We start from the raw sequence: 60,948 nt of genomic DNA on the forward strand, positions 1-60,948 counted from the left end.
CCCTCTACTTTTTGTCAATTACATAAATGATTTGGATGCGAGCATAAAAGGTACTGTTAGTAAGATTTCAGATGACACCAAAATTGGAGGTGTAGTGGACAGCAAAGAAGGTTACCTCAGATTACAACAGGATCTGTACCAGATGGGCCAAGGAGCTGAGAAGTGGCAGATGGAGTTTAATTCAGATAAATGTGAGGTGCTGCATTTTGGGAAAGCAAATCTTAGCAGGACTTATACAATTAATCGTAAGGTCCTAGGGAGTGTTGCTGAACAAAGAGACCTTGGAGTGCAGGTTCATAGCTCCTTAAAATTGGAGTCGCAGGGAGATAGGATAGTGAAGAAGGCGTTTGGTATGCTTTCCTTTATTGGTCAGTGTATTGAGTACAGCATTTGGGCGGTCATGTTGCGGCTGGACAGGACATTGGTTAGGCCATTGTTGGAATATTCCGTGCAATTCTGGTCTCCTTCCTATCGGAAAGCTGTTGTGAAACTTGAACGGGTTCAGAAAAGAGTTACAAGGATGTTGCCAGGGTTGGAGGATCTGAGCTACAGGGAGAGACTGAACAGGCTGGGGCTGTTTTCCCTGGCGCATCAGAGGCTGAGGGGTGACCTTATAGAGCTTTACAAAATTATGAGGGGCATGGATAGAATAAATAGGCAAAGGTTTTTTCTCTGGGATTGGGGAGTCCAGAACTAGAGGGCATAGGTTTAGGGCGAGAGGGGAAAGATAGAAATGAGACCGAAGGAGCAACTGAATCACGCAGAGGGTGGTACGTGTTGGAATGAGCTGCCAGAGGAAACGGTGGAGGCTGGTACAATTGCCACATTTAAGAGGCTTTTGGATGGCTATATGAATAGGAAGGGTTTGGAAGGATATGGGCTGGGTGCTGGCAGGTGGGACTAGTTTGGGTTGTGATATCTGGTCGGCATGGATGGGTTGGACCAAAGGGTCTGTTTCCATGCTGGACATCTCTGTGACTCTATGATTTTGTCTGGCAGCTCAACGTTTGTCTATCTATTCCCCAGGGTGGAGGAAGTCCCAAACTAGAGGGGTTTAGGCTGAGAGGGAAAAGGGTTAAAAGGGACCGAACGGGGGAACTTTTTCACACAGAGCGTGGCATGCGTTTGGAATAAGCTGCCAGAGGCAGTGGTCGAGGCTGGTAGAATTACAACATTTATAAGGCATCTGGATGGAGGTATGAATAGGAAGGTCTGAGAGAGATATGGGCCAAATGCTGGCAAATGGATCACTAGGTTAATTTAGGAAATTATGTTGTCGGCGTGGACCGAAAGGTTTGTTTCTGTTCTCTGCAACTCTATGACTGTATTTCTACATATTCTGAACCAATTTCATAAGACTAGGAATCGGCCATTCCAAGCTTACCAGCTGTCCTCAACTGTGGCCTAACCGCACAGATTTCAATGCAATTTTCAGAAAGATGTCTGCAGCTTTTTTAAACATTTGAATGTACTTTCAGACATTACTGATGTTTCTGAATACATTATTTTAGCTATTATCAATGTTAAAGGTCAGACATTTCTCACGCTTCCCTTCCCCACCCCCACCCAAGGTCGCCATCACCATCCATTCTCTCTGTCTATCATTAGAAGGGTTTAATACAGCGATCAAAGAGGGCTCGAGGCACGAGAAAGGACGGAGTGAGGGTACTCAGAGTGAGATTGGAGGGGGGGGGCGCGGAGACTGGGGGAAGAAAAAGAGAGAAAATGGGCAGGAGACCAGAGCATCGGGGGTAGAGAATGCATGGGGTACACAGGGTGGGAGCAGACAGAGAGAATGTGGTGAAGAGGATTGGGGAGGAGAGAGAAAATGCGGAGTTGAAGAATGTGAAGCGAAAGAAATTGGTTGCAGAGTGTGGGGAGAGAGAATGGACGGGGCAGTGGGTGGGGAGAGAATGGACGGGGCAGTGGGTGGGGAGAGAATGGACGGGGGCAGTGGGTGGGGAGAGATTGAACGGGGAGCAGTGGATCATGACAGAATGGAAACGGGGCAGTGGGTGGGGAGAGAATGGACAGGGGTCAATGGGTGGGGAGAAAATGGACGGGGATAGTGGGTGGGGAGAGAATTCATGGGGCAGTGGGTGGGGAGAGAATGGACGGGGGCAGTGGGTGGGGAGATAATTCATGGGGCAGTGGGTGGGGAGAGAACGGAGGAGGGCAGTGTGTGGGTAGAGAATTCATGGGGGCAGTGGGTGGGGAGAGATTGAACGGGGAGCAGTGGATCAGGACAGAATGGAAACGGGGCAGTGGGTGGGGAGAGAATGGACAGGGGTCAATGGGTGGGGAGATAATGGATGGGGATAGTAGGTGGGGAGAGAATTCATGGGGCAGTGGGTGGGGAGAGAATGGACGGGGCAGTGGGTGAGGAAAGAATGGAGGGGGCAGTGGGTGGTGAGAGAATTCATGGGGGCAGTGGGTGGGGAGAGATTGAACGGGGAGCAGTGGATCAGGACAGAATGGACGGGGCAGTGGGTGGGGAGATAAAGGACGGGGATAGTGGGTGGGGAGAGAATGGACGGGAGCAGTAGATAGGGAGAAAATGGACGGGCGGCAGTGGGTGGGGAGAGAATGGACGGGGCAAAGGTTGAGGTGAGAATGGTCGGGGTAGATGGTGGAGAAAGAGAGCAACAATGAATGGCGGGACAAGGTGGGGGAGAGAAGGAATGGATGGGGGCAGCGTGTGGGAGGTGAGAGAAAATGAGTGTAAGGGAAGGGACTGGATTGGGGAAGGCAGAGGGTGGAGCGATAAAGGGAATGGATGGGGACAGAGGGTGGATGAGGGACTGGACAGAGGGCAGAGAGGCAGCGATAGAATGGACGGGGTGGGGAGAGTGGCAGGTGTGGGAGAGAGAGAAGGGACTGGTAGGTTAGGGTAGAGAGAGAGAATGGACAGGGGATGCTATGGGTGGCAGTGAAGGAATGGACAGGGGACGCTGTGGGGATGATTGGATGGGGAGGTGAGAATGCATCCCACCCACTCCCAGCATCCCCTTCTCTGCACATGTGCAGTGCAGACTTTTCTGAATGACACGAGAGACGAGTCTGGAACACTGTGTGAGTGCAGTCACCCTCACATCCTGGCATCAGCAAACCACTGCCTTTCTGTTTTAAAAACTAAATAACGATGTGGGCTATATACTAAGGATGGCGAGACATGGCTGAGAAACTGAACAGAGGGTCAGCACTTTCAGGAGAGGGGAGCTGGGCAAAGGCAGGAGGATGGAAGGATGAATTTGGGTTGGAATACATTGAAAGATTTAGGAATTGAGAGACAGAGATTTCGGGTAGAAGAAAGAGAAGGCTGTTCTGTTCAAACCAAAATTCTCTCATCCTATTTTCTGCCTTGCACTGACAGCAGTGATCTGTTTTCTCAAGTTAATAGCAGAGGAGGATTTGCTTTTCAGGCATGGACAAGAAATTTAGTCAGGGCCTGAATATCAGCAGTGTTTGAATCCAGGAGGGGTAATGTTTGTCTGCAGGAAATGAATTCAAATATCAACATGCATTGAGAATCCCCGTGAATACACGCAGCCTGCGTGGGAGTACTCAAGGGTTCTAATTGCGGAGAGAACTTTAATTTTTCAGCGAAATGTGGACCAGTGTTCTCGCTATAGACGAGCCCTTCATTGGATCGTTGAATCTGCCGAGTAACAACGACCCCTGCCCCGTGGAAACTCTGTGGAAGCAAATTGAATTCCTCAAACTGATTGGAGTGTCACCAGGATTGGGGAGAAGCCAATTGATTGCCGAGAGCTGGAGAGGGGATTCCTCGCAGCGCCAGGGACCTGGGTTCAATCCCACCCTCACAGTGACTGTGTGGATTTTGCACTTTCCTACCCCTCCCCCAACCCCTGTCCGCGTCGGTTTCCTCTGGGTGCTCGGGTTTTCTCCCATGTTCCAAAGATGTGCAGGCTAGAGTGGATTGGACGTTCTAAATTCAGGGATTAGCTGTGGGGTTATCGGGTGGGTCGGGGGGGGGGGTGGGGGTATGTTCTTCGGAGGGTCAGTGTGGACTTGGTGGGCCAAACGGCCTGTTTCCACAGTGAATCCCCCAACGTGTCTGCAGCCTGGCTTCCAGCTCCATCTCTCTGTGCCGAAGGTCCTCCAGTATGTGTATTCCTTCGTTTCCAGCACCCAGAAAGTCCCACCTTCTGCAAATCGAAAAACAAGTCCCACCCTGCCCACTCCAATGTGTGTTGTGTAACTGCTTAATCATTTTTAGTGGCCCAGCAAAGGCTGATAGCCAAGTTCGGAAACCAGGAGGATGGCCTCAATCGCTACCATGGGTTCATGTCACAAGACAGGTAACCCCACTTCACTGTTACGCTCTCTCTGTCTCACTCTCACACACGCACATATTCACACGCTCGTGCAGTGCCTTTCCGACAGGCATGGTCTCTCTCAGACACACACTAATACGCCCCCCACACTCACACCCACGCATACATCTTCGCACATGATTACACTCCATCACACACACACTTTACCCAGCCTGCACGCGCACATACACACTGTCTCTCTCATTCATGCACTCACACATTTGGGGTGAATTTGCATTTGCAGGATTATATATTTGGAAATAGAACCAGTCTGACTCAAGATTGGGATACAGACAGACTCTCACCTCACAGCTTTCATGCGTTGTTTGATGTGAGGTGTTACCTCCTTTTATAAAACATCAAGTTTCCTGGAGAACGTGACTTAAAAGAAGTTCTGGAATGTACAAATTAGTGAACCGAAATCTGCAGCCCATTTTAAAAGATGAAAGATTTAACAGTAATCTCGGTTTCTTCAATATGTCACTTATGTTGCATGACAGTCTAATGTTTTTGCGATATATTCTGTGTCTTGTAATTCTACACCACAGCTACCTGAAGAAGGAGCAGCACTTCGAAACCTAGTGTTTCCAAATAAACCTGTTAGAATATACCCTGGTGTTTGTGAGATTTTAAAACTTTGTTTCCAGTGAATACAGCCCACACCTCCCACTGTTGCCAGTAAACTTTGCAATTTCAATGAAACAATGAACCAGAAGTCCTGAAAAAATATACAGTTTGGAACAATATTAGCTACTCATTCACTGGTCCTTCTGAGACATGACATTAGTGCTGGAGGCTGAAAGAAATGAGCAGCTTTAAAACAAAAACCTGTTGGACCTCACAGAGTCTAAGCCGGGCGGTAAGTTCAGGTAACCTTTACTCCGACCCTATTTTGTTACAGCTTCAGATTTCCCCAGGAAAAAGGCATACAAAAAGTAGTTTTTAAAGAAAACACCTCCAGGTCAAAGTGCACCCAGTCCCCCCACCCCACTTTCTTTGTTGGTCAGCTGAGTTGTCCGTTTGTAACTGGATCCCTGGTACAGCCCGGTAAAACATGCAGCTGGGATGACTGAGTGAACTCTTTCCCGCAACGGCAGGTTCCGTCACTAAAAAGGACATCAGTGAATCAGATGGTACTTTTTCCCCCTAAAAGTGGTTTCATCCTGAGATTCTGAAGTCCAGATGACTGACAGAACTCCAATTCTGCAATCTACCGCAGTGGGATTCGAACCTGGGACGCCCCAGTGCTGGGTTGATCGGAGCACTTGGCCATCGCTCCTTTCATGTCCTTGCGCTGGCACGTGAACTCGATGGCGCCGCCGCAGGTGGGAGGAGCAGATGAAGCCATTTTGGAACTTACAGCAGGTGAATGGCCTCTCTCCAGTGTGGACCCACTGGTGGGAGGGTAGTGCAGCTGACTGAGTGAACTCTCCCCTGCACATGGGGCACGTGAATGGCTTCTCTCTGACTGAACCCCTTCCTGCACACTGAGCAGGTGAACGTCCTCACCCCATTCTGAATCCGTCTGTGGGTTTCCAGCACTGATGGGGAAGGGAATCCTTTCCCACAGTCCCCACATTTCCACGGTTTCCCCATTGGGTGGAGCTTTCCTTGTGTTGCTCTGGGTTTGAAATTACAAACAGAGCGGGGACATTGTCTTTCCCACTGCGAGGGGTGTGATTTTAATTCCCCAATCTGAGTAAATGGTTTAAAGCACTTTTCACAGTCAGCGCACTGAATCTCCCTCACTCGGTATCTCAGTATTCTCCCTGCCACACCAGTGTCCAAAGTCTCTCAAGCAGACAAAAGCAAACATTTCTTCAGGACCATGGGGGCAATGGATGACGTATCTGACTCCACCTACTTGTTTCAACTGGACCTCACAGCTTCTTCACACATCCCAATTCAGCTTTCTCATTGTCATGAAACCGGCGTATGGGTACAATTCCTAATCTGCAGGAATGAGAATATTTTCACTGTCTCGCGTCAGTAAATGTCCCTTAGAACATCAGAGTCCCGTCACAGCGCTGTCAGAGGAGGGGAAGCTGAAAGAGACCCACATGCTGCTCATGGGCACATTTCACTTTCCCCAACTCACCGCCCCAACCACTGCGGCTCTTGGGAGTGGAAAGGGAACAAACACCAAAACCCAGTCTCAGCTTTGTAAATCTTCAGGAAATAAGAAAACTGTACATCCTTTCGGATCTTCCATCGTGGGCTGACAGCGTTGATTTTAAATGGCTGTCCAGTCAGTGTCGATTCGTTTTGGCTGAAAAAATCTTCCTTATCTCATCCCAGCATTTCTTGCCACAGAGAACTGTGCGGCAGATTTCATGTATATATTTCCTTGTATAGTATTTTGTAAATTACATTCGTTTTCTGGTTGTTTGTATCGGGTATTTCAGGTTCATGAGCCGCTGTTTAAGTTGTGTTGGTAGGTTTGTGGGCTACCATGATGCTGAGAGGATTGAGTTCTCCGGACATAATTTCCCAGATGTCTTTATTGTAAAGTAATGTGGCTAGGGTTTCTGCAGACGTTGTGTCTACTTGTGTCAGTTTGTTGATGTGAAATTGGCACACTGAGTTTATTGGGTCGGCAAAAATGAGGACTGCAGATGCTGGAAACCAGAGCTTAGATCAGAGTGGTGCTAGAAAAGCACAGCAGGTCAGAAAGCATCGGAGGAGCAGGAAAATCGACGTTCCGGGCAAAAGCCCTTCATCAGGAATAGAGGCAGGATCCCTCCAGGGTGGAGAGATAAATTGGGGCTGGGGTGTGCTGGGCCAAAGGTAGCAAAAAGTACAATAGATGAATGGGGGTGGGGATGGAGGTGACAGATCAGAGAGGAGGGTGGAGCGGATAGGTGGGGAGGGAGATTGGCAGGTAGGACAGATCATGAGGACAGCGCTGAGCTGGAAGGCTACAATTGAGATAAGGTGGGGGAGGGGAAATGAGGAAACTGATGAAGTCCACATTGATGGCCTGGGGTTGAATTTACCCCAAGCGGAAGATGAGACGTTCATCCTCCAGGCATCGAGTGGGGAGGGAGCGGCGATGGAGGAGGCCCAGGACCTGCATGTCCTCGGCAGAGTGGGAGGGGGTTTGAAATGTTGGGCCATAGGGCGATGGGGTTGATTGGTGCCGGTGTCCTGGAGATGTTCCCTCAAGCGCTGTGACTTGACTCTGCGAGGAGTCGCCAGTCTCCCCAATGTAGAGGAGACTGCATCAGGTGCAATGGATACAAGAAATGACATTGTTGGATACACAGGTGAAAGCGTTCGAACGACCACGGCCCGGATTCGATTTCCGGGCAGGGAAGTAATTTTCAGTAGAGCTATCAGGCTGCGTTTGCAATTCCCTGGTGGTCTAGTGGTTAGGATTCGGCGCTCTCACCGCCGCGGCCCGGGTTCGATTCCCGGTCAGGGAAACTATTTTCAGAGGGTTTATAGGCTCCCCGTTCTTCGTAATTGCTCTATACAGTTATTTATTGATCTTCGTAGTTCCTGGGTGCTGCAGTGTGTCGTGGCTCGTTGAAATAGTGTCCTGATTCAGATATGTTTGTATGTGTCGGGGTGATTGCTTCTGTGGTTAAGTTCTTGGTTCGCGTGCATTGTTTTCCGATAGACGCTGTTTTGAATTTACCATTGACTGTTCGCTCTCCTGTGACATCTAGAAATGGCACTTTGTTGTTGGTCTCCTCTTTTGTGAATTTTATGCCAGTAAGGATATTGTTGATGGTGTTGTAGGTTTCCTCTAATTTGTTTCAGTTTTTGATGACAAAAGTGTCATCGCTGTAGCGGACCCAAAGTTTGGGTTGGATCGTTGGAAGGGCTGTCTGTTCGAGTCTCTGCATTATTGCTTCTGCTAGGAATCCTGATGCTGGAGGTTTCGTGCGTATTTTGTTGATTTGTTTGTCGGGCTTGTTATTGAATATGAAGTGGATGGTAAGGCACAGTTCCACGAGCTTGACAGTGCTATCTTTGCTGATGAAGTTGATGCTGTGTTTTTGTCTTTGGTTCTTCGAGTAGTGTCTTCAGTTTTCTTTGGCCACGTTGATGTTAATGGATGTGAACAGGGCTGTTATGTCAAAGGACAACATTAATCCATCCTTTTCTATCTCAGTGTCTTTGGTGTTCAGGAATTCTTGGATGGAGTAAATGGAGTGGAGTGAATCTTCGACTAGGTGTTTTAGCCTTCAGTAGAAGCCTTTGACTAGTCTGTATATTGCTGTTCCAAGTCGTGAGACTATGGTCTAAGGGGGGCTCCTCGTTTGACGGGGAGGAGAACAACAACAAAGCGCCATTACTTGATGTCACAGTAGAGCGAACAGTCAATGGGGAACTTCAAACTGGCATCTACAGAAAAACAACAGACCCAAACCAAATACTTAACCACAGAAGCAATCATCCCAACACCCACAAACGAAGCTGCATCAGGACATTATTTCAACGAGCCACTACACACTGCAGCACAGAGAAACTACGAAGAGCACAAGAGAAATACGTATATAGTGTATTTAAGGAGAACGGGTCCCCAATAAACCCTCTCTGCCGATTTCTCATTGATGCTTCCAAGGTGACTCTCAAAAATTCGGTTTATCCCTCCATTCCTTCCTGTTTGTTTTATGTGGGTTTTGAAAGCTTTCCCAATCCTCTGACTGAGTATTGGAGTTGGAAGGTTGTGTTGTGGTTGTACAGGACACTTTTTAGACCACTTTTGAAATATTGTGCACAATTCTAGTCTCCCTCCGATCAGACGGATATTGTGAAATTTGAAAGGGTTCTTAAGCACCAAAGGGTCCACAGAGATGAAGAGGCCCTTCTGCTGCCCTGAGTGTGGGAAGGCCTTCAGTGATTCCTCTGCCCTGCTGACGCACCAGTTGGTCCATACCGGGGAAGGATGTTCTCCAGCCCCAAGTGCGAGATGGCCTTCAGCAGTTCTTCCCACCTGCAGAGACACCAGTGGGTCCACACTGAGGAGAAGCCGTTCTTCTGCCCCGACTGCAGGAAGGACTTTGCACTTTCCTCCGACCTGCTGCCCCATTGGTGGGTCCACATGGGGGAGAGGCCGTTCAGTTGCCTAAGTGCAGGAAGTAATTCATCAATTCCTCAGCCCTGCTGATGCACCAGTCCGTCCACACCGGGGAGATGCCATTCTCCTGCCCGAGTGTGGGAAGGGCTTTACCCGCTCCTCCACACTGCTGAAGCACCAGCTGGTCCACACGGAGGGATGGGGGGTGGAGAGGGGAGGCCTTTCTGCTGCCCTGTTTGCGGGAAATCGTTCAGCAATTCCTCCGCCCTGCTGAAGCCCCAGTGTGTCCACACGGGGGAGAGGCCCTTCAGCGGGCCCGAGTGTGGGAAGAGGTTCATGTTTTCCTGCAACTTGCGGAAGCATCAGCGGGGGCACCAGCGCTCCCAGCAATCAGATCCCACCGGTAACGCTGCCTTTAGTCACCCCCCAGGACTGAACCTCCTGCCAGTTCTGACAGTGGGTGCACTGGGAGAGTAGGTAGGCTGTTTTAGTCTTCTGCTGGACTGCAATTGCCTGCCCCACCCCCCACAACTACAACCCCATGGTGGCTCAGGGTTAGCACTGCTGCCTCATGGCACCAGGAACTCGGAATACTTCCACCCTTGGGGTCTGTGTGCAATTTATGGAGGGTAGGAAAATGGATCTGAGTGGGTTACTCTTCGGAGAATCAGTGCAGATGTGTTGGGCTGAAGGACCTGTTTCCACACTGTCAGAGTTCAACCAACATATGAGCTTTGTTTTCATTGGAAACTGCTGCTCATTGAGCCAGGGACTGCACATTGCCAAATGAAATGATCCAGAGAAACGTAAGACCGCAAGACCATCGGAGCAGAAGTTAGGCCATTCGGCCCATCGAGTCTACTCAGCAATCCGTTAGTGACAAAAGTAGCGCAGATGAGATTAGCTACAGTGTGGAAACAGGCCATTTGTCCCAACAAGTCCACATCGACCCTCCGAAGAGTAACCCATCCAGACCCATTTCCCTCTGACGAATGTACCTAACTCTATGGGCAATTAAGCATGACCAATCCACATGACCTGAACATCTTTGGACTATGGAAGAAAACAGGACCACCCAGAGAAAACCCACGCAGACACTGGGAGAATATGAAAACTCCTCACAGACAGCCACCCAAGGCTGGAATCAAACCTGGGTCCCTGGCACGGTGAGCCTGCAGTGGTAAACACTGAGCCACTACATATTGCAACCCGAAGTAGGCAAGCAGGAGGTTGGGAGAATGCAGCAAGCCAGGCAGCACCAGGATGTGGAGTAGTCAGCGGTTTGGGTATTAACCCTTCTTCATGATTGAAACGTTGATTTCTCTGTGAGAAACGATTTACGGGAATGTTGCTGGGGGTTGGAGGGTTTGAGCTACAGGGAGAGGCTGAATAGGCTGGGACTGTTTTCACTGGACCATCAGAGGCAGAGGAGTGACCTAATAGAGGTTACAAAATCATGAGGGGCATGGACAGGTTAATAGACAAGCTATTTTCCCTGGGATGGGGGAGTCCAGAACTTGAGGGCATGGGTGTAGGGTGAGATGCGAAATATATTAAAGGGACAACTTCACAGGATTTGGGTCAGGTGTTGTCAAATGGGACTAGATTACTTTAGGATATCAGGTCAGCATGGACAAGTTGGACCAAAGGGTCTGTTTCCATGCTGTATGTGTCTCTGACTACGAGTCCTGATCTAAGTTTAAAATAGAGTCCAAGTAACTTTGAACACTTCAATCTTGTTGAGCTCACCTCCTGAAAGGTTTCAGACGAATCCCTCTGAGCGATACTGTTTAAACATGCTGAGTTGGACAAAGTATCCCATCAAGTTCAACACAAACCCAGAGTTGAAGAAGTCAGAAGTCAGAACACCAACGGGACCAAAACTGATCATAATATTCCAGGTACAGCCTCATCAACGTCCTGTATAACTACAACATAACTATATCTATACTCAATTCCCGAACTGATCAAGGTTCGTGTACCTAAACCTTTCTTCATTGCATTGTGTATCGATGTAATCAGAGATATAGGACCTACTTTAAACTGAACCACAATCCTGCTTCTGGGGGCACAATGACTGACAGGGAAGGCAAAAGGGAGATTGACCTTTAAATGGAGTATAAAAGTAGGGAGGTGAAAGTGGAGGTTTTGATTGAAAGTGCAGTGAAGATTCAACCAGCTGACAGTGGATCTGAATCACATGTCGATCAGATCAGGTTCGGACGGCAGGAAACCAGATAAGTTTTTACAACAAACCACAACGAGGTCATCATTAGACTCTTAATTCCGGATTTATATTGAATTCAGATTCCACCATCTGCCGTGGCAGGTTTTGAACACAAGTCCCTAGAACATTACCTGGGTGAATAGTCTGGTGACAATAAAGTCGGCCATCGCCTCCCCTGAACACATTGGCCTATTGTGTTCAGAGGTAACAAAGGAACAAGAGGTTTTAGCAACTGTTAAGTTGTTGATGTTACACAAGGGAAAATCAGCACTCTCAGTAATGGCACATACTGAAGTCAGTGTCCTGGATCAGAGGTAAGGGCTCGGGAACCATAAGAAAAAGGAACAGGAATATGCCATTCAGCCCGTTGAGCCTGCTTCTCCATTCAGTAGGATTCTGGGTGATCTGGCATTCCCCACAGTCACTTTCCTGCCCTTTTCCTGCAACTGTTCATCCCCTGACTCTTCACGAATCTATCCATCCTAGTTTTAAAGTGACATAAAGACTGTCAACAGAGTTACTGGGGTGGGGGTGGGGGAGTGGGGGGGGGGTGTGGGTACGGGGGCTGAGGTCGAACTTGGGGACTAAAACAATGGCTTCACACTTCACAACATTTAACTAAGGGAATGTTTATGGTTATCCAATGCTGGAAATTGGGCAGGCATTCAGGTAAAATTATTGGTAAATTATGAATGACAGAGGAGTCGGGAGAGAAGTGGTGTTCAGGTACAGTTGGATATCATTAGTATAGATGCCAACACCAGCAGCTACGGTAAAACAAATCAGAACGGAAGACGCTAAAATCATACCCTCCCAGAGGATAGAGTGATGCTAAAGAGGGTCAGTACTGTCATTAACTCTGATCAAGGCTGTCCGTAGGTCGACGAGGGAATGTTCATCCCTGTCACCGTGACAAAGGATGTCAAATATCACCTTGATAAGAACTGTTTCAGGGGTGGAAACCAGACTCCAGGGCTTTAAACACAGAATTCTGGAAAAGATGGGAATGGCTAATTCAACAATGTTACATCCAAACTAACACTTCTTTTCGTGCGATAATAATAGAAGTGTTTTGGTTTTATGTTTGAAGATTCTCAGCAACACTGAATAAGAAGCAACAAAATTAACACAAGAAATACTGCAATTGCTACAATGTGCCTGCTCCAAATAGGGGGCCATCGGTGTGAAATTAACTGTCTACAAGGGGCAATATTGGAAAGGAATTACCCAGTTCATAGCTATAAGAGGGGAGACACAGACTGCTTGATACAAACATATAATGGGCGGGAGTTGGCCACTCGGCACTTCGAGCCTGCTGCAGCATTCAATAAGATCATGGCTGATCTGAATTCAACCTCAACTCTACATTCCAACACATCCCCGACAATCTTTCACCCACTTGGTTATCAAGAACCTATCTACCTCTGCCTTAAAGATTTTGAATCCACTGCCTTTTGAAGAAGACACACAACCCTCAGAAAGAAAAGAAATCATCCTCATTTTTGTCTTCTACATTTAAAATATGACCCTGTACTTTCAGATATTAAGATAGGGACACAAGCTACATTCAAATAATACCTGTGGTACAGTTAACTATCTCAAAGTGCTTCACGTGAACATTATGAGAATTCCTTTAAAAATCACAAGACCGGAGCACAGATGAGACAGGTGACAAAATACTTGGTCAAAGGGACAAGTTTAGGGCAATCTTTTAAACAGGTTCAATTTCCCAAACATCAGAAGACAAAGACGTGAACAACAAACACAAAATAGCAACGAATGGGAAACAACAGTGTAGTCATAACGTCACAGGATGAGTAATCCAGGGAACATGAGTTCAAATCCCACCACAGCAAGAGGTGAGATGAGAATAATTCAAATCATCAATGGGGAACACAAAGTAAGTCTCAGTATGGTATCGATGGCACTGACGTCAATTTTCCTAAAAACCCATGTTCACCAATGTCCTTTCAAGAGGGAAACTGCCATCCCTGCATGGTCTGACTTACATGTGACTCCAGACCGACAGCAATGTGGTTGACTCTTAAACTGCCCTCTGAATTGGCACAAGCAAGACACCTTGCACTTAGGGATGGATAACAAATATCAACCTTGTGAAAGTGTCATAACAGAAATTGCTGGAGAAACTCAGCCAGTCTGGCAACACTGGTGGAGAGAGAGAGAAAGAAACAAAGACAATATCCGGGCTTGAGTCCAGAACAGTTGTGAAGAAGGGTCACAGCACTTGAAATGCTAACTCTGCTTCTCTCTCCACATGTGCTGCCAGTCCTATTGAGTTTCTCCAGCATTTGACGCATTTTTGTGTTTCAGATCTCCATCATCTGCAGTTCTTCATTACACTGACTTAGGGAAGCTCAAATCCCATAAAAGGGTAGAGCAGAAGCGCTGGAATTACTCAGCAAGTCTGGCACCAGTTATGGAGATAAAAACAGTTCGTACTTCGGGTCATTGAATGATCTTACATCAGGGACAAACTTTTGGGGAAGCTGCAAGAATAAAAGGCACTGGTGTAACTTCAACATCTGGGAGAACTCTCTCAGCCATGGAGGTCAGGCTGACTCAGCATTCTGTTCCTGCTCATTACCTGTTAAATTCTCCATTTGTTTTTCTTGTTATATTTCTACATGGTTGACACATTCCTATGTTTTAAAATGAAATTACAAACAGACAAGAATTTTCCATGTAAGTAATCATACATTAGAGGGTTTGGAACGTGAATGTAAACTTTTAAACTATTTATTCATGCATGGGGTGTGGGCATCGCTGGCAATGCCAGCATTTATACCCATCCTTAACCACCCTGTGGTTGGTTGGAAAAGTGCATGAAGGTGTCTGAGATTGTCTTGATCAGCACAGCAATCTCAAAGATGGGTGTGCTCAGGTACAAGTACCCTCCACTCCCACAGCCAAGTCTGCATTCACTTCAATTATAGATGCCATCTAAACCTCCCAGGACAAGGACAGCATGGGATGACAATCAGAATAAAGCTTCCTCTACTCTTGAATTTCAAGTGAAGCTACCTCAACACTGTCCCCAACAAACACTGCCAAGACAGAGACTGCATTGGGTTAGATACAGAGTAAAACTTCCTCTACACTTCCCCATTCATACAGTCCCAGGACAATGACAGCAAAGGGTTAAATAAACAGGTGAGCTTCTTCCATTCTGACTGACACTTAGTACGTCCTACACCAACCCTCAAGGAAAATTCAGAACTGAAGTATTATCTGGTACTGAATTCACACATCCTAATGGGAATGACAGCAACAGAAAATCATGTAGTGAAACACAGATAAAACACACACAATGTACAACAAAACTAGACTGTTATTTGGATCAAAGACATAGTCCCTGCAGTGATCCGAATGTGAGCTGAACAAATTTCACACTTGAACAATATTCTCTGGGAATGCAATGTCCACCTCACTGCTGTCTATTCAGTTCCTCTGCTCTCGTTCAGGGCTGAGTTGCGGCTGACCACATTGTGGCGTGGAGGTCAAGAGGTTGGACAGTGAAGGTCAACTTGGATTGAGGGCATCCTTTGTCATGCCAGTGAGGTCGAGGGTCGCTCATTTACTCAACTTATAATCGGGGACAAGGGGATGTCAGGCTGAGTTTAGAAGAAACAGATGATCCGATGGAGCTGTATAACATCTGGAGAGGACTTAATGCAAATGTAATGTCAACTCAATTCTAGCCAGAGACTAGTCTCTCATTTAAGATAGAAGAGTTTTGTTTTTCTCACAAGTGTTCTCGAGTCTTTGAAATTCACCTCTTTAGAGAGCAGCATGTGGTGGTGACACGGTGGTTAGCACTGCTGCCTCACGGCATCAGTGACCTGGATTTGATCCCACCCTCGGGCAGACTGTCTGTGTGGAGTTTGCACATTCTCCACTTGTGTCTGCGTTGGCTTCCCGTGGTGCTCTGGCCTCCTCCCACGGTCCAAAGGACATGCAGTTGATGGTAGACTGACCATGGGAGATACAGGGATAGGGTAACGAACTGGGTCTGGGTGGGACGGTCAGTCAATGTTGACTCGATGGGCTGAATGGCCTACTTGCACGCAATTGGCCTATAATAATCAATACTATGCACTTGCTTTATGGTTATCGACATCAAATTACATGAGTGGTTTTGGTTATTTCATCTCTTATTATCGTATTCAACCAACTACAGCATCTAGAAACTTGCTTAATTACAATATCCAATATCTGCCGAGTACTGTTTCTTTTTGTCACGACCATTATCTTGAACTCTGACGTGTGACCTCCTCATTGCTGTCAAAGTTCTTTATTTGTCTATACATTGTCATGTTTTTACTTTGTCGAATGTCTTCCTGGCATTTGTAGTTAAGACCCTATATTCTGCCCTCGTCAACATTTTCCCTTACAATTCTCTACTAAGGATTTCACGAAAAAACTCAGAGTGTGGTGAGACTGCAGAACTCACTACCATAGTGAATACTTGGTTTGGAAGACACGACAACTAAGGGTAAGCAACCCAATACAAATGACTGTCACTGACACCAGATTCACAACACAGTGAAATTTAAACATGCAATATCCCTCAATTTCTCAACTGTCCCAAACCAGACTTGGTGAAGAACAGATCTTGCACATCAACATTATAATTTAAACAAAAACGAACAATTATAAATACGGCAAATTTTCTAGGGCAAAGTTAAAGAAGATAATCTAATTAATAGCAATGATTTAAACCCTTTGATCAAGTCCCCCACCATCTCAGAGACAGAGACTTAAGCGCCAAATTAAGAAAAAAAAAAATTTTTAAACATACCAATTCAAGCAAACAGTTTCCAACATAGGATTGCCAAGCCTTTGTGCAATCTTTGGACTATCACTGTTTCACAGACACGTAACTGTAAATCTAATTTAAAAGTCACTGCTGAATGTGAATAGACACCCCAGTATTCAGCTGTTTCTTACAGGCTGGGACTCATTCCCAGAAAGAGACAACAATTCTTTAACAGGACAGTAGAATCTGGAGAGAACAGCTCCTGGTCTCAACGAGCAGCAGTGCCCAATGGAAGCAAAATTGCAGGGGTGGGGGAGCACGACGGCATAAAACAATAAAAACCGACCGACTCTCCCACTATAAGCACTGTCAGAATGTGCAGGGGTTCAGTCCTCTCAGTGACCCACAGCAGCTTCACCAGCAGAATCAGATTGTTGGGAGCACTGGTGTGCCCGCTGGTGCTTCTGCAAGGTGCAGAATGATGAGAACCTCCGCTTCCACTCGGGGCAGGTGAACGGCCTTTCCCCGGTATGGGCCTCACCTGTGCCTCAGCAGGTGCGAGGAATTGCTGAAGGCCTTCCCGCACTCTGGACAGGGGAAAGGCCTCTCCCCCGTATGGACCCGAAGGTGGGATGCCTGGGTAAAGCCCTTCCCACACTTGTGGCAGGAGAACGGGCTCTCCCCGGTCTGGACCCGCTGGTGCCTCAGCAGGGCAGAGGAAGGTCAACTTGGATTGAGGGCATCCTTTGTCATGCCAGTGAGGTCGAGGGTCGCTCATTTACTCAACTTATAATCGGGGACAAGGGGATGTCAGGCTGAGTTTAGAAGAAACAGATGATCCGATGGAGCTGTATAACATCTGGAGAGGACTTAATGCAAATGTAATGTCAACTCAATTCTAGCCAGAGACTAGTCTCTCATTTAAGATAGAAGAGTTTTGTTTTTCTCACAAGTGTTCTCGAGTCTTTGAAATTCACCTCTTTAGAGAGCAGCATGTGGTGGTGACACGGTGGTTAGCACTGCTGCCTCACGGCATCAGTGACCTGGATTTGATCCCACCCTCGGGCAGACTGTCTGTGTGGAGTTTGCACATTCTCCACTTGTGTCTGCGTTGGCTTCCCGTGGTGCTCTGGCCTCCTCCCACGGTCCAAAGGACATGCAGTTGATGGTAGACTGACCATGGGAGATACAGGGATAGGGTAACGAACTGGGTCTGGGTGGGACGGTCAGTCAATGTTGACTCGATGGGCTGAATGGCCTACTTGCACGCAATTGGCCTATAATAATCAATACTATGCACTTGCTTTATGGTTATCGACATCAAATTACATGAGTGGTTTTGGTTATTTCATCTCTTATTATCGTATTCAACCAACTACAGCATCTAGAAACTTGCTTAATTACAATATCCAATATCTGCCGAGTACTGTTTCTTTTTGTCACGACCATTATCTTGAACTCTGACGTGTGACCTCCTCATTGCTGTCAAAGTTCTTTATTTGTCTATACATTGTCATGTTTTTACTTTGTCGAATGTCTTCCTGGCATTTGTAGTTAAGACCCTATATTCTGCCCTCGTCAACATTTTCCCTTACAATTCTCTACTAAGGATTTCACGAAAAAACTCAGAGTGTGGTGAGACTGCAGAACTCACTACCATAGTGAATACTTGGTTTGGAAGACACGACAACTAAGGGTAAGCAACCCAATACAAATGACTGTCACTGACACCAGATTCACAACACAGTGAAATTTAAACATGCAATATCCCTCAATTTCTCAACTGTCCCAAACCAGACTTGGTGAAGAACAGATCTTGCACATCAACATTATAATTTAAACAAAAACGAACAATTATAAATACGGCAAATTTTCTAGGGCAAAGTTAAAGAAGATAATCTAATTAATAGCAATGATTTAAACCCTTTGATCAAGTCCCCCACCATCTCAGAGACAGAGACTTAAGCGCCAAATTAAGAAAAAAAAAAATTTTTAAACATACCAATTCAAGCAAACAGTTTCCAACATAGGATTGCCAAGCCTTTGTGCAATCTTTGGACTATCACTGTTTCACAGACACGTAACTGTAAATCTAATTTAAAAGTCACTGCTGAATGTGAATAGACACCCCAGTATTCAGCTGTTTCTTACAGGCTGGGACTCATTCCCAGAAAGAGACAACAATTCTTTAACAGGACAGTAGAATCTGGAGAGAACAGCTCCTGGTCTCAACGAGCAGCAGTGCCCAATGGAAGCAAAATTGCAGGGGTGGGGGAGCACGACGGCATAAAACAATAAAAACCGACCGACTCTCCCACTATAAGCACTGTCAGAATGTGCAGGGGTTCAGTCCTCTCAGTGACCCACAGCAGCTTCACCAGCAGAATCAGATTGTTGGGAGCACTGGTGTGCCCGCTGGTGCTTCTGCAAGGTGCAGAATGATGAGAACCTCCGCTTCCACTCGGGGCAGGTGAACGGCCTTTCCCCGGTATGGGCCTCACCTGTGCCTCAGCAGGTGCGAGGAATTGCTGAAGGCCTTCCCGCACTCTGGACAGGGGAAAGGCCTCTCCCCCGTATGGACCCGAAGGTGGGATGCCTGGGTAAAGCCCTTCCCACACTTGTGGCAGGAGAACGGGCTCTCCCCGGTCTGGACCCGCTGGTGCCTCAGCAGGGCAGAGGTATCCTTGAAGGCCTTCCCGCACTTGGAGCAGCTGAAGGGCTTCTCTAATATGTGGACCCGGCGGTGGGTCAGTCGGACGGAGGAATAGCTGAAGGCCTTCCCGCATTCGGGGTAGGAGAATGACCTCTCGCCTGTGTGGACCCCCTGGTGCCTCTGCAGTGCATGGGAATTGCTGAAGGTCTTCCCGCACTCAGAGCAGGAGGACAGTCTCACCCCGGTGTGACGGCGCCCATGAGTCTCCAGGTCAGATGGGAAACGGATGCCTTTCCCACAGTCGCCACATTTTCATGGTTTCTCCACGGGACGGGATTCCTTGGGTTTCTCCATGACCGAAGCTTCAGCTGCACACAAACGCATGTACAGCACCTTCCCGCCGTGAATTACTTTTCCCAAATGTATAACTTTTACTGGCTCCACAGTCAGAGTGCTGCAATAGTCGGGTCTCTCATCCAGTCTCACTGATGCTGAAAACATACTGAAAGAGGAACCAAAAAGCTTGTTTCCTTCTCACAGAATCAGAGTCGAAAATTGTTATAGTCCCGATGGATTCAGTGACTGCCAGACATTGACGTGAAATTGAGGACTGCAAATGCTGGAGAGTCAGAGTCAAAGCACAGCAGATCAGGCAGCATCTGAGGAGCAGCAGAGTCAATGTTTCAGGCAAAGCTCTTCATCTATTGATATTGAAATGTCCGTCTTCAGATCTTCAAATAATCTGTAAAAAGAGATTACAAAAGTCATCACTGTTAGTCCAGGTTAGAAATTCCAAACAAGCAATTCTACTTTCTGCAGAACATTCTTTTCTTTTTCCACAAAATTGAAAGCCCCATCGCACTCCCTTTCATCCCTCTATTCTCACTCCGCTCAAACTAATCCTCCCGACGGTACTGATTCAGGATCTTACAGAGACCGAAAAGTGAAAACATCAAGACAGACACCTCTGAATTTTGGATACCTCCACCTGAAAGTTAGTATCTTTCACGACATCTAGGAGTGAGTAAGTCTGATTTTGGGAAGCAAAAAAAAGTGTTAATTCAGGATGAACCTTCATTGCAGCTTCTTGAGAAACAACCAGACACTAAATGGTTAACATCTGGGGAGGTGGAAGTGGGGGGATGGAGGAAATGAGATATCAAGGCATTGACACCGACACCAGACAGAAACTGAACACATAGGCAGGGCAAACATGACGGGCAAGCCAGAGTCATAGAGATACACAGCACAGAAACAGGTCCTTCAGGCCAAATCATTCGTGCCCACCACATAGCCTAAATTAATCTCGTCGCATTTACCAGCACTTGGCCTATATCCCTCTGAACTCTTCCTATTCATATACCCGTCCAGATGCCTTTCAAATGTTATAATTGGACCTACATCCACCACTTCCTCCGGCAGATCATTCCTTACACTTGCCTCCCTCACCTCAAACATATTATCCTCCTGTTCTGGACTTCTCCCATCCCAGGGAAATGACCTTGTCTATTTACCCTATCCATGCCTCTCATGATTCAATAAACGTCTGTAAGATCACCCCTCAGCCTCTGGTATACCGGGGAAAACAGCTCAAGCAATGCACTGCGTTTCCTTTTAGCTTCACACTCACAGAACCTTACTCCCGTGTAAAACATTGTTTCCCTCCCCCACACTGTCCATGGGAAAAGCCAAGGCTGCTGAGACTCTGGATTTGGGGGAATGCCACGTAGAATTCCTGCAATGTGGAAACACGCCATTCAACCCAACAAGTCCACACCGACCATCCAAAGCGTAACTCCTGTGGACACATTCCCCTATCCCATGCCACGACACTTACTGCACACTATGGGCCCATCTAGTATGGCCACTTCTCCCGAAACTGAACACCTTTAGATTTTGGGCGGAAACCAGAGCACCCGGGTGAAAACCAGCAGACACGGCAGGGAGAATGTGCAAACTCCACACAGAGAGTCGAAATCGAAAGTGGAATCGAAAGTGGATCCCTGGCGCTGTAAGGCAGCAGTGCGAACCACTGATCCATCGTGCTGCCCATGTGTGCAGAAAGAGGTGGGGGCTGGGAACTGTGTTAATGGTACGGCACAGTGGATTCTTGAGTAAGGTTAAATCTCACGGCATCCAGGGAGAGCTAACCAACTGGGCACAAAATTTAGAAGCGCGTTGTTGGAGATGCTGGAATCCTTCCTGAAAACAACAAATGCTGGAGATCACAGTGGGTCAGGCAGCGCTGTGCTACTCTATGACTGGACAGTGTGGACGTGGAGATGATGTTTCCACTAGGAGAAGGGTTGAGGATGCCAAGTCATTGAGGGCATTTAAGACAGAGATAGGTTCTTGAATAATAAGGGGTCAAGGGTTATGAGGAGAGGGCAGCAGAATGGGATAGAGAAACATATCAGCCATGATCGACTGGTAGAGCAGACTCGATGGGCCAAATGGCCTCATCCTGCTCCTGTGTATTGTGGTCTTAAAGCTCGGCAGATAACTTAAGGGGTTCTCACAAACTATTTCAGAATCCTGAAGAGGAGTTGTTGGACTCGAAACTTTAACTCTGCTTTCTCTTCACAGATGCTTCCAGTCTTGCTGAGTTTTTCCAGTGTTTTCAGTTTTTGTTTCAGATTTCCAGCATCCACAGTTCTTTGTCTTATTTATCAAATTCATTTCTTGCCCTTCCCAAGTGTCTGGAACTTCATCTCCCTGATCTACAAACTGTTCACTTACCCTAGAAATGACCAAACCTCCTTATCAAAGTAGATCCCTTTGTTGCAAAATGATTGTTCAATTCTGTGACCAAAATTATTGCATTCGTAATTACTTACACCAGGGACTCACAATATCTCAGGCCAAAACACAGCTAGATTGTTTCAGACAGTACATTTATGTGATTTGATACAATTCCCTATTCCCGACTTTACCAGCGTGTTGCAGGGAATGGCGGGTTTGAGTTAAGAAGAATCTGGGACATTTTTCCAATGGAGCCGAGGAAGTTGACAGTTAACCTTATAGAGATTTTTAAAATCAGAAGGGGTATAGATAAGGTGTCATTCCCAGGAGGCTCCGAATATTTTATTGCTCCAGAAGGTGTAAAAGGGGGTCAAAGCTTCAACAGAAATCGAGCAGAGCTGAGAACAGACAACATTTAACTCTGTGGGAACAGGGAGATTAGAGGACAGAGAAATCAGGACCTGAAATCCGAGCTGACACCAGACTACCATGCTATCAGTGCTTTGATTAGCAGTGCCCACCCTCTACCGTTACTGAGCTCCTAACTCGACTTGAATGCCACGTATCCCCTCGATATTCCGGATCCTTGTCATTCTGAAGCCATGTCTCTGGAAGGAGTCTCAGATCATAATTATTCTCTACAATGTGTGCAGTCAATTAATTCGCTTTTGTTACAATGCAGCACACATTCATATACTGAGCTTTTAGTCTTATTTTTTGTGATGGTGAGAATCCAGTTTTGATTGCTAGTACATTTATTCTCCTCGTCCCTTTCTCTCATTCTCTGGTGTTTGGTTTCCACATCACTACATTGCTCACTGGCCTTGATTTGGATTGGCTATGCTAAATTGCCCAGTGTTTAGGGATGTGCAGGTTAGGTGGGTTGGCCATGGGAAACGAAGGGTTATCGTTTCAAAGTAATAGAAGGAGTAGGCCATTTGGCCCATCGACCCTGCTCCGCCATTCATTAAAATCATGGCGGATCGATCAATCGTCTCAGCTCCTCCTAATTGCATTATCCCAACTTCCCTGAGTTCCCTTACCTCGCAAAAAACCCATCCAACAGTGTCTTAATGAAGCTGCCTCTACTGCTTCCTTGAGCACAGAATTCCATTAATTTACCATTAACCACATTGGTCCTGCCCTGAGTTGCCTCATCAAAATGCAACAGCTCATATTTGTCTCAATTAAACTCCATCCACAATCCTTGGCCCATCGGCTCATCTGATCAATTATAATTTATATTAAACTTTCTTTCCTACCTTATTCCCTAAAAGCTGAAAATCTCCATCCCAAACTCTCGCCCTCCGTTCTCACTTTGTTGAATCTAATCTCGGATGTCCTCATTCTGAAGGGTTTGGTTCATGCTGATTAACAGGCCCACATTCAAGGGGGATCTAACTGAACCGTACAGAACATTGAACGGCCTGGACAGAGTGGATATTGGGAAGATGTTTTCATTGGGAGGAGAGACTAATACCAATGGACATAGCCTAAGCATAAAGGGAGAATGGAGATTAGGAGCAATTTCTTTAGCCAGAAAGTGGTGAATCTATGGAATTCATTGTCACAGAAAACTGTGGAGGCCAGGTCACTGAGTATGTTGAACATTGAGATAGAGATGTACAGCACAGAAACAGACTGTTTGGTCCAACTTGTCCATGCCGACCAACTATCCCAACCCAATCTAGTCCCACCTGACAGCACACGGCCCCATATCCCTCCAAACCCTTCCTAATCATACACCTACCCAAATGCTTTTTAAATGTTGCAATCGTACTAGCCTTCACCACTTCCTCTGGCAGATCATTCAATAAACGTACCATCGTCTGCGTGAAACAGTTGCCCCTTAGGTCTCTTTGTATCTTTCCCCTCTAACACGAAACCCATGCCCTCTCGGTCTGGACTCACCCACCCCAGGAAAAGACTTTGTCTATTAATCCTATCCATGCCCCTCATGATTTTATACATGTACAGTTACAACGTTGAAAAGATATTTGGATAAGTACATGAATACGAAACTTTCGAAGGTTTATGGGCCAAACACTGGTAGGTGTGCCGAGTTTAGTTTGAGAATATACTCAGCACGGGCTAGTTGGATGAAGGGTCTGTTCAGTGCTGTCAGACTCTGTGAATGACCTGTACTGTTCTTAAAACCATTTTCTTACCTCCCCCGATAAGCATCCACTTCTTTGTTGTTCAAAACTCAGATGAACTTAGCCTTGAATATGTTCAATGACCCCACTTCTGAACTCAATTCCTCTTCGTAATATATCACTTGCCTCGCTCATTGCCTGCTGCATCTGCCCGACAACTGGCATTGACTGGTGTGGAGGGACTCTGAGACCCCTTAGTACATCCATACATCATTCCTGATGAAGGGCTTGTGCCCGAAACGTTCCCTGTCCTGCTCCTCAGATGCTGCCTGACCTGTTGTGCTTTTCCAGTGCCACATTTTTCGACTTTCACCTCCAGTCCTCACTTTCTCCACATTCCAATATGTCACCATTTCAACAATGCACTGCTTTTTTTTAAACAGCAAAGGCTATAACTTCACATTGCAGCACTGCACTTGCCATGGGTTTGCCAATTGAGACACAGACCTGGACCAACTTCGGGAAGAGGCAAAACACTGAGTTCTGAACAAAAAGCGTAGCACACTCAAAACGTCGGCTCTGTTTACCTTTCCACTGATGCTACTCCTCCCGTTGGCTTTCTGCAGTATTCGCTGTGTTTGTTCTACACAAATGCTGCTTTCCATTAAAGAACTGCAATCCCTGTCCTCTGGTAACTGACCCTAGTCAGTGGCAATAGGTTCTTCTGATCATTCAGGTAAAAACGATGACTGCAGATGCTGAAAACCAAATACTGGATTAGTGGTGCTGGAAGAGCACAGCGGTTCAGGCAGCATCCAACGAGCAGCGAAATCGACGTTTCGGCCAAAAGCCCTTCATCAGGAATAAAGGCAGTGAGCCTGAAGCATGGAGAGATAAGCTAGAGGAGGGTGGGGGTGGGGAGAGAGTAGCATAGAGTACAATGGGTGAGTGGGGGAGGAGATGAAGGTGACAGGTCAAGGAGGAGAGGGTGGAGTGGATAGGTGGAAAAGAAGATAGGCAGGTCGGACAAGTCAAGGAGACAGTAACTGAGCTGGAAGTTTGAAACTAGGCAAATGTGGCTCTGGTACCGAGTTTGTTTCACAACATGGTTGAAGAGCTTCAGAGCAGAGGAAATGACCTGGGAGTTGCAGTGGGAGAGGGACTCCCTGAGATTCTTGTAGAGAGAGGAGGAAAACTTCTTCAAGGCAGGCATCCTTGCAAGAGGATTCGCAGTTGGGGTAAAATCAACAAGGTAAAAACAATGACTGCAGATGCTTAAAACCAAATACTGGATTAGTGGTGCTGGAAGACCACAGCAGTTCAGGCAGCATCCAACGAGCAGCGAAAACACCACGTCTTCTCCCATCATTGCCAACAGCCCCTGGAAATCTCCAGTTAACCATCTTTGCTCCAAAGAGAGCATTCCCAAACTTGGGAATGTCTCCACAAAATGGAAATTGCTCATCCCTGAACATGATGCATGTGTTACAATGGGGAAGAGGTTTTGGCAAAATATTGTCAGTTAGCAGGTGGAAAAATGTTCAGGAAGTAAAACACAAATCCCAGTCTCCAGCTTTGTGAATCTTTAGAAACTCTTTGGGAAGTGGAATTCGAGGAGAATGAAGGATGAACTGTCCGACTGAGCAGAGACAGTCCAGACACCGTCCCCTTGTTTAAGAGGCTGATTGACTCTGATATTCTCCGGAGATGAACTGACCCGAGACATTGAAAGAATTCTCTGCACATCAGGAATTCAAACCCATTCTCGGCTCGGGGCCAATGAGAAAATTCGGGAAGTGGCAAAAACTGAAAGGCTTGGAGGGCGATGGCTCCGGTGTAGGAGAGCTCGTTCCTAGTGTCATGGATGTGCCTGCAGATCGTGGGATCAGGCTGTCGCCATGTCTCCATAATGAATGTCCAAGGCTTTATTATGGAAAATTAAAACTGATAGAAGACAATGGTAATTTTGGGCGGGGCGGGTTGAATTATGAATTGAATAGTAGGTTCCTCAAAGACACTTTGCGGGCCATGCTGGGACCTGTCTCTGTGGCGCAATTGGTCAGCGCGTTCGGCTGTTAACCGAAAGGTTGGTGGTTCGAGACCACCCAGGGACGGAGTGCTTCGTGTTCTCGCTCCTACCGCTTTCTTGGCTGCGAATGTGCACGTTTTTCATGGTTTCAGGAAAATGTTTCCCAAACGGAAATCTTTTCCACTAAGGCAGCACAAAGGGGTTTCTGAATTGATTGAATTTCTAACGAAAAGGACTGCGGATGCTGAGAATCCGAGACAGAAAGAGAAACTGCTGGAAAAACTCAGCAGGTTTGGCTGTACTTGGATGAGGTAAAAAACGAGTTCTGAAATGTTGTCCCTGATTCTCTTTCCACAGATGCTGCCTGACCTGCTGAGTTGCTCCTGCAATATCTGTTTTTGACTGAACGTCCATTTCATCTTTCGGGATGAAACACTCAGACTCGCCATTTGCAGATATTTAACCCTTTCGAAACCTGTGAAGTGATTGGATTCAAACAAACTCAGCAATGATTTACTCTTTCGCAGCTCCACAGGCAGATAGACCTGGGAAATGAAGCTGTCAGTGTGGTTCTGTATTGGTGGGCCGAGTGGTGAATGCGATGGACATGAAATCCATTGCGGTTCCCACACGCAGGTGTGATCCCTGCCGACTACAGTTGAGAAACGACATCAAAAGAAAAGGGAGATTGCTCCACGGTTTTTTTTAATGCAACCAGTGGACGGGTTGAAATATTTCAATCACATTGGCACTGGTCGGGAATCTGCAACCCACTGCCTGACAGGGTGGAACAAGCAGATACCCACAGAGCTGCTATTGAGGCGATGAGCCAAGAGTTTGGAAATGAGACTAGAACAGTGAGGGGCGTGAAGTCGTGATCGAAGTTAAGCAGGCACCTGAGGATAAAGGTGTTTTATTTCCCGGTGAAAGATACTGCTTCACAAAGTTGGGACTATGGAAGGGAAGCAGTGACGGTGATTATCTTTGGCTGTTCCTCTTGTGAATGTTCCCATTGCTGCGCATGTCCGTGTTAACGTCAGAACTCTGCAGCATGGCGGCGTCAGGTCCGCACAGTGCCAGGGGCGCAATGGATGACGCATCTGACTCCACCTACCTGTTTGAAATGCAGCTCACAGCTTCTTCACACACCCCAATTAATCTTTCTCATTGTCCTGAAGCCGGCATACGGTTTGAATTCCCGATCTGCAGGAACGAGACTCTTTTCACTGTCTCGCGTCAGGAAATGTCCCTGAGAACATCAGAGTCAAGTCATAGCGCTGTCGGAGGAGGGGAAGCTGAAATAGTCCCACACGCTGCTCACGGGCACATTTCACTTTCCCCAACACACCGCCCCAACCACTGCGGCTCCTGGGAGTGGAAAGGAAACAAACACCAAAACCCAGTCTCAGCTTTGTAAATCTTCAGGAAATAAGAAAACTGTTCATCCCTTCGGATCTTCCATCCTGGGCTGACAGCCTTGATTTTAAATGGATGTCCAGTCAGTGCCGACTCGTTTTGGCTGAAAAAAATCTTCCTTATCTCATCCCAGCATTTCTTGCCAGAGAGACCTGTGTGGCAGAGTTCATGTATATATTTCTTTGTATGGTATTTTGTAAATAACATTCGTTTGCTGGTTGTTTGTATCGGGTATTTCAGGTTCATTAGCCGCTGTTTAAGTGTGTTGGTAGGTTTGTGGGCTACCATGATGCTGAGAGGTTTGATTTGTCTGGACATCATTTCCCAGATGTCTTTCATGTAAAGTAATGTGGCTCGGGTTTCTGTAGACGTTGTGTCTACTTGTGTCTATTTGTTGATGTGAAATCGGCACACTGGGTTTATTGGGTAGGCAAAAGTGAGGACTGTAGATGCTGGAAACCAGAGTTTAGATCAGAGTGGTGCTGGAAAAGCACAGCAGGTCAGACAACTTCCGAGGTGCAGGAAAATCGACGTTTCGGGCAAAAGCCCTTCATCAGGAATGGAAGCAGGACGCTTCCAGGGGTGGCGAGATAAATTGGGGGGTGCTGGGCCAAAGGTAGCAAAGAGTACAATAGGTGAATGGGGTTGGGGACGAAGGTGACAGGTCAGAGAGGAGGGTGGAGCGGATAGGTGGGAAGGGAGATTGACAGGTCCTGAGGACAGCGCTCAGATGGAAGGTTGGAACTGAGGTAAGGTGGGGGGAGTGGAAATGAGGAAACTGGTGCAGACCACATTGATGTCCTGGGGTTGAATGTATCCGAGGCAGAAGTTGGGGCGTTCTTCCTCCAGACATCGGGTGGGGAGGGAGCGGCGATGGAGGAGGCCCAGGTCCTGCATGTCCTCGGCAGAGTGGGAGGGGAGGTTGAAATGTGGGGCCACAGGGCGATGGGGTTGATTGTTGCGGGTGTCCTGGAGATGTTCCCTCAAACGCTGTGACTTGATTCTGCGACGGGGCTCCAGTCTCCCCAATGTAGAGGAGACCGCATCGGGAGCAATGGATACAAGAAACAACTTTGGTGGAAGCCTTCGAACTCCCGTGACCCGGGTTCGATTTCCGGGCAGGGAAGCAATTTTCAGTAGAGCTGTCAAACTTCGCTGCCATCTCCCTGGTGGTCTCGTGGTTAGGATTCGGTGCTTTCACCGCTGCGGCCCGGGTTCGATTCCCGGTCAGGGGAGCAATTTGCAGTGTGTTTTTTGGGCTGCCCATTCTCTGGGTGACTGCTGCACAGAACATCTACGTTCTGCCTGCAAAAAAGACCCTGAGCTTCCAGTTGCCTGCCAATTCCACACCCCACCCTGTTCCCTGGCCAACATCTCTGTCTCAGGTTTGCTGTTGTGTTCCAGCGAAGCTCAGCACCAGCAGAACGAAGAGCACCGAATATTGCACTTGGGGACCACACATCCCTCTGGTCCCAATATCCAATTCAATAATTCTAGGACCTGAACTCCATAGTATCCTCGTCCCTTCCACACACACCAAGCCTTGTTATCACATAGTCTGTCATTCCACACTACTTCGCCACGAACAGTCTCCATTAACAGTTATTCACCCTCTCACGCAGATCGTTATCAACTCTTTTTTCTGTCCAACAGTTCTTCCCTCGCTTTGGGCTCTGTCCTGATCTCCGCCTTCCTCCCACAATATCTCCTGCATATAAACCGACATTTTCCAAATCACCATCTGTTCTGTGGAAGGGTCACCGGCAACTCCTGTTTTTTGTTCCTGATATACAGCACCCGCAGTTCTTTCAGATTTTTATTGAGAGAGAGTTGGAAATTGTTTCGAGAGACAGAAGGAGAAGGGGGAGAAACAGAACAGACATGAACGTAAAATCATTGTAGTGCGATCACTTCCCTTAAGCATGAATAGAGCACATGGGCCATCTGTGAGCTTGTGGCGCAACGGTAGCGCGTCTGACTCCACTTCAGAAGGTTGTGTGTTCAAATCACGTCAGGCTCACTACAGTCAACGTCGAACATTTCCAATGAAGAAAAGAGTACGTTCACGCCGTATGTCTGTTGTGTCAAAAGTTGTGGACACTTTCGATCATGCATGAATCTTTGCTGTCAGTTTGATTTGTGAACACTCTGTCAGGGAGGTGGTGTGCCCATTGTTTGGGGAAATGCTGAGCTCCCCGCAATATGACAAGTCGAACACAAACTGTTCATCACGGGATTTCAACACACAGCCGCTTCGTTCAGTTGGTGACCGCGCAGTGTGAATCACATTATACCGATACTTTTACAACAGAATCCAGAGATTTCCATCCAGGTTTTAGTCACATCAAACTGCCACGGAATGATGTTATGGCCTCAGAAAACTAGAATAACGTGAAGATCGCTGGGATGATTTTCTACATCGGACTGCAATCGAAACACAGATCATTGTTTCCAGTTTTGGTGGAACAAAAGACATCGTATTGGTGGATAATTACAGTTTGTGCAAACACAGCTAGCCATCGATAAATATTAATCCTGTTCACTTCAATGGCAAAATTTCAATTCAGAAACCAAGTGCACTTGGCTGTTTGTAACAGAGACAACATGACAAAATGGCTCTTAGGAGGAGAAATGGGACATTGAGGAGAAGTGAAATGTTTGCTTTTGGTCACCTCCACAATTGTTAGAAAAACAGGTTGAAAGGATTCTTAAAAGGTGGCTGAAGGAGTGGTGAGGGATAACACTTCAGACAGCGCAAAGTGGAAGACCACTTTCTAGTGGAAGAAAAAGACATTCCTTATTTCTGAAAGAACTGGGAAACAGAAGAGGGGATGAAATCTGACTTGGGAGCTATTTCCTATTTGTTGAGGATGTTGCTTCATCACAGTCTTGGTTTAGAGCATAAGCTCTTCATCAGGAATAAAGGGTGGCCCAAGGGGGCTGAGAGATAAATGGGAAGGAAGTGGGGCTGGAGGGAAGGCAGCTGGGAGTGCAATAGGTAGATGGAGGTAGGGATTGATGGTGATAGGTCAGAGATGAGGGTGGAGCAAATAGGTGAGAAGCAAGGTGGACAGGTATGACAGGTCAAGAGGTTGGTGTCGAATTTGGAAGGTTGGATCTGGGACAAGGTGGGGAGAGGAAATAAGGAAACTGATGAAATCTGCATTGATACCATGTAGTTGGAGGGTCCTAAAGCAGAAGTTGAGGTGTTTTTCCTACAAGTGTCGGGTCGGAAGAGGTTGGCAGTGGAGGAGGCCCAGGACTTGCATGTCCTTGGTGGAATGGAAGGGGGAGTTAAAGTGGTAAAAACAATGACTGCAGATGCTGAAAACCAAATACTGGAATAGTGGTGCTGGAAGAGCACAGCAGTTCAGACAGCATCCAACGAGCAGCGAAATCGACGTTTCGGGCAAAAGCCCTTCATCAGGAATAAGGCAGTGAGTCTGAAACGTGGAGAGATAAGCAAGAGGAGGGTGGGATAAAGTGTTCAGCCACAGGGCGGTGTGTCGGTTAGAATTAGAGTCCAAGAGTTGTTCCCTGAAATATTCGGTTAGTTGGCATCCAGTTTCCCCAATGTGGTTGAGACCATATTGCGAGCAATGGACATGATCTTATAAATAGATTGCATAAGTCTTAGCCTGCCAGAATTATTTTCTTTTATTAAATTAAAGAAAATTTTTATTCAATTGGATGACTGCATGAAACGGTTTGTTGGTCAGATTTGAATCATCACTCCCAAATGAGACGATGCCATGAATATCAGTGAACTGCTCTTTTTGTTAAAAACCACAAGTTCTTGATTTATTTTCACAACTTACTGGTATTTACACCTGCACATTCAATGTCAAACTCTGACATCAGAAATTAAATTACAGCATTAATTTTGACTTGAAATATTCGAACAAACAAATTAATAGCACAAAGTGAATCGCAAGTCTGATTAATCTGAAATTAAATTTGACCAAAAAAATATAAAATCAAGATGGGAGATAAGAAATGGGGGAAGGGCAGAAGGCGAGAAATGCAGCATCATAGAAAGTGCTCCCCCAGAGTGTGCATTTTACCAACTACCACTGCTAAATATAAACACTCTGATATGATCCTTCGGTTTTAATGTACACCATAGCCCCATACAGTAGGTACCATTTAAATGAGTTAAAAATACAAGCATTGAGCAAATCCAGCTTCCAGCCTTACCCCCGCCTCCCCACCCCCCCCCCCCGCCCCCTCTCGCTTCTTGGAGCTTGGACCATCCTCCAGCGCCGGGGGGTTGTTGAACTCCTGGGCTCCAGCGGCCACGCCTCCACTGAAGAAGCTTTGGGAAACAGATGCAAAGGCAAGATGCAGAACAGAGAACCTTTGTATATGAAAGCAGCTTACAGAGACATTGAGCAACAGCATGACATGATTTTTACCCATCGTCCTCTGGGTTATCGACCCAGCACACTCACGCAGCACTACTCTACTTCTGTGCTCCCAGCAGCTGGATCGTGGATCAGTTTAAAGTAGGTCCTATATCTCTGATTACATCAGTACACAAGGCAGTGAAGAAAGGTTTCAGCACACTGGCCTTCATCAGTTAGGGAATTGAGTATAGATGTTGGCAAGTTATGTTGTAGTTGTACAGGACGTTGATGAGACTGCACCTGGAATATTGTGATCAGTTTTGGTCCCCTTGGTCTTCTGACTTCTGACTTCTTCAACTCTGGGTTTGTGTTGAACTTGATGGGATACTTTGTCCAACTCAGCATGTTTAAACAGTATCTCTCAGAGGGATTCATCTGAAACTTTTCAGGAGGTGAGCTCAACAAGATTGAACTATTCAAAGTTACTTGGACTCTATTTTAAACTTACATCAGGACTAGTAGTCAGAGACACGTACAGCATGGAAACAGACCCTTCGGTCCAACTTGTCCATGCTGACCTGTTATCCTATATTAATCTAGTCCCATTTGACAGCACCTGACCCATATACTCTGGCAGCTCATTTCATATATATACCACCCTCTGCATGAAGAAGTTGTCCTTTTAATTTGTTTCGCCTCTTACCCTAAACTTATGCCCTCTAGTTCTGGACTCCCCTACCCAAGGAAAGGACATTGTCTATTACACTGTCCATGCCCCTCATGATTTTATAACCGCTATTAGGTCACTTCTCTGCCTCCGATGCTCCAGTGAAAACAACCCCACGCTATTCAGCCGCTCCCTGCAGCTCAAGCCCTCCAACCCCCAGCAACATTCATGTAAATCTTTTCTCATAGATAAGTCACTCTTTCAGTCATGAAGAAGGGTTTATACCCAAAACGCTGACTACTCCACATCCTGGTGCTGCCTGGCTTGCTGTATTCTCCCAACCCCCGGCTTGCCAACTTCGGGTTGCAATATGTAGTGGCTCAGTGATTACCACTGCAGCCTCACAGTGCTGGGGACCCAGATTTGATTCCAGCCTTGGGTGGCTGTCTGTGAGGACTTTGCACTTTCCCCCAATGTCTGAGTGAGTTTTCTCTGGGTGGTCCTGTTTTCTTCCATAAACCAAAGATGTGCAGGTCATGTGGATGGGCCATGCTTAATTGCCCATAGAGTTAGGTACATTAGTCAGAGGGAAATGGGTCTGGATGGGTTACACTTCGGAGGGTCGGTGTGGACTTGTTGGGACAAATGGCCTGTTTCCACACTGTAGCTAATCTCATCCAATACTTTTGTTACTAACGAATGGCAGAGTCGGCCAAACTTCTTCTCCGATGGTCTTGCGGTCTTAGGTTTCTCTGGTTCATTTCATTAGCAATGTGCAGTCCCGGGCTCAATGAGCAACAGTGTCCACTGAAGGCAAAGCTCACAGAATCATAGAACCCCCACAATGTGGAAACAGGTCCTTCAGCCGAACACATCTGCACTGATCTTCCGAAAACTAACCCACTCAGATCCATTTTCCTACCCTCCTTAACTTGCACACAGACTCCCAAGGGTGGAATTATTCCTGGGTTCCTGGTGCCATGAGGCAGCAGTGCTAACCCTGAGCCATCATGGAGTTGTGATTGTGGGGTGTCGGGAAGGCAAAGGCAGTCCAGCAGAAGACTAAAACAGCCCACCTACTCTCCCACTGCACCCACTGTCAGAACTGGCAGGAGGTTCAGACCTGGGAGGTGACTGAAGGCATCATCACTGGTAGGATCTGATTGCTGGGAGCGCTGGTGCCCCCGCTGGTGCTTCCGCAAGTTGTAGGAAAACATGAACCTCTTCCCACACTCGGTCCAGCTGGAGGGCATCTCCCAGGTGTGGGCACATTGGTGCTTCAGTAGGGCAAAGGAATTGCTGAAGGCTTTCCCACACTTAGGGCAGCAGAATGGCCTCCCCTCCTCCGCCACTCTCCCCCCCCCCACCCCACCCCCAAACCCCCGTGTGGTCCAGCTGGAGATTCAGCAGTGTGGAGGAGCAGGTAAAGACCTTCCCACATTCGGGGCAGGAGAACGGCTTCTCCCCGGTGTGGATAGACTGGTGCCTCAGCAGGGACGAGGAATTGCTGAAGTCCTTCCTGCACATAGGCAACTGAACGACCTCTCTACCATTTGGACACACCAATGGGCCAGTACGTCGGAGGAAAGAGCAATGCCCCTCCTGCAGTTGGGGCAGAAGAACGGCCTCTCAGTGTGGACCCACTGGTGTCTCAACAGGTGGGAATAACTGCTGAAGGCCATCTCGCACTTGGGGCCGGAGAACAGCCTTCCCTGGTGTGGACCAACTGGTGCGTCAGCAGGGCAGAGGAATCACTGAAGGCCTTCCCACACTCAGGGCAGCAGAAGGGCCTCTTCCCCTCTGTGGACCCATTGGTGCTTCAGAACCCTTTCAAATTTCACAATATCCTTCTGATTGGAGGAACACCAGAATTGCACACAATATTCTAAAAGTGGTCTCACCAATGTCCTGTACAGCCACAACATAACTTCCCAACTCCAATTCAGGCAGCATTCAAGCAGCTTCGAAATCGACGTTTCAGGCAAAAGCCCTTCGTCAGGAATAAAGGCAGTGAGCCTGAAGCATGGAGACATAAGCTTATCTCTCCATGCTTCAGGCTCACTGCCTTTATTCCTGACGAAGGGCTTTTGCCTGAAACGTCGATTTCGAAGCTCCTTGGATGCTGCCTGAACTGCTGTGCTCTTCCAGCAGCACTAATCCAGCATCTGGTTTCCAGCATCTGCAGTCATTGTTTTTACCTTCCCAACTCCAATACTCAGTCAGAGGATTGGGAACGCTTTCAAAACCCACAAAAAACAAACAGGAAAGAATGGAGGGACAAACCGAATTTTTGAGAGTGAGCTTGGAAGCATCAGTGAGAAATCGGCGGAATGGGTTTATTGCGGACGCGTTCTCCTTAAATACACTATATACGTATTTCTCTTGTGGTCTTCGTAGTTTCTCTGTGCTGCAGTGTGTAGTGGCTCGTTGAAATAATGTCCTGATGCAGCTTCGTTTGTGGGTGTTGGGATGATTGCTTCTGTGTTTAAGTATTTGGTTTGTGTGTGTTGTTTTTCTGTAGATGCTAGTTTGAAGTTCGCCATTGACTGTTCGCTCTACTGTGACATCTAAGAATGCAGTTTATTGTTGTTCTCCTCTTTTTCAAACTAGGAGCCCCCCTCAGGCCATAGTCTCACTACTTGGAACACCAATATACAGACTTGTCAAAGGCCTCCACTGAGGACTAAAACACCAAGTCGAAGATTCATGCCACTCCATTTACTCCATCCAAGAATTCCCGAACACCAAAGACACGAAGATAGAAGAGGATGGAATAATGTTGTCCTTTGACATAACAGCCCTGTTCACATCCATTAACATCAACGTGGCCAAAGAAAACTAAAGACACGACTCGAAGAACTAAAGACGAAAACACAGAACCAACTTCAGCAGCAAAGATAACACTGTCAACCTCGTGGAACTATACCTTACCACCCACTTCATATTCAGTAACAAGCCCTACAAACAAATCAACGAAACGCCCATGAAACACTTCTGTCATCAAAAAATGAAACAAATTAGAGGAAACATACAACACCATCAACAATCTCCTTACTGGCATAAAATTCACAAAAGAGGACAACAACAAAGTGCCATTTCTAGATGTACAGTCCACCGAACAATCAATGATAAATTCAAAACAGCCTCTACAGGAAAACAGCACACGCGAACCAAGAACTTAGCTACAGAAGTAATCATCTCTACACATACAAACATTTCTGAACGAGGGCACTATTTCAACGAAACAAGACACAGTGCAGCACCCAGTGACTACGAAGACCAAATAGTAACTGTACAGCGCTTTTAAGAAGAATGGAGAGCCAAGCAACACACTGAAATTTGCTTCCCTGACCGGGAATTGAACCCGTGCCGCAGCGGTGAAAGCGCTGAATCCGAACCACTTGACCACCAGGGAGACACAGGCAAAGCTGGACAGCTCTCCTGAAAATTGCTTCCCTGCCCGGAAGTCGAACCCGAGTCACGAAGTTAGAAGGCTAACACCAATGTCATTTCGTGTAGCCATTGCTCCCGATGCGGTCTCTTCTACATTGGGGAGACTGGAGCCCCGCCGCAGAGTCAAGTCACAGCGTTTGAGGGAACATCTCCAGGACACCCGCAACAATCAACCCCAGCGCCCTGTGGCCCAACATTTCAACCTCCCCTTCCCACTCTGCCAGGGACATGCATGTCCTGGGCCTCCTCCATCGCCGCTCCCTCCCCACCCGATGCCTGGAGGAAGAACGTCCCAACTTCTGCCTCGGATACATTCATCCCCAGAGCAAAAATGTGGTCTGCACCAGTTTCCTCATTTCCCCTCCCCCCACCTTACCTCAGTTCCAACCTTCCAGCTGAGCGCTGTCCTCATGACCTGTCCTACCTGCCAATCTCCCTCCCCACCTATCCGCACCACCCTGCTCTCTGATATGTCACCTCCATCCCCACCCCCATTCACCTATTGTACTCTTTGCTACCTTTGGCCCAGCACACCCCACCCCCAATTTATCTCTCCACCCTGGAAGGGGTCCTGCCTCTATTCCTGATGAAGGGCTTTTGCCTGAAACATCGATTTTCCTGCTCCTCGGAAGCTGTCTGACCTTCTGTGCTTTTCCAGCACCACTCTGATCTAAACTCTGGTTTCCAGCATCTGCAGTCCTCACTTTTGCCTACCCAATAAACCCAGTGTGCCGATTTCACATCAACAAACTGACACAAGCAGACACAACGTCTGCAGAAACCTTAGCCACATTACTTTACATTAAAGACATCTGGGAAATGATGTCCAGACAACTCAACCCTCTCAGCATCATGGTAGCCCACAAACCGCCCAACACACTTAAACAGCGGCTAATGAACCTGAAATACCCGATACAAACAACCAGCAAACGAATGTTATTTACAAAATACCATACAAGGAAATATATACATGAACTCTGCCGCACAGTTCTCTGTGGCAAGAAATGCTGGGATGAGATAAGGAAGATTTTTTTCAGCCAAAACGATTCGGCACTGACTGGACAGCCATTTAAAATCAACGTTGTCAGCCCAGGATGGAAGACCCGAAGGGATGAACAGTTTTCTTATTTCCTGAAGATTTACAAAGCTGAGACTGGGTTTTGGCGTTTGTTCCCTTTCCACTCCCAAGAGCCGCAGTGTTGGGGCGGTGAGTTGGGAAAAGTGAAATGTGCCCGTGAGCAGCGTGTGGGACTATTTCAGCTTCCCCTCCTCCGACAGCGCTATGACGTGATCTAATGTTCTCAGGGACACTTACTGACGCGACACAGTGAAAATAGTCTCGTTCCCGCAGATCAGGAATTCAAACCGTATGCCAGCTTCAGGACAATGAGAAAGACTAATTGGGATGTGTGCATAAGCTGTGAGCTGCATTTCAAACAGGTAGGTGGAGTCAGATGCGTCATCCATTGCGCCCCTGGCACTGTGCGGACCTGACGCCGCCATGCTGCACAGTTCTGACGTTAACACGGACATGCGCAGCAATGCGAACATTCACAATGCGAACAACCAAAAGTAATCACCACCACTGCTTCCCTTCCATAGTCCCAACTTTGTGAAGCAGTATCTTTCACTGGCAAATAAAACACCTTTGTCCTCAGGTGCCTGCTTAACTTCGATCACGACTTCACACCCCACACTGTTCTATCTCATTTCCAAACTCTTGGCTCATCGCCTCAATAGCAGCTCTGTGGGTATCTGCTTGTTCCACCCTGTCAGGCAGTGGGCTACAAATTCCCGACTAGTCCCAATGTGATTGAAATATTTCAACTCCTCCACTGATTTGCATCTTTAACAAATACCGTGGAGCAATCTCCCTTTCTTTCTGATGACAGTTCTCAACTGTAGTCGGCAGGGTTCACCCCTGCGTGTGGAAACCACAATGGATTTCATGTCCATTGCATTCGCCACTCGGCCCACCAACACAGAACCACACTGACAGCTTCATTTCCCAGGTCTCTCTGCCTGTGGAGCTGCGAAAGAGTGAATCATTGCAGAGTTTGTTTGAATCCAATCACTTCACAGGTTTTGAAAGGGGTAAATATCTGCAAATGGCGAGTCTGCGTGTTTCATCCCGAAAGATGAAATGGACGTTCAGTTAAAAACAAAAACAGAAATTGCAGGAGCAACTCAGCAGGTCAGGCAGCATCAGTGGAAAGAGAATCAGAAACAACATTTCAGAACTCGTTTTTTTTCTCATCCAGGTACAGCTAAACCTGCTGAGTTTCTCCAGCAGTTTCGGTTTCTGTCTCGGATTCTCAGCATCCGCAGTCCTTGACATTAGAATTTCAATCAATTCAGAAACCCCTTTGTGCTGCCTCAGTGGAGAAGATTTCCGTTTGGGAAACATTTTCCTGAAACCATTAAAAACGTGCACTTTCGCAGCCAAAAAAGCGATAGGAGCAGGAACAGAAAACACTGCGTCCCTGGGTGGTTTCGAACCACCAACCTTTCGGTAAACAGCCGAACGTGCTGACCAATTGCGCCACAGAGACCAGGCCAAACACCAGCCACACAGTGTCTTTGAGGAACCTACTAATCAATTCATAATTCAACCCGCCCCGCCCAAAAATTACCATTGTCCTATATCAGTTTTACTTTTCCATAATAAAGCCTTGGACATTCATTGTGGAGACATGGGGACAGCCTGATCCCACCATCTGCAGGCACATCCATGTCACGAGGAACGAGCTGTCCTACACCGGGGCCATCGCCCTCCGAGCCTTTCAGTGTTTTGCTTCTTCCCGCATTTTCTCATTGGCCCCGAGCCGAGAATGGATTTGAATTCCTGATGTGCAGAGAATTCTTTCAATGTCTCGGGTCAGTTCATGTCCCGAGAATATCACAGTCAATCCCCCGGCCTCTTAAACAAGGGGACGGTGTCTGGACTATCTCTGCTCAGTCGAACAGTTCATCCTTCATTCTCCTCTAATTCCACTTCCCAAAGAGTTTCGATAGATTCACAAAGCTGGAGACTGGGATTTCTGTTTTACTTCCAGAACATTTTTCCACCTGCTAACTGACGATATTTTGCCAAAACCGCTTTCCCATTGTAACATTTGCATCATGTCCAGGGATGAGCAATTTTCATTTTGTGGAGACATTCCCAAGTTTGGGAATGTTCTCTTTGGAGCAAAGAAGGTTAACTGGAGATTTCCAGGGGCTGTTGGCAATGATGCGAGAAGACGTGTGGGAATGGGCAGGTTAATGATCAGAAGAACCTCTTGCCACTGACTAGGGTCAGTTACCAGAGGACAGGGATTGAAGTTCTTTAATGGAAAGCAGCATTTGTGTCGAACAAACACAGCGAATACTGCAGAAAGCCAACGGGTCGAGCAGCATCTGTGGAAAGGTAAACAGAGCCGACGTTTTGAGTGTGCTACGGTTTTTGTTCAGAACTCAGTCTTTTGCCTCTTCCCGAAGTTGGTCCAGGTCTGTGTCTCAATTGGCAAACACATGGCAAGTGCAGTGCCGCAATGTGAAGTTATAGCCTTTGCTGTTTAAAAAAAAAGCAGCGCATTGTTTAAATGGTGATATATTGGAATGTGGATAAAGTGAGGACGAGAGGTGAAAGTCAAAAAATGTGGCACTGGAAAAGCAAAACAGGTCAGGGAGCATCTGAGGAGCAGGACAGGGAACGTTTCGGGCACAAGCCCTTCATCAGGAATGATGTATGGATGTACTAAGGGGTCTCAGAGTCCCTCCACCCCAGTCAATGCCAGTTGTCGGGCAGATGCAGCAGGCAATGAGCGAGGCAAGTGGTATATTACGAAGAGGAATTGAGTTCAGAAGTGGGGTCATTGAACATATTCAAGGCGAAGTTCAGCTGAGTTTTGAACAACAAAGAAGTGGATGCTTATGGGGGGAGGTAAGAAAATGGTTTTAAGACCAGTACAGGTCAGTCACAGGGTCAGACAGCACTGAACAGACCCTTCATCGAACTAGTCCATGCTGAGTATGTTCTGAAAGTAAACTCGTCCCACCTACCAGTGTTTGGCCCATAACCCTTCCAACCTTTCGTATTCATGTACTTATCCAAATGTCTTTTGAACGTCGTAACTGTACGTGTATAAAATCATGAGGGGCATGGATAGGATTAATAAAGAAAGTCTTTTCCTGGGGTGGGTGAGTGCAGAACGAGAGGACATGGGTTTCGCGTTCGAGGGAAAAGATGCAAAAGAGATCCACGGGGCCACTTTTTCACGCAGAGGATGGTACATTTATTGAATGATCTGCCAGAGGAAGTGGTGAAGGCTAGTCCGATTGCAACATTTAAAAGGCATTTGGGTAGGTGTATGAATAGGAAGGGTTTGGAGGGATATGGGGCCGTGTGCTGTCAGGTGGGACTAGATTGGGTTGGGATAGTTGGTCGGCATGGACCAGTTGGACCAAACAGTCTGTTTCTGTGCTGTACATCTCTATCTCATTGTTAAACATACTCAGTGACCTGGCCTCCACAGTTTTCTGTGACAATGAATTCCATAGATTCACCACTCTTTGGCGAAAGAAATTTCTCCTAATCTCCATTCTCCCTTTTTGCTGAGGCTATGCCCATGCGTATTAGTCTCTCCTCCCAATGAAAACATCTTCCCAATGTCCATTCTGTCCAGGCCGTTCAATGTTCTGTACGTTTCAGTTAGATCTCCGTTGAATGTGGGCCTGTTAATCAGCATGAACCAAACCCTTCAGGATGAGGACATCCGTGATTAGATTCAACAAAGTGAGAATGGAGGGTGAGAGTGTGGGATGGAGATTTTCAGCTTTTAGGGAATAAGGTTGGAAAGAAAGTTTAATATACATTATAATTGATCAGATGAGCCGATGGGCCAAGGAGTAGTGGATGGAGATTAATTTCGACAAATATGAGCTGTTGCATTTTGATGAGGCAACTCAGGGCAGGGCCTATGTGGTTAATGGTAAATTAATGGAATATTGTGCTCAAGGAAGCAGTAGAGGCAGCTTCACTTTGACACTGTTGGATGGGTTTTTTGCGTGGTAAGGGAATTAAGGGAAGTTGGGATAATGCAATTAGAAGGAGCTGAGACGATTGATCGATCCGCCATCATTTTAATGAATGGCGGAGCAAGGTCGATGGGCCAAATGGGCTACTCCTTCTATTACTTTGAAACGATAACCCTGCGTTTCACATGGCCTCCCCACCTAACCTGCACGTCCCTGGACACTGGGCAATTTAGCATGGCCAATCCAAATCAAGGCCTTTGAGCAATGTAGTGATGTGGAAACCAAACACCAGAGAATGAGAGAAAGGGACAAGGAGAATAAATGTACTAGCAATCAAAACTGGATTCTAACCATCACAATAAATAAAACTAAAAGCTCAGTATGTGAATGTATGCTGCATTGTAACAAAAAATAAAACTAAAAGCTGCATTGTAAAAAAAGCGAATTAATTGACTGCACACATTGAAGAGAATAATTATGATCTGAGACTCCTTACAGAGATATGGCTTCAGAATGACAAGGATTGGATCCAGAACTTTGAGGGGATACGTGGCATTCAAGTCGAGTGAGAGGCTCAGTAAAGGTAGAGGGTGGGCACTGCTAATCAAAGCACTGATAACATGGTAGTGTGGTGTCAGCTCGGATTTCTGGTCCTGATTTCTCTCTCCTCTGATTAAATGTTGTCTGTTCTCAGCTCTGCTCGATTTCTGTTGAAGCTTTGACCCCCTTTTACACCTTCTGGAGCAATAAAATATTCTGAGCCTCCTGGAAATGACACCTTATCTATACCCCTCCTGATTTTAAAAATCTCTACAAAGTTATCTGTCAACTTGCTCGGCTCCGTTGGAAAAAATGTACCAGCTTCTTAATTCAAACCCTCCATTCCCAGCAACACGCTGGTAAAGTAGGGAATAGGGAATTACATCAAATCACATAAATGTACTGTCTGAAACAATCTAGCTGTGTTCTGGCCTGAGATATTGAGAGTCCCTGGTGTAAGTAATTACGAATGCAATAATTTTGGTCACAGAATTGAACAATCATTTTGCAACAAAGGGGTCTACTTTGATAAGGAGGTAGTGGTCATTTCTAGGGTAAGTGAACAGTTTGTAGATCAGGGAGATGAAGTTCCAGACACTTGGGAAGGGCAAGAAATGAATTTGATAAATACGACAAAGAACTGTGGATGCTGGAAATCTGAAACAAAAACTGAGAACACTGGAAAAACTCAGCAGAACTGGAAGCATCTGTGGAGAGAAAGCAGAGTTAAAATTTCGAGTCCAGCAACTCCTCTTCAGGATTCTGAAATAGTTTGTGAGAACCCCTTAAGTCATCTGCCCAGCTTTAAGACCATAATACACAGGAGCAGAATGAGGCCATTTGGCTCATCGAGTCTGCTCCACCAGTCTATCATGGCTGATACGTTTCTCCATCCCATTCTGCTGCCTTCTCCTCATCACCCTTGACGCCTTACTAATCAAGAACCTATCTCTGTCTGAAATGCCCTCAATGACTTGTCATCCTCAACCCTTCTCCTAGTGGAAACATCATCTCCACGTCCACACTAACCAGTCATAGAGTAGCACAGCGCTGCTTGACCCACTGTGATCTCCAGCATTTGTTAATTTCAGCAAGGATTCCAGCATCTACAACAACGTGCTTCTAAATTTTGTACCCAGTTGTTTAGCTCTCCCTGGATCCCGTGAGATTTAACCTTACTCAACAATCCACTGTGCGGTACAATTAACAAAGTTCCCAGCCCCCACCTCTTTCTGCACACATACGCAGCGCGATGGATCAGTGGTTAGCACTGCTGCCTTACAGCGCCAGGGATTCGCTTTCGATTCCAGCCTTGGGGCGACTGTTTGCGTGGAGTTTGCACATTCTCCCTACCGTGTTTCCTCCGGGTGCTCTGATTTCCTCCCAAAATCTAATGATGTGCAGTTTCGGGAGAATAGGCCATACTAAATGGGCCCATAGTGTGCAGTAAGTGCCGTGGCATGGGATAGGGGGAAGTGTCTGCATGGGTTACGCTTTGGATGGTCGGTGCGGACTTGTTGGGCTGAATGGCGTGTTTCCACATTGCAGGAATTCTACGTGGTATTCCCCCAACTCCAGAGTCTCAGCACTCTTGGCTTTTCCCATGGACAGTGTGCGGGAGGAAAACAATGTTTTACACGGGAGTAAGGATCCGTGCGTGTGAAGCTAGAAGTAAACGCAGTGAATTGCTTGAACTGTTTTCCCCCGTATACCAGAGGCTGAGGGGTAATCTTACAGACGTTTATAGAATCATGAGACGTATGGATAGGGTAAATAGACAAAGTCATTTCCCTGGGATGGGAGAAGTACAGAACAGGACGATATTATGTTTGGGATGAGGGAAGCAAGTGTGAATTATCTGTCGGAGGAAGTGGTGGATGTAGCTCCAATTATAACATTTTAAAAAGGCATCTGGATGGGTATATGAATAGGAAGAGTTCAGAGGGATATGGCCAAGTGCTGGTAAAAGAGACGAGATTAATTTAAGCTATCTGGTCGGCACGGATGAGTTGGACTGAAGGACCTGTTTCTGTGAGGTGTTATCTCCATGACTCTGGTTTGCCCGTAATGTTTGCCATGTCTGTATATTCAGGATCTATCCGTTGTCGGTGCCAATGCCTTGATATCTCATTTCCTCCATCTCCCCACTTCCACTCCCCAGATGTTAACCATTTCGTATCTGGTTGTTTCTCAAGAAGCTGCATTGAAGGTTCATCCTGAATTGACACTTTTGTTTGCTTCCCAAAATCAGACTTACTCACTCCTAGATGTCGTGAAAGTTACTAACTCTCAGGTGGAGGTATCCAAAGTTCAGAGGTGTCTGTCTTGATGATTTCACTTTTCGGTCTCTGCAAAATCCTGAATCAGTACCATCGGGAGGATTAGTTTGAGCGGAGTGAGAATAGAGGGGTGAGAGGGGGTGGGATGGTTCTTTCAATTTTGTAGAAAAAGAAAAGAATGTTCTGCAGAAAGTAGAATTGCTTGTTTGGAATTTATAACCTGGGCTTACAGTGATGACTTTTGTAATCTCTTTTTACAGATTATTTGAAGATCTGAAGACGGACATTTCAATATCAATAGATGAAGAGCTTTGCCTGAAACATTGACTCTGCTGCTCCTCAGATGCTGCCTGATCTGCTGTGCTTTGACTCTGACTCTCCAGCATTTGCAGTCCTCAATTTCACGTCAATGTCTGGCAGTCACTGAATCCATCGGGAGTGTAACATTTTTCGGCTATGATTCTGTGAGAAGGAACCAAGCTTTTTGGTTCCTCTTTCAGTACGTTTTCAGCATCAGTGAGACTGGAAGAGAGACCCGACTGTTGCAGCACTCTGATTATGGAGGCAGTAAAGGTTACACAGACTGGGAAGAGGAATTCACGGCAGAGAGGTGCTGTACATGCGTTTGTGTGCAGCTGAAGCTTCGGTCATGGAGAAACCCAAGGAATCCCGTCCCGTGGAGAAACCATGAAAATGTGGCGACTGTGGGAAAGGCTTCCGTTTCCCATCTGACCTGGAGACTCATGGGCGCAGTAACACCTGGGTGAGACTGTTCTCCTGCCCTGAGTGTGGGAAGACCTTCAGCAGTTCCTACTTTCCGCAGTGGCACCAGCGGGTCCACACAGCCGAGAGGTCATTCTCCTGCCCCGAATGCGGGAAGGCCTTCAGCTATTTCCTCCATCCTACTGACCCACCACCGGGTCCACATATTAGAGAAGTCCTTCAGCTGCTCCAAGCACGGGAAGGCCTTCAATGATACCTCTGCCCTGCTGAGGCAACAGCGGGTCCACACCGGGGAGACCCCGTTCTCCTGCCTCAAGTGCAGGAAGGGCTTTAGCCAGGCATCCCACCTTCGGGTCCAGACGGGGGAGAGGCCCTTCTCCTGCCCAGAGTGCGGGAAGGCCTTCAGCAATTCCTCCCACCTGCTGAGGCACAGGTGGGGCCATACCGGGGAGAGGCCGTTCACCTGCCCCGAGTGGAACTGGAGGTTCTCATCATTCTGCACCTTGCAGAAGCGCCAGCGGGCGCACCAGTGCTCCCAACAATCTGATTCTGCTGGTGAAGCTGCTGTGGGCCACTGAGAGGACTGAACCCCTGCCCATTCTGACAGTGCTTATAGTGGGAGAGTCGGTTGGATTTTTTTGTTTTATGCCGTCGTGCTCCCCCACCCCTGCAATTTTGCTTCCAGTGGGCGCTGCTGCTCGTTGAGACCAGGAGCTGTTCTCTTTAGATTTTTTTTGTCCAGTTAAACAATTATTGACTCTGTCTGGGAACGAGTTCCAGTCTGTAAGAAATAGCTGAATACTTCAGGGTGTCCATTCGCATTCAGCAGTGACTTAGAAATTAAATTTACGGTTATGTGCCTGTGAACAACTCATCATCGAAGGATTGCCCAACGGCTTGGCAATCCATTGTTGGAAACTGTTTGCTTGAATTGATAATTTGAAAAATTCTCTTCCTTAATTTACCCCTTAAGTTTCTGTCTCGGAGATGGTGGAGGAGTTGATCAAAGGGATTAAATCATTGCTATTAACTGGATTATCTTGTTTAACTTTGCCCTAGTAAATTTGCAGTATTCATAATTGTTTGTTTTTGTTTAAATTATAATTCTGGTGTGCAAGATCTGTTCATCAAGTGTGGTTCACTTCACGAAACTGCTGTGGGTCACTCCCAGGACTGAGCCCCTGTGTATTCTGACAGCGTGTGTGAAGTGGGAGAGTCAGTGGGCTTTTTTGATTTTGACCTTGCCCCGCCCTGCCCCGCCGCCAACTGCTTCCATTGGGCGTTGCTGCTTGTTGAGCCCAGGAGCTGTTCTCTCTAGATTCTACTGTCCAGTTAAAGAATTTTTGACTCTTTCTGGGAATGAGTCCCAGGGTGTAAAAAATGGCTGAATACTTTGGGGTGTCTATTCACATTCAGCATTGACTTTTAAATCAGATTTACAGTTACGTGTCTGTGAAACAGTCATTGTCCAAGGATTGCACAAAGTCTTGGCAATCCATTGTTGGAAAGTGTTTGCTTGAATTGGTAAGTTTAAAAAAAAATTCTTTCTTAATTTGCCGCTAAAGTTTCAGTCTCTGAGAAGGTGGGGGACTTGATAAAAGGGTCTAAATAATTGCTATTAATTAGATTATCTTCTTTAACTTTGCCCTAGAAAATTTGCCATATTTATCATTGTTGTTTTTTATTTAAATTATAATGTTGATGTGCAAGATCTGTTCTTCACCAAGTCTGGTTCGGAACCGTTGAGAAATTGAGGGACATTGCATATTTTAATTTCACTCTGTTGTGAATCTGGTGAGAGTGACATTCATTTGTATTGGGTTGCTTACCCTTAGTTGTCGTGTCTTCCACCCCAACTATTCACTATGGTAGTGAGTTCCGCAGTCTCACCACACTCTGAGGTTTTTCATGAAATCCTGAGTAGAGAATTGTAAGGGAAAATGTTGACAAGGGCAGAATATAGGGTCTTAACTGCAAAAGCCAGGAAGACATTCGACAAAGTAAAAACATGACAATGTCGGGATAAATAAGGAACTTTGACAGCAATGAAAAGGTCACACGTCAGAGTTCAAGATAATGGTCGTGACAAAAAGAAAAAGTACTCTGCAGATATTGGATATAGTAATTAAGCAAGTTTCTAGATGCTGTAGTTGGTTGAATACGATAATAAGAGATGAAATAACCAAAACCATTCATGTAATTTGATGTCGGTAACCATAAAGCAAGTGCATACGATTGACTGATATAGACCAACTGCGTGCAAGTTGGTCATTCAGCCCATCGAGTCAACATTGACTGACCGTCCCACCCAGACACAGTTCGTTACACTATCCCTGTAACCCTGCATCTCCCATGGTCAATCCACCCTCACCTGCACATCCTTTGGACTGTGGGAGGAGGCCAGAGCACCAGAGGAAACCCACGCAGACACAAGGGGAGAATGTGCAAACTCCACACAGACGGTCGGCCCGAAGGTGGGATCAAACCCAGGTCACTGATGCCGTGAGGCAGCAGTGCTAACCACCGTGACACCACCACATGCTGCTCTCTAAAGAAGTGAATTTCAAAGACTCGAGAACACTTGTGAGAAAAACAAAACTCTCCTATCTTAAATGAGAGACTAATCTCTGGCTAAAATTGAGTTGACATTACATTTACATTAAGTCCTCTCCAGATGTTATACAGCTCCATCGGATCATCTGTTTCTTCTAAACTCAAACTGATACAAGCCCAGCCTGACATCCCCTTCTCCCCGATTATAAGTTGAGTAAATGAGCGACCCTCGACCTCACTGGCATGACAAAGGATGCCCTCAATCCAAGTTGACCTTAACTGTCTAACCTCTTGACCCCCACGCCACAATGTGGTCAGCCGCAACTCAGCCCTGAACGAGAGCAGAGGAACTGACCAGACATCAGTGAGGTGGACATTGCATTCCCAGAGAATATTATTCACATGAGAATGTTGTTCAGCTCACATTCGGATCACTGCAGGGACTATGTCTCCTGTCATTTCAATGTCTTTGATCCCAATAACAGTCTAGATTTGTTGTACATTGTGTGTGTTTTATCTGTGTTTCACTACATGATTTTCTGTTTCTGCCATTCCCATTAGGATGTGTGAATTCAGTCCCAGATAATGGACTCAGTTCTGAATTTTCCTTGATGATTGGTGTAAGACGTACTAAGTGTCAGTCAGAATGGAAGAAGCTCTACTGATGATTTAACCCTCTGCTGTCATTGTCCTGGGACTGTATGAATGTGGAAGTGTAGAGGAAGTTTTACTCTGTATCTAACCCAATGCAGTCTCTGTCTTGGCAGTGTTTGTTGGGGACAGTGTTGAAGTAGCTTCACTTGAAATTTAAGAGTAGAGGAAGCTTTATTCTGATTGTCATTCCATGCTGTCTTTGTCCTGGGAGGTTTAGATGGCATCTATAATTGAAGTGAATGCAGACTTGGCTGTGGGAGTGGAGGGTACTTGTACCTGAGCACACCCATCTTTGAGATTGCTGTGCTGATCAAGACAATCTCAGACACCTTCATGCACTTTTCCAACCAACCACAGGGTGGTTAAGGATGGGTATAAATGCTGGCATTGCCAGCGATGCCCACGCCCCATGCATGAATAAATAGTTTAAAAGTTACATTCACGTTCCAAACCCTCTAATGTATGATTACTTACATGGAAAATTCCTGTCTGTTTGGAATTTCATTTTAAAACATAGGAATGTGTCAACCATGTAGAAATATAACAAGAACAACAAATGGAGAATTTAACAGGTAATGAGCAGGACCAGAATGCTGAGTCAGCCTGACCCCCATGGCTGAGAGAGTTCTCCCAGATGTTGAAGTTACACCAGTGCCTTTTACTCTTGCAGCTTCCCCAAAAGTTTGTCCCAGATGTAAGATCATTCAATGACCCGAAGTACGAACTGTTTTTATCTCCATAGCTGGTGCCAAACTTGCTGAGTAATTCCAGCCTTTCTGCGCTACCCTTTGATGGGATTTGAGCGTCCCTAAATCAGTGTAATGAAGAACTGCAGATGCTGGAGATCTGAAACCCCAAAATTCATCAAATGCTGGAGAAAGGCAATAGGACTGGCAGCACATGTGGAGAGCGAAGCAGAGTTAGCATTTCCAATGCTGTGACCCTTCTTCACAACTGTTCTGGACTCAAGCCAGAATATTGTCTCTGTTTCTTTCTCTCTCTCTCTCCACCGGTGTTGCCAGACTGGCTGAATTTCTCCAGCAGTTTCTGTTATGACACTTTCGTAAGGTTGATGTTTTTTATCCATCCCTAAGTGCAAGGTGTCTTGCTTGTGCCAATTCAGAGGGCAGTTTAAGAGTCAACCACATTGCTGTTGGTCTGGAGTCACATGTAAGTCAGACCATACATGGATGGAAGTTTCCCTCCTGAAAGGACATTGGTGAGCATGGGTTCTTATGACAATTGACGAGTGCCATCGATACCATACAGAGACTAACTTTGTGTTCCCCATTTATGATTTGAATTATTCACATCTCACCTCTTGCTGTGGTGGGATTTGAACTCATGTTCCCTGGATTACCCATCCTGTGACATTATGACTCCACTGTTGTTTCCCATTCTTTGCTATTTTGTGTTTGCTGTTCACGTCTTTGTCCTCTGATATTTGGGAAATTGAACCTGTTTAAAAGATTGCCCTAAACTTGTCCCTTTGACCAAGTCTTTGGTCACCTGTCCTAATCTGTGCTCCGCAGTTGTGATTTTTAAAGGAATTCTCATTATGTTCATGTGAAGCACTTTGACACAGTTAACTGTACCACAGGTACTATTTGAATGCAGCTTGTGTCCCTATCTTAATATCTGAAAGTACAGGGTCATATTTCAAATGTAGAAGACAAAAATGAGGATGATTTCTTTTCTCCCTGAGGGTTGTGGGTCTTCTTCAAAAGGCAGTGGATTCAAAATCTTTAAGGCAGAGGTAGATAGGTTCTTGATAACCAAGTGGATGAAAGATTGTCGGGGATGTGTTGGAATGTAGAGTTGAGGTTAAATTCAGATCAGGGATGATCTTATTGAATGTTGCAGCAAGCTCAAAGTGCCGATTGGCCTACTCCCGCCCATTATATGTTTGTATCAAGCAGTCTGTGTCTCCCCTCTTACAGCTATGAACTGGGTAATTCCTTTCCAATATTGCCCCTTGTAGACAGTTAATTTCACACCGATGGCCCCCTATTGGGAGCAGGTACATTGTAGCAATTGCAGTATTTCTTGTGTTAATTTTGTTGATTCTTACTCAGTGTTGCTGAGAATCTTCGAAATACAAACCAAAACACTTCTATTATTATCGCACTAATGGAAGTGTTGGTTTGGATGTAACATTGTTGAATTAGCCATTCCCATCTTTTCCAGAATTCTGTGTTTAAAGCCCTCGAGTCTGGTTTCCACCCCTGAAACTGTTCTTATCAAGGTCATGTTTGACATCCTTTGTAACGATGACAGGGATAAACATTCCCTCGTCGACCTGCGGACAGCCTTGATCAGGGTTAATGACAGTACTGTCCCTCTCCAGCATCACTCTATCCTCTGGGAGGGTCTGCTTTTCGCGTCTTCCATTCTGATTTGTTTAACCGTAGCTGCTGGTGTTGGCATCTATACTGATGATATCCAACTGTGCCTGAACACCACTTCTCTCCCGACTCCTCGATCATTCATAATTTATCAATAATTTCATCTGAATGTCTGCCCAATTTCCAGCATTGGATAACCATAAACATTCCCTTCGTTAAATATTGTGAAGTGTGAAGCCATTGTTTTAGTCCCCAAGTTCGACCTGAGCCCCCGCCCCCTCCCCACCCCCACCCCCACCTCAGTAACTTTGTTGACAGCCTTCATGTCACATTTAAAACTAGGATCGATAGATTCGTGAAGAGTCGGGGGATGAAAAGTTACAGGAAAAGTGCAGGAAAGTGAATGTGGGGAATGCCAGATCACCCAGAATCCTACTGAATGGAGAAGCAGGCTCAAGGGGCTGAATGGCATATTCCTGTTCCTATTTCTTATCGTTCCCGAGCCCTTACCTCTGATACAGGACACTGACTTCAGTGTGTGCCATTACTGAGAGTGCTGATGTTCCCTTGTGTAATATCAACAACTTAGCAGCTGCTGAAACCTCTTGCTCCTTTATTACCTCCAAACACAATCAGCCAATGTGTTCAGGGGAGGCGATGGCCGACTTTATTGTCACCAGACTATTTACCCAGGTAATGTTCCGGGGACTTGGATGCACAACCTGCCACGGCAGATGGTGGAATCTGAATTCAATATAAATCTGGAATTAAGAGTCTAATGATGAAATCGTTGTGGTTTGTTGTAAAAAATTATCTGGTTTCCTGCTGTCCGAACCTGACCTGATCTCCATGTGATTCAGATCCACTGTCAGCTGGTTGAATCTTCACTGCCCTTTCAATCAAAACCTCCTCTATAACCTCCCTACTTTTATACTCCATTTAAAGGTCAATCTCCCTTTTGCCTTCCCTATTAGTCACTGTGTTCCCAGAAGCAGGATTGTAGATCAGTTTAAAGTAGGTCCTATATTTCTGATTACAACGGTACACAAGGCAGTGAAGAAAGGTTTCAGCACACTGGCCTTCATCAATTAGGGAATTGAGTATTGATGTTGGCAAGTTATGTTGTAGGTATACAGGACGTTGATGAGGCTGCACCTGGAATATTGTGATCGGTATTGGCCCTCTTGGTGTTCTGACTTCTGACTTCCTCAACTCTGGGTTTGTGTTGAACTTGATGGGATACTTTGTCCAACTCAGCATGTTTAAACAGGGATTCATTTGAAACTTTTCAGGAGGTGTGCACAACAAGATTGAACTATTCAAAGTTACTTGGACTCGATTTGAAACTTACATCAGGACTAGTAGTCAGAGACACATAAAGCATGGAAACAGACCCTTTGGTCCAACTTGTCCATGATGACCTGATATCATAAACTAATCTAGTCCCATTTGACAACACCTGACCCAAATCCTGTGGCACCTCATTTCATATAAGTACCACCCACTGCGTGAAGAATTTGTCCCTTTAATATATTTCGCCTCTCACCCAAAACCTTTGACCTCTCATTCTGGACTCCCCATCCCAGGGAAAAGACCTTGTCTATTAACCTGTCCATGCCCCTCATGATTTTGTAACCTCTATTAGGTCACTCCTCTGCCTCTGATGCTCCAGTGAAAACAGTCCCAGCCTATTCAGCCTCTCCCTGTAGCTCAAACCCTCCAAACCACAGCAACATTCCCGTAAATCGTTTCTCACAGAGAAGTCAACGTTTCAGTCATGAAGAAGGGTTAATACCCAAAACGCTGACTACTCCACATCCTGGTGCTGCCTGGCTTGCTGTATTCTCGCCACCTCCTGCTTGCCTACTTCGGGTTGCAACATTTAGTGGCTCAGTGTTTACCACTGCAGGCTCACCATGCCAGGGACCCAGGTTTGATTCCAGCCTTGGGTGGCTGTCTGTGAGAAGTTTTTATATTCTCCCAGTGTCTGAGTGCGTTTTCTCTGGGTGGTCCTGCTTTCTTCCATAGTCCAAAGATGTTCAGGTCATGTCGATTGGCCATGCTTAATTGCCCATAGAGTTAGGTACATTAGTCAGAGGGAAATGGGTCTGGATGGGTTACTCTTCGGATGGTCAATGTGGACTTTTTGGGGCAAATGGCCTGTTTCCACACTGTAGCTAATCTCATCTGCACCACTTTTGTCACTAACGAATGGCTGAGTATACTTCATGGGCCGATTAGCCTAACTTCTGCTCAGATGGTTTTGCGGTCTAACGTTTCTTTGGATCATTTCATTTGGCAATGTGCAGTCCCTGGCTCAATGAGCAGCAGTATCCAATGAAAGCAAAGCTCATACGATGGTTGAACTCCTACAGTGTGGAAACAGGTCCTTTAGCACAACACATCTGCACTGATTCTCCAAAAAGTAACACACTCAGATCCATTTTCCTACCCTCCTTAAATTGCACGCAGACCCCCAAGGGTGGAAGTATTCCTGGATTCCTGGTGCCATGAGGCAGCAGTGCTAACCGTGAGCCACCATGAGGTTGTGGTTGTGGGGGGTGGGGGAGGCAATTGCAGTCCAGCAGAAAACAAAAACAGCCCACCTACTCTCCCAGTGCACCCACTGTCAGAACTGGCAGGAGGTTCAGTCCTTGGGGGTGACTAAAGGCAGCGTCACTGGTGGGATCTGATTGCTGGGAGCGCTGGTGCCCCCGCTGGTGCTTCCGCAAGTTGCAGGAAAACATGAACCTCTTCCCACACTCGGGCCAGCTGAAGGTCCTCTCCCCGGTGTGGACACACTGGTGCTTCAGCAGGGGGGAGGAATTGCTGAAGGACCTCCCGCATTCAGGGCAGCAGAAAGGCCTGCCCCCTCCGCCCCCCATCCCCCCATGTGGACCAGCAGGTGCTTCAGCAGTGTGGAGGAGCGGGTAAAGCCCTTCCCACACTCGGGCAGGAGAATGGCATCTCCCCGGTGTGGACGGACTGGTGCCTCAGCAGGGCTGAGGAATTGATGAAGGACTTCCTGCACAGGTAATGCCCCACACCTCTTGAGCGACCTGAGACATGCTCAGTATGAAATACATTTGAGATTGCTCTCAGAATTGCGAGCGGCAAAGACTTTCCCGAACAGCTGCTTCTCATCCAGTCTCCCTGCTGCTATTTCATTCCACCGCATTCGCTGCTCACAGTGTCGTTTCCCCAACGTAGCATGAAGCATAAACTGGGTGACTGCTTCGCAGAACATCCCGCTTCTGCCCGCAGAAACTAAAGGCCCTGACCTTGCGGTTGCCTGTCACTTTAACACATCACCCTGTTCCCTGGCCAACATCCCTGTCTCAGGCTTGCAGCAGTGTTCTCGCTCCAGATGAAAGAACAACATCTCATTTTCCACTTGGAGCCCTTCCAGCCCTCCGGTCTTCAATATCGAGTTCTATAACTATAGGGCCTGAACTCCCCCATGTCCTTCACCCCTACCACACAAAAGACTCCTGTTTATCACCTCGTCTGCTATGACACACGACGTATTGTTAGCCACTAACAGTCTCCATTAACAGTTATTCGCCCTCTCACGAGGATCGTTATTCACTCCTACGTCCTTCATATTGTTCTTTCTCTGAGCTGGCGGCAAACACAGCAATGAACATTGGAGACTCTGAGCCAGCTGAAACTTGCTCAGTCTGAAGTACATTCCACATTGCTGCAAGAATTGCAAGCAGCAAAGCCTTTCCAGAACATCTGCTGGTCATTCTGTCCCCGGGGGGGCTGATGTTTGTCTCATCCCCAGGAACTGGACTATCTCCACTGGCGGATAATTAAACCATTTTATTTCTACTTGCACGTTGTTCTGGGGGGAGGGGGGTGGGGGAATGTAGGGTTGGGGGAGGGTAAGAGTCCATTCGCTCTTCTGCTCTCTCTCCGTCTTTGTCTCTCTCTCTCTCTCTCTCTGAAACTCTTGGGGTGAGAGGTGTCAGTTACATTAATGCGGGGAACATGAACAACTTTGATTGTGAACTTTCTCCAAAGGTCTGTTATCGGAGAGACAGAAAGATGCTGTGCTGGCAGGACAGAGAGAAATGAACACCGAGGACTCTTCGCCCAGGTAAATCCACATTGTTTTGCAGCCTGCATGGTGTTCAGAAATCGTCTTCACGCAGCAATCTTACGGAAAGTCTATTGCAAAGTGGGCATCGCTTTCTTTGCTGCGACCGCGCAGCAGTTAACATCTGAGCCCCAAGTGTCCCAGATGAAGAGAATCCGCGTGAAACCTTCACTCACTGAGAGTCATCCCCACGGCCCTGAGCTGAGGGACTGCAGGCAGTCCAACACGGAAGGGACGGTTAAAAATGAACCATTTTTGCTCCCTCAGCAACACGTAGCATCATTCTCGCGCAGACAGAAGCCATTCAGCCCATGGATTCCACGGCGACTGTCTGTCACTTGTCTCTCTCTCTCTCTCTCTCTCTGAGGTTATTCACAATCGGTGGTATCCGTCCTAATAGTGGGGGACGATGTCTGAGTTTCAACTTTACCAGCTCATTAGCATCGTAGAGAACCGGTTTTGCGATTCAGTTCAGAGGAAACCGACCAAGAACAGAATACCACTGAGACCTCTAAAAACCCATGCCGTTTGAATGGAGTGGATCGATATGAACATCGGCAAGTAGATGCAAAGGCAGCTTGCTGAAGAAAAGCAGATCAAGGTGACAGTGAACGATAGCAGAGGATGGTTTCGATCCATCGACCTCTGGGTTATGGGCCCAGCACGCTCCCGCTGCGCCACTCTGCTGCCGCTTGCGGAGCTGGTTGCACAGAACACTTCAGGTTTTTGTCTGGCACGCGGCAGGCACCTTCGAGCCTGATGTCAAAGACCTCCACTGCTGTCGTGTGATATGCTGTTTCGCAGACGTATGGAGGCTGTGTCAATATAAACTTTTTTCTAAATTCCCACATTCTGTCGGTCGAACTGTGATTTCACACTGAATCGCAACATGTGTCACAGCGCAGACGGCGGCCATGCGGCCCACCTTCCCTCTGCTGGTTCTGCACTTAAGTAAACGTGTGTTTCTATTCGTTTCATTCTCTCGCCTTCTCAGCGTAAATCTGTACGTCTGAACGTGACCACCGAATTCCCTTTTGGGTCCATTGAATCTTCCTCTTTGTCAATGTCAGACAGGGACTTACTGACCCTCACCACTCCCTGTACGAAAACGTTCTTCCTAATGTCACTTTTACTTCTTTTCCTCGTGACTTAAAATTCTGCCGAATCGTTATGGATCCTTTCAGGCGTGGGAGCATTTTCACAACATTATTTCCTGTTTCTAGGTCCCTCATGACTTGGAAAAGTTCGGTTCTCCGAGGAGAGCTGTCCCAATTTTCCAATCTACCTTGATTGCTGACATTCCTCAAACACCGCACCACTCACGTCAACCTGTTGAGCACTATGGTAAAAACAATGACTGCAGATGCTGGAAACCAGATTGTGGATTAGTGGTGCTGGAAGAGCACAGCAGTTCAGGGTGCATCCAAGTTGCTTGTTGAACACGATCTCCAACCATTTGATTTCTCTGTTTTCTGCCTCATTCGTACTCCAGGCAGCCCACGCTGGTTTCACGAAGGTGCTTTTTGAGAAAGTTAATCAGGCAGTTTTGCACAAGTCAAGTTAAAAAACGCGGGCTCGTCCGGGATTTGAACCCGGGACCTCTCGCAAATCAGCGTAGTAACAGACCCAAAGCAAGAATCATACGCCTAGACCAACGAGCCAGAAAGCACGCACGCAGGTAATGCCCCAGACCTCTTGAGCGACCTGAGACATGCTCAGTATGAAATACATTTGAGATTGCTCTCAGAATTGCAAGCGGCAAAGACTCTCCCGAACAGCTGCTTCTCATCCAGTCTCCCTGCTGCTATTTCATTCCACCGCATTCTCTGCTCACAGTGTCGTTTCCCCAACGTAGCATGAAGCATAAACTGGGTGACTGCTTCGCAGAACATCCCGCTTCTGCCCGCAGAAACTAAAGGCCCTGACCTTGCGGTTGCCTGCCACTTTAACACATCACCCTGTTCCCTGGCCAACATCCCTGTCTCAGGCTTGCAGCAGTGTTCTAGCTCCAGATGAAAGAACAACATCTCATTTTCCACTTGGAGCCCTTCCAGCCCTCCGGTCTTCAATATCGAGTTCTATAACTATAGGGCCTGAACTCCCCCATGTCCTTCACCCCTACCACACAAAAGACTCCTGTTTATCACCTCGTCTGCTATGACACACGACGTATTGTTAGCCACTAACAGTCTCCATTAACAGTTATTCGCCCTCTCACGAGGATCGTTATTCACTCCTACGTCCTTCATATTGTTCTTTCTCTGAGCTGGCGGCAAACACAGCAATGAACATTGGAGACTCTGAGCCAGCTGAAACTTGCTCAGTGTGAAGTACATTCCACATTGCTGCAAGAATTGCAAGCAGCAAAGCCTTTCCAGAACATCTGCTGGTCATTCTGTCCCCGGGGGGGCTGATGTTTGTCTCATCCCCAGGAACTGGACTATCTCCACTGGCGGATAATTAAACCATTTTATTTCTACTTGCACGTTGTTCAGCGGGGAGGGGGGTGGGGGAATGTAGGGTTGGGGGAGGGTAAGAGTCCATTCGCTCTTCTGCTCTCTCTCCCTCTTTCTCTCTCTCTCTCTCTCTCTCTGAAACTCTTGGGGTGAGAGGTGTCAGTTACATTAATGCGGGGAACATGAACAACTTTGATTGTGAACTTTCTCCAAAGGTCTGTTATCGGAGAGACAGAAAGATGCTGTGCTGGCAGGACAGAGAGAAATGAACACCGAGGACTCTTCGCCCAGGTAAATTCACATTGTTTTGCAGCCTTCATGGTGTTCAGAAATCGTCTTCACGCAGCAATCTTACGGAAAGTCTATTGCAAAGTGGGCATCGCTTTCTTTGCTGCGACCGCGCAGCAGTTAACATCTGAGCCCCAAGTGTCCCAGATGAAGAGAATCCGCGTGAAACCTTCACTCACTGAGAGTCATCCCCACGGCCCTGAGCTGAGGGACTGCAGGCAGTCCAACACGGAAGGGACGGTTAAAAATGAACCATTTTTGCTCCCTCAGCAACACGTAGCATCATTCTCGCGCAGACAGAAGCCATTCAGCCCATGGATTCCACGGCGACTGTCTGTCACTTGTCTCTCTCTCTCTCTCTCTCTCTCTGAGGTTATTCACAATCGGTGGTATCCGTCCTAATAGTGGGGACGATGTCTGAGTTTCAACTTTACCAGCTCATTAGCATCGTAGAGAACCGGTTTTGCGATTCAGTTCAGAGGAAACCGACCAAGAGCAGAATACCACTGAGACCTCTAAAAACCCATGCCGTTTGAATGGAGTGGATCGATATGAACATCGGCAAGTAGATGCAAAGGCAGCTTGCTGAAGAAAAGCAGATCAAGGTGACAGTGAACGATAGCAGAGGATGGTTTCGATCCATCGACCTCTGGGTTATGGGCCCAGCACGCTGCCGCTGCGCCACTCTGCTGCTGCTTGGGGAGCTGGTTGCACAGAACACTTCAGGTTTTTGTCTGGCACGCGGCAGGCACCTTCGAGCCTGATGTCAAAGACCTCCACTGGTGTCGTGTGATATGCTGTTTCGCAGACGTATGGAGGCTGTGTCAATATAAACTTTTTTCTAAATTCCCACATTCTGTCGGTCGAACTGTGATTTCACACTGAATCGCAACATGTGTCACAGCGCAGACGGCGGCCATGCGGCCCACCTTCCCTCTGCTGGTTCTGCACTTAAGTAAACGTGTGTTTCTATTCGTTTCATTCTCTCGCCTTCTCAGCGTAAATCTGTACATTTGAACGTGACCACCGAATTCCCTTTTGGGTCCATTGAATCTTCCTCTTTGTCAATGTCAGACAGGGACTTACTGACCCTCACCACTCCCTGCACGAAAACGTTCTTCCTAATGTCACTTTTACTTCTTTTCCTCGTGACTTAAAATTCTGCCGAATCGTTATGGATCCTTTCAGGCGTGGGAGCATTTTCACAACATTATTTCCTGTTTCTAGGTCCCTCATGACTTGGAAAAGTTCGGTTCTCCGAGGAGAGCTGTCCCAATTTTCCAATCTACCTTGATTGCTGACATTCCTCAAACACCGCACCACTCACGTCAACCTGTTGAGCACTATGGTAAAAACAATGACTGCAGATGCTGGAAACCAGATTGTGGATTAGTGGTGCTGGAAGAGCACAGCAGTTCAGGCAGCATCCAAGTAGCTTGTTGAACACGATCTCCAACCATTTCATTTCTCTGTTTTCTGCCTCATTCGTACTCCAGGCAGCCCACGCTGGTTTCACGAAGGTGCTTTTTGAGAAAGTTAATCAGGCAGTTTTGCACAAGTCAAGTTAAAAAACGCGGGCTCGTCCGGGATTTGGACCCGGGACCTCTCGCAAATCAGCGCAGTAACAGACCCAAAGCGAGAATCATACGCCTAAACCAACGAGCCAGAAAGCACGCACGCAGGTAATGCCCCAGACCTCTTGAGCGACCTGAGACATGCTCAGTATGAAATACATTTGAGATTGCTCTCAGAATTGCAAGCGGCAAAGACTCTCCCGAACAGCTGCTTCTCATCCAGTCTCCCTGCTGCTATTTCATTCCACCGCATTCTCTGCTCACAGTGTCGTTTCCCCAACGTAGCATGAAGCATAAACTGGGTGACTGCTTCGCAGAACATCCCGCTTCTGCCCGCAGAAACTAAAGGCCCTGACCTTGCGGTTGCCTGCCACTTTAACACATCACCCTGTTCCCTGGCCAACATCCCTGTCTCAGGCTTGCAGCAGTGTTCTAGCTCCAGATGAAAGAACAACATCTCATTTTCCACTTGGAGCCCTTCCAGCCCTCCGGTCTTCAATATCGAGTTCTATAACTATGGGGCCTGAACTCCCCCATGTCCTTCACCCCACCACACAAAAGACTCCTGTTTATCACCTCCTCTGCTATGACACACGACGTATTGTTAGCCACTAACAGTCTCCATTAACAGTTATTCGCCCTCTCACGAGGATCGTTATTCACTCCTACGTCCTTCATATTGTTCATTCTCTGAGCTGGCGGCAAACACAACAATGAACATTGGAGACTCTGAGCCAGCTGAAACGTGCTCAGTGTGAAGTACGTTCCACATTGCTGCAAGAATTGCAAGCAGCAAAGCCTTTCCAGAACATCTGCTGGTCATTCTGTCCCCGGGGGGGCTGATGTTTGTCTCATCCCCAGGAACTGGACTATCTCCACTGGCGGATAATTAAACCATTTTATTTCTACTTGCACGTTGTTCTGGGGGGAGGCGGGTGGGGGAATGTAGGGTTGGGGGAGGGTAAGAGTCCATTCGCTCTTCTGCTCTCTCTCCCTCTTTCTCTCTCTCTCTGTCTCTGAAACTCTTGGGGTGAGAGGTGTCAGTTACATTAATGCGGGGAACATGAACAACTTTGATTGTGAACTTTCTCCAAAGGTCTGTTATCGGAGAGACAGAAAGATGCTGTGCTGGCAGGACAGAGAGAAATGAACACCGAGGACTCTTCGCCCAGGTAAATTCACATTGTTTTGCAGCCTGCATGGTGTTCAGAAATCGTCTTCACGCAGCAATCTTACGGAAAGTCTATTGCAAAGTGGGCATCGCTTTCTTTGCTGCGACCGCGCAGCAGTTAACATCTGAGCCCCAAGTGTCCCAGATGAAGAGAATCCGCGTGAAACCTTCACTCACTGAGAGTCATCCCCACGGCCCTGAGCTGAGGGACTGCAGGCAGTCCAACACGGAAGGGACGGTTAAAAATGAACCATTTTTGCTCCCTCAGCAACACGTAGCATCATTCTCGCGCAGACAGAAGCCATTCAGCCCATGGATTCCACGGCGACTGTCTGTCACTTGTCTCTCTCTCTCTCTCTCTGAGGTTATTCACAATCGGTGGTATCCGTCCTAATAGTGGGGGACGATGTCTGAGTTTCAACTTTACCAGCTCATTAGCATCGTAGAGAACCGGTTTTGCGATTCAGTTCAGAGGAAACCGACCAAGAACAGAATACCACTGAGACCTCTAAAAACCCATGCCGTTTGAATGGAGTGGATCGATATGAACATCGGCAAGTAGATGCAAAGGCAGCTTGCTGAAGAAAAGCAGATCAAGGTGACAGTGAACGATAGCAGAGGATGGTTTCGATCCATCGACCTCTGGGTTATGGGCCCAGCACGCTCCCGCTGCGCCACTCTGCTGCCGCTTGGGGAGCTGTTTGCACAGAACACTTCAGGTTTTTGTCTGGCACGCGGCAGGCACCTTCGAGCCTGATGTCAAAGACCTCCACTGGTGTCGTGTGATATGCTGTTTCGCAGACGTATGGAGGCTGTGTCAATATAAACTTTTTTCTAAATTCCCACATTCTGTCGGTCGAACTGTGATTTCACAACATGTGTCACAGCGCAGACGGCGGCCATGCGGCCCACCTTCCCTCTGCTGGTTCTGCACTTAAGTAAACGTGTGTTTCTATTCGTTTCATTCTCTCGCCTTCTCAGCGTAAATCTGCACATCTCAACGTGACCACCGAATTCCCTTTTGGGTCCATTGAATCTTCCTCTTTGTCAATGTCAGACAGGGACTTACTGACCCTCACCACTCCCTGTACGAAAACGTTCTTCCTAATGTCACTTTTACTTCTTTTCCTCGTGACTTAAAATTCTGCCGAATCGTTATGGATCCTTTCAGGCGTGGGAGCATTTTCACAACATTATTTCCTGTTTCTAGGTCCCTCATGACTTGGAAAAGTTCGGTTCTCCGAGGAGAGCTGTCCCAATTTTCCAATCTACCTTGATTGCTGACATTCCTCAAACACCGCACCACTCACGTCAACCGGTTGAGCACTATGGTAAAAACAAAGACTGCAGATGCTGGAAACCAGATTCTGGATTAGTGGTGCTGGAAGAGCACAGCAGTTCAGGCAGCATCCAAGTAGCTTGTTGAACACGATCTCCAACCATTTCATTTCTCTGTTTTCTGCCTCATTCGT

At 46.9% G+C, this 60,948-nt stretch overlaps 5 non-coding genes across 5 annotated transcripts; 3 read left to right on the forward strand and 2 right to left on the reverse strand.

The window, feature by feature from the left end:
* Positions 1 to 7,690: 7,690 nt before the first annotated feature.
* On the forward strand, positions 7,691 to 7,762 carry trnae-cuc (transfer RNA glutamic acid (anticodon CUC)). Its single transcript has one exon. It is a non-coding gene; the product is annotated as a tRNA-Glu (tRNA).
* Positions 7,763 to 25,901: 18,139 nt separating this feature from the next.
* trnan-guu (transfer RNA asparagine (anticodon GUU)) lies at positions 25,902 to 25,975 on the forward strand. Its single transcript has one exon. It is a non-coding gene; the product is annotated as a tRNA-Asn (tRNA).
* A 3,279-nt stretch (positions 25,976 to 29,254) lies between these two features.
* On the forward strand, positions 29,255 to 29,326 carry trnaw-cca (transfer RNA tryptophan (anticodon CCA)). Its single transcript has one exon. It is a non-coding gene; the product is annotated as a tRNA-Trp (tRNA).
* Positions 29,327 to 54,602: 25,276 nt separating this feature from the next.
* trnam-cau (transfer RNA methionine (anticodon CAU)) lies at positions 54,603 to 54,674 on the reverse strand. Its single transcript has one exon. It is a non-coding gene; the product is annotated as a tRNA-Met (tRNA).
* A 5,414-nt stretch (positions 54,675 to 60,088) lies between these two features.
* On the reverse strand, positions 60,089 to 60,160 carry trnam-cau (transfer RNA methionine (anticodon CAU)). The gene has a single exon. It is a non-coding gene; the product is annotated as a tRNA-Met (tRNA).
* Between the last annotated feature and the right edge of the window lie 788 nt (positions 60,161 to 60,948).

Source organism: Chiloscyllium punctatum, chromosome 36, assembly GCF_047496795.1.
Source record: "Chiloscyllium punctatum isolate Juve2018m chromosome 36, sChiPun1.3, whole genome shotgun sequence".
Lineage (NCBI taxonomy): Eukaryota > Metazoa > Chordata > Chondrichthyes > Orectolobiformes > Hemiscylliidae > Chiloscyllium > Chiloscyllium punctatum.